This window comes from Leptosomus discolor, chromosome 1, assembly GCF_034619465.1.
Source record: "Leptosomus discolor isolate bLepDis1 chromosome 1, bLepDis1.hap2, whole genome shotgun sequence".
Classification (NCBI taxonomy): Eukaryota; Metazoa; Chordata; class Aves; order Leptosomiformes; family Leptosomidae; genus Leptosomus; species Leptosomus discolor.
Genome location: NC_141391.1, coordinates 132,466,028 through 132,534,950, shown reverse-complemented (window position 1 = coordinate 132,534,950; position 68,923 = coordinate 132,466,028). Strand labels below are relative to the sequence as shown.

General features: G+C 50.0%; 4 protein-coding genes across 5 annotated transcripts; 1 reads left to right on the top strand and 3 right to left on the bottom strand.

Moving 5' to 3' along the window:
- Positions 1 to 9,446: 9,446 nt before the first annotated feature.
- LAG3 (lymphocyte activating 3) lies at positions 9,447 to 14,781 on the bottom strand. Its single transcript, XM_009949360.2, has 8 exons — positions 14,727 to 14,781; positions 14,381 to 14,543; positions 13,992 to 14,218; positions 13,463 to 13,720; positions 13,005 to 13,298; positions 12,362 to 12,652; positions 11,973 to 12,088; positions 9,447 to 9,557 (listed from the first exon to the last, which is right to left on the bottom strand). The coding sequence occupies exons 1-8, from the start codon at positions 14,779 to 14,781 to the stop codon at positions 9,447 to 9,449; spliced, it is 1,515 nt and encodes a 504-aa protein (XP_009947662.2).
- A 16,939-nt stretch (positions 14,782 to 31,720) lies between these two features.
- Positions 31,721 to 34,382, bottom strand: PTMS (parathymosin). 2 transcript variants are annotated; one of them, XM_086464829.1, is made up of 5 exons: positions 34,205 to 34,382; positions 33,399 to 33,470; positions 32,711 to 32,792; positions 32,489 to 32,553; positions 31,721 to 31,881 (listed from the first exon to the last, which is right to left on the bottom strand). In XM_086464829.1, exons 1-5 carry the CDS (start codon positions 34,250 to 34,252, stop codon positions 31,831 to 31,833), a joined length of 318 nt encoding a protein of 105 aa, XP_086320955.1. In that variant the 5' UTR covers positions 34,253 to 34,382; the 3' UTR covers positions 31,721 to 31,830. The 2 variants fall into 2 exon arrangements, with proteins under 2 accessions (XP_086320955.1, XP_086320963.1); XM_086464837.1 differs by lacking the exon at positions 34,205 to 34,382 and adding an exon at positions 33,686 to 33,722.
- An 8,884-nt stretch (positions 34,383 to 43,266) lies between these two features.
- On the top strand, positions 43,267 to 50,006 carry MLF2 (myeloid leukemia factor 2). The gene is made up of 8 exons (XM_086464820.1): positions 43,267 to 43,338; positions 45,285 to 45,411; positions 45,881 to 45,916; positions 47,425 to 47,478; positions 47,893 to 48,018; positions 48,373 to 48,532; positions 48,621 to 48,861; positions 49,399 to 50,006. Exons 1-7 carry the CDS (start codon positions 43,289 to 43,291, stop codon positions 48,797 to 48,799), a joined length of 732 nt encoding a protein of 243 aa, XP_086320946.1. The 5' UTR covers positions 43,267 to 43,288; the 3' UTR covers positions 48,800 to 48,861; positions 49,399 to 50,006.
- Positions 50,007 to 64,667: 14,661 nt separating this feature from the next.
- Positions 64,668 to 67,426, bottom strand: COPS7A (COP9 signalosome subunit 7A). Its single transcript, XM_086464813.1, has 7 exons — positions 67,265 to 67,426; positions 67,068 to 67,143; positions 66,423 to 66,511; positions 66,145 to 66,347; positions 65,570 to 65,675; positions 65,075 to 65,226; positions 64,668 to 64,739 (listed from the first exon to the last, which is right to left on the bottom strand). Exons 1-7 carry the CDS (start codon positions 67,424 to 67,426, stop codon positions 64,700 to 64,702), a joined length of 828 nt encoding a protein of 275 aa, XP_086320939.1. The 3' UTR covers positions 64,668 to 64,699.
- Between the last annotated feature and the right edge of the window lie 1,497 nt (positions 67,427 to 68,923).

Below are 68,923 nucleotides of genomic sequence, written 5' to 3'. Positions count from 1 at the left end.
CTTTGGAGAAAGATGAAGCTGTCCCATTACAGAGAAAGTGCCACCTGTGTGAGAACAGGAACTTCCCAGTGTGGGCTACAGACTACAGGATGTGACAGGACGGGATAGGATGCGATGGGATGGGCACCTGCTTTGCCAGTGTCTAGAGCTTGTGAAAGTTCTCTTCTGAGACACATCTCGCCTGTGAGAACCTGCCACATCCATCAGTATCTTCAAAATGCACTCACATGCCTGCAAATAGAAGGTGGTCCCTAGCTGCCAGAGAGGGGCTGTCCTGGGAAAAGCATAGCTGGGAGAAGTCAGGTTGGGATTGTAAGACCCTGGCGTCTCAGGGCTTGGGACTCTTTGTGACATTGAGCTGATGCTTCAGTTCACACAGATCCTGACGTGCATTTTGTCTCCCGAGCATGCTGTAATGCAGAAACACTGGTTTGTTTTTAAACAGTTGTTTTATGTCACTGCAAATATCTACCAGAAATAGCATTCCCTGGAGAGGTAAAGCTTCAAAAATGCACTTGAACTTGCTGCAGACTCGAAGGAGAAGCAGGGTTGTGGGTCTGAGTTGACAAAGATTCAGGCTTGTCCCCCATATGGACACATTCTCACCCCGGGGAAGGGATTCAGGAGGGAGCCTCGTCTCTCAGAGCTGCTACAGCTGTATGGTGAACAGGTACCTCTGGGACTGAGGGTCACACTGTGCAGTGACGTGTTTGTATCGCTTTCATCCAAGCATCTCAAAGCACTTTGCAAGCATTAATTAAACATCAGAATCCAGGAGGGATGAATAATATTAGCCAGACAGTGTCTCTTCTGAATGTAATATTTCTCATAAATATTTAACTGATTTTTAAATTCCATGCAAATCTGCTTCTCACCTTGATGGGAGAGTTGCTGTACTGCACCCATGGAGAAAGTGGGGCTTACCCAGCATCACACATTGACCCTGTGACAGAGTGAGAAGAGTCTGAGCACTATGCACCACTCCACCCCAGCAATGTTTGTGGCTGTTTCCCTGTTTTCTCTCCTGCAGAGACACGCCTCACCCACCCTGCACTGTCTCTCTTTGCTCTAATCCCATCAGCATCAATGTTTTTGCAAACTGCGGCTGGCAAGTAACAGATTCTCATAGACCTCAGTGGAGAGAGGAGGCTCCTAGGCTGTACTGGGTGGAGGTCACAGTCTGCAGGGACACAAAGTCTCTCTGAGGAAGTGCGAACAAGGGAGAAAAGGGTCTCAGAAATCTGATGTTGAGAAGGATCTTTTACTGACTCTGGTGGAAAGCCAAGAAACCTCCAGAGATGGTCTCCTTAAAACCAAGTTCCCTGCACGTCAGTGAGGGCTAGGAGTGTGCATGTGAACTCTGATGTTAGATACCCAGATGTATTGGAAAATTAGTGATTGCTCAGTGATATTGGAGAGAAGGAAGGACAAGTGTCAAACACAGCACTGTTACAGGAGAGTCTGGGAAAAAACTCCACCAAGTTGCAAGGTTCAGACGGGACCTCTTTGCTTTTTAAAATTCCTTTCAGAGACGAGTCTAGGTGTGGCTGGATCCAGTCTTAGCCCCTGACTCTAAAAGCATTCGGACCCTAGGTTCTGCCACAGAGCTGGTTTGTTTCATCTTGAGCTGGGACCCTCTGAGAGGGACCCTCAACAAAGAAATCCCTGGGCACGATTACAGCCTCACAATCACAGGCCCTGGTTCTCATGGGGGATTTTAACTACCCAGACATTTGCTGGAAGCCCTATACAGCCAACCATTCACAGTCCAGGAGGCTCCTCCAGTGCATCGATGACAACTTCTTAATGCAAATAGTGAATGAGCCAACTAGGAGAGGAGCACTGCTGGATCTTATACTCACTAACAGGCAGGGTCTGGTTGAAGCGGTGAAGGTTGAGGGCAGCCTTTGCTGCAGCGACCATGAGATGGTGGAGTTCAGGATCTTGTGCAGTAGGAACAGAATACCAAGCAGGATAACAACCTTGGACTTCAGCAGGGCCAACTTTGGCCTTTTCAAGCAATTGCTAAGGGAAATCCCATTGGACAGGGTACTAGAAGGTAAAGGGGCCCAGGATAGTTGGTTTATATTCAAGGACCACTTTTTCCAAGCTCAAGATAGGAGCATCCCAGTGGGTAGGAAGTCAAGAAAGAGAGCCAGGAAACCTGCATGGTTAAGCAGGGAACTGATGGGCAAACTCAAGTGGAAGAAGAGAATCTGGAGATCTTGGAAGGAGGGGATGGCCACTTGGGAAGAATATGACTGTTGTCAGAGGATGTAGGGGGGCAACTAGGAAAGCTAAGGCCTCCTTGGAGTTAAGCCTTGCAAGGGAGGTCAAAGACAACAGAAAGGGCTTCTTCAAATACATTGCAGACAAAACGAACACTAGAGGCAACTTAGGCCCACTGTTGAATGAGGCGGGTGTCCTGGCAACAGAGGATACAAAGAAGGCTGAGTTACTGAATGCCTTCTTTGCCTCTGTCGATACTGCTGGAGACTGTCCTCAGCAGTTCCAGACCCCTGAGGCCCCAGAGGAAGTCAGGATAAAGGAGGAGTTTGCCTTGGTTGATGAGGACTGGGTTAGGGATCAGTTAAGCAAGCTGGACATATATATAAATGATGGGATGCACCCGTGGGCACTGAGGGAGATGACGAAGTCATTGCTAGACCACTGTCCATCATCTTTGGTAAGTCCTGGGGATCAGGAGAGGTGCCTGAAGACTGGAGGAAAGCAAATGTCACTCCAGTCTTGAAAAAGGGCAGGAAGGAGGACCTGAGTAACTGCAGACTGGTCAGCCTCACCTCCACCCCTGGAAAAGTGATGGAACAACTTATCCTTGATGCTGTCTCTAGGCATATCAAGGATAAGAGGGTCATCAGGAGCAGTCAGCATGGCTTCACCAAGCAGAAGTTGTGTTTGACCAACTCAATAGCCTTTTATGAAGACATAACCAGGTGGATAGATGATGGTAGTGCAGTGGATGTGGTTTATCTTGATTTCTGTAAAGCATTTGACACCGTCTCCCACAGCACCCTCGCAGCTAAACTGAGGAAGTGTGGTCTGGATGATTGGGTAGTGAAGTGGATTGTGAATTGGTTGAAGGAAAGAAGTCAGGCAGTTGTGGTCACTGGGACAGAGTCTAGTTGGAGGCCTGTATCTAGTGGAGTCCCTCAGGGGTCGGTACTGGGACCACTACTATTCAATATATTCATCGATGACTTGGACAAGGGAACAGAGTGCACTGTCAGCAAGTTTGCTGATGACACAAAACTGGGAGGAGTGGCTGACACACCAGAAGGCTGTGCTGCCATTCAGAGAGACCTGGACAGGCTGGAGAGCTGGGCAGGGAGAAATTTAATGAAATACAACAAGGGCAAGTGTAGAGTCTTGCATCTGGGAAAGAACAACCCCAGGTACCAGTGTAGGCTGGGGACTGAGCTGTTAGAGAGTAGTGTAGGGGAAAGGGACCTGGGGGTCCTGGCTTCTTCTTTGCAACAGAATAGCTGACACCTGTTGAACTTGTTGAAGGGCATTTCTGGTGCTAGATGTGGAGGGCTAGAAACAACCCTCTGTCTAGTGGGGAAGCCTGGTGATTTGCCCCAGCACAGCTATATACCTTGGAAAGGAGGAAGGATCATAGGTTGTGCTGTGGGGGTATACCTGTCTGTAGGTGCTTGGAGTGTCTCTGCAGAAGCTGAAATTGGGAAGAGAGGACTCACTCCTTCAGCAGATATCGTGAAGGTTCGTTTGCTGATCACAGTGGAAAATCAGGAAATCTCCAGAGATGTTCTTCATGAGCAAGGGATCCCCTGTATTTTGGCAGGAGGTGTGAAGTCTGATAGAGAAAGACTAGCCAGATGTGCTGGGAAGTCAAGGGTGTCACCAAAAGTGACGGGGGGGCTAAAGTGAGCCTAAACGAAACCCAGGCAATATTAAAGATGTGCCAGAAATGCAACAGGCAGGGGAGAGGTGCCTGGGGGAGTTTTTAAGGACTTGTGTGGGACGAATATAACTTGCTATCTTACTATTCATGAATTCATGACCTTGGCAAAAGCAAGGGGAAGCTGGTGACGGTATTTTTTTATGCTCACAACTGGAGGGAGGGGTTCCATCAGCACAGAGGGTCTAGAGCACCACACCGAGGCTCGGAGCACTGAAGCGGGACGCAGCTCAACGGCACACGCCGTAAGCTTTGGCTTCCGAGTGGTGATCACGAGCGTTTTCGCCTGAACTTGCTTCGCCGAAAGCAGAGGGGCAGAAGGAGCCGGGCCGGGCCGGGCCAGCTGGCGCCGAAGGAACGGCTGACGGAGGCGCCCGGCGACGCCAGCGCGGGTGGGCGGGAAAGCCCCGCCGCGCGCGGACGCGAGGTGGCGGCACAAGCCCGGGCCAAGGCGAGCCTGGTGCTGCTGGGGCCCGGGGGCGCCGCGGTCGCAGCCCCCACACCGGGCGGCAGCCCCAGCCGCGCCCCCCGCGGCTGCCGCCCGCGGTCCGTGGGGGAGGCACCGGGGGCTGGGAGGTGCCTGGGGCCGAGCGGTGGGGCAGGCAGGGGGACCCCTGGGGGGGGGGGGGCGCCGGGCGCATGCACCCACCCGGGCGTGAGATTTCGGAGGGCTGGGGACTGCCCGACGGGAGGGTCCCGGCTGAGCTCCTGCCAGCCCCTGAAGCTTGTTGGGGGGTCTGCTGGTGCCTCCTCCTCGGTCCAAAAACCTGTGTCTTTTTCCACGACAAAAGAGGGGGGGGGGGGGGGGGGTGTGGTGTGTGTGATAACCTGGTGCCAAGAGAAGAAGACACCCAGTGTTTGTAAAAGAAGAGGAAGATGAGGAACCTCAGTAAGAATGAGAATTAATAAATCCCTCCACAAGCTGCCCTGTCACTTCCTGCCGTTTTTCATAGGCACCGAGTGTGTCCCATGTCCTCTTACCATAAGATCCTCTGAAACCCATCCCTTCAGGTGGGAGTGACATCCATTTCAGAGTACACCATAGGACAGCTTTTGGAGTGAGTTGCATTGAACTGTCAGGCCAGCAAGATGGAAACCCAGGAGCAGAAGGTCTTGAGCATGATGGAGTCAAAAACTATGTAATGACTGTCCCGGATACCTTGGATCTCAGTGGGTGGCATAAGATGCTACAACAACAGCATTCCTGTAAGGATCTTGTTTGAGGGAACCTTTGGAAGGCAAAATGAAGGACCCCAGGTATTTCGGTTTTATTCATTGCCGCATCAAAGTGTTGAAATCCAAGCAGAGTACTAAGGCATGGTTTGGGTTTTTTTTTCCCAGAATTGGTGCTGATATTGTTACCACCAGTTTGCCAAGCAGGTGCGTGCCTTAGCGTGCCTTAGTGTCCTAGATAATTCGAGATCTGGTTCCAATTTTTTATTGTTTTTAAAAGGCTGTGCAGAATGTACCAAGACCACAGTAGATGTGTTGTTTCTAGTTGCTTCTTTATCAGATTACAGATTCATTAGCTCTTAGCCTCTCACTTGAAATCCCTCAGAAGTCTTGGATGCAGAACATCTGGACTTAGTTACGATTTTTTTTTTTTTCTGATAGTGCTGGTGTTTCTTATCAAAAAAGATTAACTTGGGATTAAAGATCCTCCTCCTGTTCCTTTTGGAGGAGCCAGATGCAAAGGAATTTGCATGCATAACACTTTCTTTGCCTTCCTTAACTGCTCCCCTCTGCCAAAAGGGAATCCACTACATTTCCTGTTTTTTGTCTCAAGCTTTCTACTTCTGGTACATTGAAAATATTTATCTGATTTTTACACCTGTAGCTGTATCCTTGTGGAAAAGCATCAGGTCTCTTTTCTTTGTATGACATTTGCTTTATTTGCTGTTCCTACTTACTGACTCCACATGGGACAGATTTCCTTCCATTTCACCTCTACTGATTTGCCTTGTGCCACCTTGATTCAGAAATGTTTTTGTACTTCCTAGTGTTGCACTGATCCATTCTTTCTCCTGCAGCATTTGGGAGGTAAAGCTTCCTGTGGCCATAGGCCACTGTATTGGTGGTAGCTGGCTTTTGAGCATTTTTCCTTGAGATCTGTCAAACAAAGCAGCTCAGTGGCCGCACGTGTCACTTTTGATGGTGCTTGTATTTTGTCAGTAATGCTCATCTGTGTGAGGTGCTCTGCTGGTTACAAAAGCAAGGCTGCAACATTTGTGAAGCTTCAGGTATCATTCTTAGCACTTCAGAGCTGGTGGAATTTGTATTTGTAGTTATACACAACCATGTCTGAGGCCTCATAGCCTTTGTAGATGATGTCAACCTAACATACACAGATTGTACACCTCAGCCACCATTGCCCTCTCTATTACAAAGAAAGTATTTTCAGGACCAGCTATAGGTATTATAATAATTGTGGAGGTGCCTACTGCATACCCAGGTCTTGCACTGTAACACTACATAATTGTGGGAATGCCTCTGGTCAAACTGGCTCCAAGTATCATCAGTTCTTGGTGAAGATTAATGAAGCAAGAGTAACTGTGTTACTGTAAATAATCCTGTGCTCAGCTTCTGTTTTACGTCTTGAACAGCTTGCACCTTCTCCTTGTCCCCTTGGAGCTGCAGAGCTAACCAGGGCAATGGGTTGTCCCTGCACGGGGGCGAGTAGGACAGCTCTGCTCTGTGCCTGAGACAGGCCCTGGGGTGGGAAGTGAGGAGGAGGAGGATTAAACTGCCAGTTGTCATCAGAGGCAGCAGTGGGCCCCAAAACTATCTGAATTAAGACATGAGTTACTAGTGTTCAAGGGGATAAGCAGCAAGGAGGCCAAGTATGTAGGTGACATGAAGCTATTTAAATTTGTCAGAAGATGAGAGAATGGCAAGTGCTTTGGAGACACGTGAGAAAGCTGTGCTCATTGGCAACAGGAAGGCAAATGAAATTCAGCATCACTGTTCCCAAAGTCGTGTAGCTGGAGGTAAAATGTAAACTGCATTAATACATCTAGGCTTTGGCTTACTGTAACTGTACCAGGTCAGGCAAGAGCCCCGGGCATCACAACAGGCATTTCACTGAGGACACAGTGAACAGTTTGGTACAGGCTCAGTGTTGCTCAGTGGAGTGATACAATCAGAAGGGCAGACAATGTCAGGAGCCACGAAGGGCAGGATGGAAGTAACGTGGAGAAAGGCACCGTGATTCTATGTAATCCAGCACGGCTCCTCCACCAGGCTACTGCCTCCTCTTCCAGAACAAAGGATCTGAGGAGAGTTGACCATGCATAGAGATGGGCCTCAGCAAACTACCAGGTAGAAAGTCCCCAAAATCTGGGATTTGTACCTGAAAGGCAGAGTCAGAAGGGGATGGGGAAATAAGAAAAAAAGGATGTGATAAAAGGCAGTAGAATAATGACCAGCCAAGAGATGATAGATTGGGAGTCCCTCTTCTTCCAGCCTTTGTGACAGGAGAAAAGAAAACATGATGAAAGCGTAAAGCTTTGAATTCAAAACTGATAAAGAGGAGCCATTTTCACACAGTGAATACGCAGACCTGAGGACTGATTGCCAGAGGAAGTCAGAGAGTACAAGAAAACAGCGAGGTTTAAAGACAAAGTGGGCACGTCTGAGCAATGAGAATATCCAGGCTGGTAACAGGCAATGCTAAAGGTATTACCTGTAGGAGGATAGAGCATCCCATTGTGTATGAGAAGAGAGAGTAAACCACTGTCAGTCACTGAGAGAATATGATGCAGTCCTGCTGAATACTGGATTGCCCCTTAGCCCCACTGGGGGCTAACCCACCTTGTCTCTAGCTCCAAAGCCTCTGGCAGAGAGAGGAGACTGAGCTAGACAGATCACTCCAACCTGAAAACATTACAGCATTTATCATTTGCTTAGGAAGATGCCTGGTACCAGGCTGGATTGTCCTGCCTTATATTGGTTCCGTTTCTGCCTGAAACTGCGTGGGACAGTTGAAGCAGACATACCTACCTCGCACCTCTGCTGCATTTCTCTCGGACTCAGTGGAGAAATGGTATCATTTTTAGTAAACTACTTGGCTAGCTGAGTAGCTGAAGAGCTGTGGAGTCCAGAGATGCTCCCCAGAGTAGGCTAATTGGGACTTTTTGGGTGCTGCTCCACTACCTGCAATCCCCAGAATGCATTCATTACCTGTGTGCCCAAACCTCTTGATGGGGGAAGGTGAGAGCCACACAGGAAGAAGGCCTCTTCATGTGCCTGCTGAAATAGTGAAAAGCTGGCCTGGTAGTGAAGCTTTCTACTCAAGTCAAGAGAATCTTCCAACCTAAACACTGAGAACTCAGTTTTTGTTCCACCACCTCCCTCCTTGAGCAGCCACAGCCTGGGGACCCCTATGGGAGAAACTACGTGTGTGACTTCTTCACTGCTGAGGCTTTTTTCTGGGGTAGCATGCAATGACTTTTCAAGAGCGGTACCACAGCCTTCTGTGGCTGTTTGGAGAGGAGGTGAAGAGCGTTCTCTGACCACATGAAACCTAAAGACATTGAGGGTCTTGAGAGATAGGACCTGGCAAACTCACGCTTACATTACTAAGTACATCCTTAGCAGGAGGAGGGTGACAGAGAGCCTTCAACATCAATCAAAGATCTATGAGGAAAATGTGAGGACTAAAGGAATAAATGAATGAATGAACAGAGACAGCCAGACAGAAGAAATTAAAAAAAGGCTCTAAAGCACAGCAAAAAGGAGACTGAACTTGTGATTCTTTCTTCTCTAGTGGCATTTAATTTCCCCTTCCCCACTGTGTAAATGTCAGAAATTAAGACGCAACTTCAGTAATACGGAACTGAAAGAGAAAGAGAAGGCAGCAAAGTCCTTAGAAGCTGCTTCACACAGGCAGAGGTACACCTGGCACCGTCAATAGGTGCAATCCTCCACAAGCACATGCAGGGGCCAGTGGTTTTTTTTGTCAGACATATTTATTTTCAGTTCTAAAATGAGTTTCTAATACAATAAAATGCTCAAAACATGTAACATGCAGTCCTCTGTGGGGTCCCCCCTGCCACTGAATGAGTGCAAGAGCAAGGCAGTGCGGGGAGAGGGAGAAGAAAACAGGCAGGGGGGCAGAAAACACCATTGGGCTGCAGGGGAGCTGGGTTCCAGCCATGTCCTGTGTCTAAGTGTCCCATCAGTGAAAGGCTGTGAGAGAGGCTGTGAAGGAGGGGCAAAGGATAGGAGAGAGAAGTGGCACTGAAGCAGGCAATAGCTACTGGCTCAAATACTCCCAGTAGCTCCAAAGCGTCTGTGCTGCCTGCCACCTTCCTGCAGCAGTGAGCCTTGTCTTGCCCTGGTATGCAGCTTCCAGCCTCTCTGCAGGTACAGTGCTCCCACGGCCTCCTGCTATTTTCATGCCATCCATAGACACTCCTGAGAGGTCTGCATGGTGCCCATCTCTCTGCAGCACGGCACACAGAGTTTCATCCTCCCATGCAGATTGGGCCTGGTGTCCCTGCTCCCATCAGCACTGAGTTTGCTGGATCTTCTCTTTCTGGTTTTCTTCCATCTCCTTCTTCCTCGGCACAGTGACTGCAACAATCCCTTCCAGTGCTGGGAATGCAGGAGACTGTGCCTGAAAGGGAAGAAAGGGGCAACATCAAGCATGAGAGGGCGCAATTCTGGGCTTCTCCCTGCCATGGAGAACGTGGTCATACTGCTTGCAACCACAAAGCTCCCATTCCCCCTTAGAGCCAGGGAGGAGCCCCAGTCCCACTCTCTGAGACATGCAGTTTATTCTGGAGAAGGCTGGCTCAACATTATCCTCTGTGGTGTCATGGACATAAGGAATAACAAAGACAGGACATGCCTAAGTGAGAGCAAAGAATGATCTGGGCAATGGTCAGGCCATTGTCAGGTTCAATGGTATGCCAGATTTTACAACACCTTTTCAGAGAGAATAATTAAAGGTGTGAAGGTTCATGCAAAATAAGGTAAGAACAAATTAAAGACAGAACCACTTTCAATCTTGCTTTAACAAGTGACTTTCTAGACAAAGGAAAAGAGGTAGATCTCAGGCCTCCTGATAACGGTAAAGTGAGTGTATGGTGACACACAGACAATCAATACAGCAAGAAAGATGAGATTAGTAAAAGAATGGCCTGGTAGGTGTAGAGGAAGGGACTGGAATTTTGCTGGCAGGTTTCTGTCAGACTGTAGAGAAATGATAAGCACAAGTCTTCAAAGATCAGTTGTGGGACCAATCATTAACGGCACAGAGACTGTGAAAGTGCTAATGAGTTATGCAGCTGATAAAGCTGCGGAGCCTCGTTTGGAAGAAAGAGGATGAAAATGTCACCCAAGACCCAGACATTTTAGGAGAATGGAGCAGTAAACTGAATGACAGGGTGAATTAAATGCAACAGTACCAACCCCATGTTGGTAGGCTCAGGGGATAGGAACAGGTATTCCTAATGTGTGGGCAATAGCCCATCAAGGGATACTGGTGAGCAGCCAGCGTTCAACAGATGCAAGAAGAGCAAATGTAATCTCAGAGAATGCCAGCAGAGAGAAGGAGGGAACAAAGAGTTAAAATCTTTGCTCAAGGCACCTCATCCCCACTCTCACAAAGGAGGAGCCCACCGGGGAAACTGGGCAGAGAAGGGCATGAGGACCATCCATGGATGGAGGACCTGTGCTGCAACAGAAGAGCTTTGCTTACTTGGCAAAGAAAGGCCATGAGGGCATATGCAAATGCTTTGAGGCGGTAAGTATCCTAGCTGGATTAGAGCTGTTTAAGATAACAGCTGGACACCTAGGTATGCTATTTCCTGCTAGCTGAGGCTTTACAATTACACTGATAAGGGGTTCCTCTCCAAGGTTTTGGGCCAGAAAGGGTGGTTCTGATCATGTTGTCCTGGACTTGCACAGTCTAGAGAGTCACCCAGAAACTGTAGATTTCTGCCTCAGATTATTCTTTACCATCAGTGCTGATTAAGGACTGATGACAAAGAACCAGTCACGAGTTGCTCTAGTGCTACCCGCAGTGGTTTTTTTTAAAATGCCCATCTTGCTTCTGTTCTCATGCTGCCTGTCTTCAGCCTCCAGCCACTGGGATTCACTAAGAATTTGCATCAATGCTGTCACATCCCTCATCTTCAGCTCAAGGCAGGTCAAGGCACCCAGCTCTTTTGCCAGGGCAAGGTCTCTCAGCCTAAGGTTGCTCTGAGCCCCTGGCCCCTTCTGCACAGGAAGGGGATTTTCACTATGGGCCCTTTCCAAGAAGCTACGTAGAAGGCAACTACATCACAGCTGCTCATGAGAGGTGTCCCTTGTCAGCAAAGTAAAACTCTGAAGGAAGAATTTGCCTTGTAATTCATTTTCAGAGAAACAGTATGAAAGCTGCAGAGAAATGGTCTGACTCGTTTGCACGGTTTTTTCCAGTGGCATGCTGGGGAGGGATCAGTCCTGGCCTGGTCTTTGGGGTCATAAAGGCAAGGCAGAGTTTTCAGAAGATAAGATACTGGAACAAGCTGAGGAAACGAAGGGCAGTAAGTTGCTGGAAGCAGACAGCTGAGGCGTGAGGGCTGAGCCAGCAACAACAGATCTGCATTGAGATCAGAATCTGGGGACCAGCAGGCATTTATACGGAACTGGAGACTGTTACATCAAAGCATCCAGATAAGGAATAAGAGAGAGGACACGTACAAAAGCCTGGAAATTAGCCCTTGTCTATTACTATGTGGCTTGATCTCTGGCAGAATAAACAAGAAGCTTTTCAATGCTGGGCTGTGACTGTGTCCTAGGGGGTTTACCTCTCCTCTGACATGTCTGACATGCCCCCAGATGAATGCCATGGTTAGCCAGACCAGCCAATGCCCAGGATTCACTACATGTCCATGACACCCTCAGCAGGCTGCATGAGCCCCATTCTTCCTCTGGCTGATGTGTCCCTGAGACATTTCACTGCTGTCTCTAGGGTATGCAGGGGAAGGTCAAACAAGGGCAGATGTATAGGAAAACTAACAGAAACGGGGTGATGGACACTTACCCTTTTTCGTAGGGCCAGAGCCAGAACACAGACCATAAGCAGGAGGAAGAGGGTGAGTGTGAGCCCAAAAGTAACCTGCCCACTGAAGATGGTGGGTGGGCCGGAGACCTGGGCACCTGTGAGAAGGAACCACCATTAGGAAGGAGGGTAAGGTTGATTTTGCACTGGGGTGAGGCTGGGACTGCACAAAGAGGCAAACTGGGAAAGGGTGCAGGGAACTGGAAGGAGCAACAAGAGGAACTGGTGAGAGCTAAAACAGGATGACAACAAGATATGATCCAAGCAGTCAAAAGGGAGAAGGACAGGGTGAGGCTGAGAGAGCAGAACAGATCAGGGAATTGAATAGGGTGAGAAGAAGGGATCGGTTACAGATCTGTGAGGGACAGTACCTGTAATCTGTAACCTATACTCTGCTGCTCCCAGTCTGCCTTCTGGGCCATATACACTGCATTCCCATGTGCCTGTATCCTTTTGTGACACTTGGTTTATTTCCAAGGTAGGGCTCATCTGAGATCTGTGGCCCTCCAGGTTACGGGAGGTGCCCACAGCCAGCTTGCTGTTAGTGGGGGCTGACTTGAGGTGCTTCCACTGGAAACGTTCATGTCCCCAGGGGCGTGTGAGGCTGCAGATGAGCAGCAAGTGAGACCCCTCAGAAACTGGTCCTCGGATGCTCGGAGTGACTGCATCAAAGGAAAAAAAAAAATACCCTCAGGAATGACTACAGGCAGGTCCACATCTCTTCCTCATCCCTACTTTTTCTATTACATCTCTCCTTTATTACTTCCTCCAATTTATTTTCTTTGTCTTCCTCAGTCTTAAGAAGAACAATAATCAAGTCACCCAGGAAAACCCCTACTTTCAGCAGAGTCCAGTGCAGTGCAATGCCCTGAATAGAGATCTTGTTTCCTGCCCTGGAGTGGGAACCTACGAGCAGAAGCAACCCACACTCACTGCACTGATGTGTGGGGAGGTTTATCTGCAAGCAATGGGGGACCCCAAAGCAACGATGCACCTCCCTGTCTCACCTCTCACCTGTAATCACTGCTAAGGTCACGTCCCTGCTGATTGTCTTGCTGCCAACAGAGACAGCACAGCGGTACTGCCCTCCATCATCTGGCCCCACTGCAGGGAGATGAAAGGAGAAGTTTCTGCTGCTCAAATTCTGGGAGATGCCCCAGTCTTGCAAGTGTCCTCCTGCAAGGCGGATCCAGTGGGCTGTCACTACGTTGATCCCAAAGGCACTGGGAAGGTAGCTCAGGGTGCATGGTAGATCAGCTGCAGAGCCAGCTGCAGCATAGACCACAGGGTTGGTTGGGCCATCAAAACCTGAGCCAGAGAGAGAGGACAATGTGGGGTGGTGGCTGGAAAGAGCTCCACAGGGAAGTGAGGACAAGGTGGGAGCTGGGAAGATGGAGCCACTGGGATTGGTCAGTCACATCAAAAGAGGCAACTTGCGGATGATGGAGTAGCAACGCAGAGGCTGAGCTCACCTAGAATTTGCAGGTTGTACGTGGCAGAAATGATCTCATTATTGGAGTATCTGAGCTGGCAGCGCCAGGAGCCCACATCGCTCATGGTTGGCCGGAGGATGGAGAGAGCCCCATGCAAGGAGCAGAAGGTCCCGGAGGTGGGAACCAGGAGCCCGTTGTGGAACCAGCGGGTCTCCACGAGGCTGGCCCGGTGACTAGAGTTGCAGCTCAACAACAGCGGCTCATTTTCTACCACAGGACTGGGTGGACTGAGGGTTACTGCAAGAAAAAGAAAGGGGGGGAGGCAGGTGGAAGCTAAGATCATGGGAAGACTACCGAAGCATCCTTTTGTGCCCCTCCTGTCCTAGCTTTGTCCCTCAGGCAGTCCCCTTCCAGAGCTGAGGGCAGACAGCAGGAAGCTGCAGGCTTTCAGGTGGCTGCTGCCTGTACTCTAACCTGTCCTGGCAAACATAGCATCCCCACCCGATTCCACCCTTACAACCCCCCGGACCTAAAATCAACATTCTCCAGGGTTTCCCTCTTTTCCTACCTGTGATTACCCCCAGCTCCACCTGGCAGGTCTGGATGTCCGTGTTGTGTGTCACCCATGCCTCATACAGCCCAGCATCCTCGCTCTGGACCGGGTTGATTCGCAGGGAGAAATTACCATTGCGTAAGGCAGAGTCCTGGACTGACACCCGGGGCCTCATGGGCAGCGCTGTCTTCCGGAGGCCTGAGTACCCCACTTCCAGCACCACGTGTGGCTCCTGGTGGGCACTGGGAGTGGGACAAGTGAGTGGCTGATGCCGGAGGCAAAGGCGAGATCAAGGTGGGAGGCAGGAAGGAGGGAATGCAGGGAAGGAGAAAGGGGGCTTAAAGTATCTCCCACCCTCCCCAGTCCCCACACAAGTTCACAGATCTGTCTTGGCCCTGGCGTACCTTCCTCCATGCCGCTTCCACAGTACAGATGTCTTGTCAGGCAGCTGCTTCCACATCTTTCTGGGGCTTAGGTAGCAAGGCAGCACAGCTGAAGTCCCCGCTCTGGCCCACACTTTCTGCTCCCTGTTTTCCCCCTCTGCTAATCCTGGTAGGATGTGGCCAGCTGCAATGAGATGGAGGGTTAAGCAAAGGGTGGGACTCGTGGAGCAGAGTGTAATATCTGGCCATCTTCAGTGGTTTTAGAAGGGCGCAAATTCTCCCTTCTAGAGCTGTTAGAGACCAAGTAACACCCAGACTCAGCTCACTGAGATACTCTGCCCTCCCTGATATGTTCAGCCCCTCTTACCATTGAAAGCCAGCAGAGTGAAGGTGAGGAACAGAACCAGGGACACCGGCCTCATGGTGGCATCCAAGAGAGACAAGGGGCTGCGTCTTCCCACTCAGGTCTGTGCTTGATCAGGTCCGAAGCTTTAAGAGATCAGCAAAAATGGGGCATGGGCAAAGAATATGTTAGAGTGGGTGGATGAACTAAGGGGGGTCAGCTGGACGTGCTCGCTCTCATGCTGTTTCTCTCTCTGTATTTCCCTAGATGCCCTTATATTGCAGGTGGGCAGCTAATTTCCTTGTATCACTAAGAAGGTGCGTCACGACCAAGAAACCAGTATAATTCTGAGGCACGTGAACGCAAAGCTGAAGCCAGTGAGAGAGAGGAGGGAGGGACCAGAGACACTGCTCTAAGCATCTTTTAGTGGAAATTCTTTGGGTCGCTGTTGTTTTTCTTACAAGTTTCGCTTCTACACAGACAGTGGAAAAAGTGTAGAAGACACTTCCCAGCAAGTGCCCTTCATGTTTTTCTTTCATCTCTTACCTTTTTTGGTTTGATCTTTCCGCCTCTTACAGCTTTTTTCTAATTGTTTCAGGGCTTTTGAGAACATGTTGGTCTTTTTTTTTTGCTGTTATTTATATTTTTTTTTCCTTCTTTAATCCTTCAAATGTGCTGATTTCTTGGCTTTCCCTCATTGGCCAGTTCACAGGCAGCATGAAGAAATAGTCTATGCTGAGCTCCAACCAGGGCAGACGTGACCATCAATCCAGAGTCCAGGGGCAATATGGGACAAAGATAAGGTGGTCCGAGGAGACAGAGAAGAGCATCCAGAAGAAGCAACCAGCACTGAGAAGAGGGGCTGCACGCTGTGGCATTGTGAGGGGTGTGAGGAACGGACCCTCATCCTCCAGCAGTGCTAGGGAAAACCCACCCGAGCTCATGCACTGAGCAGGCTCATCCTAGCTCCCCTGTAGCTGTTGAGCTTTGCATAGGGCAATACATTTCCATCCATGTGCTTCATCCTGGGGCCCCTATTGCCTCAGGGAACCCCCACTGTTGTGGCACACACTTTCCAGCAACCCACTGGCTCTGACTCTTTCGGACTTAATCAGCCCTTCATGATGGGTGTCAGACACTCAAGCCCCTCGTTGGCTCATCCCCCGAGAGTTGGGTTGGGGCTTTTCCTTGGGGGTGAGGGAAGGGAGGTGACTCAGAGCAGTTGCTTCTTCACTGTGGAAGGATCCTTCTTTGCTCTCTAGTTTTGCTCAGCTGGGTGGTGAAGAGAGAGGATAAAAGAGAGCAAGTGGTGTGCCTCACTTCAGCAGCTCCCTGTTGTGGTGACAGCTCTCGTCTCTTTTATCATACATGGCTTGTCAGCCTCCTGAGGAGTTTGGTGCATGGGAACCTGGTGCAACCTTGTGTGCCGCAGTGTGCCTGGGGAACTGCTTTGTAGTGGTCCTTTGTGCACTCTGTGTTACACAGCCTGTGGGATTGCATGAGAGAGGAAGAGAGGAGAGAAGATGGGGGAGAACTTGTGACAGTTGGCGGGAGGTGTTTTTTCCTCCTGTTCAAGAAAAACAGTTTGTGGTGCCCAGTCCAAGAAAAAAGCACCAACCTCTCTTTCCCCTGAATCAGCAGTGTGAGAATGGTGTGAGTGTGTGGGTGAAGGAGAGAGAGAGAGAGAGAGAGAGAGAGAGAAGGGAGATGGAACCATGGTGGGGAGTCACATATGGCTCCGCAGCCTGGTGTCATCTGCTCCCTGACTTCACCTGGGTGATACATCGAGCTTGTTGCTCTTCTCCTTCATCCCAACCCATTCTGCATTCTTAACCTCTGCTCCCTGGAACTATTCCAGTCTAGTCCCCAAAACCACCCTTAACTGAATCCATGCTCTAGGAAATGCTTCTTTCTTGTAAAAACCGGCAAAAGAGAGAGAAGTTTTCCCATCCTGCTGCCGATTCCTGAGAGGCGGTCACGAGGGACTGATGGAGAGCCCAGGAACGTGACAGGAGCTGCCTGGCACTGGGGGGCGTTTGGGGCTGAGGGGTTATTATGCTGAGTGAGCATGTTGTGAAATGAAGGTTTTGGAGGCACTGTTTTACTCAGCACCAGGCTATCTTTAGCAAAGACACCTGTGACGTTCTTTTCTAATGACCCATTTTAAATGCTGACTCCCTTGAACGGCATTTTCGTCATCTCCCAGAACAGGACCCCGCCGCAGAAATAACAGTGACCGGAGCAAGATCAGCATGCGGGCGTCTTTTCAGAACCCTCCTGTGTGGATCCCCTGGGCAGAGGGGCTGTCAGGAACAGGTGAGACTCTGGCAGAGCCATGGGGAATGAGGGTCAGCTACAACAGTAGCAGACCAGGACAGGGATACAGAAGCCCAGCTCACTAAATACTCCTTTGTCTGTGTTAGGCATTAGCTAGTTTCAGCCAGGTTCCAGACTTACCCTCAGCAGTCACCCTGCACACAACCTTAATACATCACTTTTCTTCTCTCTCTTGGCATGTTTTACAGGTGTAAACTACACTTACCAAGAAAAATAGGAATAGAAAACACTATTCTGCAGTATCATTGAATTAGTTTTGCTGAAGGAATTTTCCATTGCGTTTCCAGATTTCTGTGATATGATGTTTTTCTCTGAGTGATTCCACTTTCATGTTTTGGTCCTTGCAGCATCAAGTCTGAAGCTCATCACAATCTTCTGCTTTATGCTGACTTTTTGAGGTGCTCTATAATTTATTAGCAGACTTCAACTGACCTAAGAAATTGTGCTGTGACTGGGTTATGAACCACACCACTTGAGATCAGCTGGTCTGGATGTTTCTGAGATAGAGTGCTCACCAAAAGGACTTCATGTAAAACATCCTGATTGCTGTTTGTCCAGAGTTAAAGCAAATATAACAAGCAAAAAGAAGTTACTTACTAATAAGAGATAACTAATAACTTTGTGGCGAGGGACTGTAAACAGAAAGCAGCCATGCCTTGGGAGACAGAAGAGAAGGTCTGGCAGGGGAGCAAAAGGTGCTGGGCAGGTTGGTATTTGCGGGGCACCTGGACAGGCAATGGGGTTTCCAGGGGTCAAACTGGGAGTAAATGTGAGACCTCTGGCACTGACTAGAAAGTTCACGGAGCTAAAAGAGATCTAAGCTCAGCTCCAGAGGGGAAGCAGTGGAGCTGCCCTTCTCTGTGCGCTCAGGACAGATGTGGTTCTTGAGTCAACTTGCAGCTGTGGAGGGGCCAAGCAACAGAACCCTGAACTAGAAACAGCCAGTGCCTAGGGTTTGGCAGGCCTTGTGTGAGATGCACAATATGTGTGAATGTGTTGAAATAGGCACCCCTGAGGTAGAGGACACAAGACACTCTTCCCCCACAAAGGGCATGATGGTTTCTACCAAGGTGCCAACCTGACATCCATTCTGTATATGAAGTCGCTCAGCTTCTCTAAGTCCAGGGTGGCTACAAAACGTGCTTCCTTTCTCACAAGAGGAAGCGGTTGCTCCAGGCTTCTGTCCCTCTGTGATGCCTGAAAGCAGCATGTTATCTTCCCAGGGCCAGGGTACACCATGCATCAGAGTGGTCTTGGAAGTAGGACCCATTTATCTGAGGTGATAGATCCCAAAAGGGGTGAGAAGAGAACTAGAAAAGATAAAGTTCACATCTCCCACTAGATCTGGGCAAAATCAAAATGTGCCTCTGAAGAAGTGCTAGGAGGAGGAAGAGTGGCTGTCTGTCTGACATCAGGAGGCTCTTTTGAAAAGGTCCTTTTAGGAGGATTTGCTGAATAAGCAGTGCCTGAGTCACCCCAGGTCTCTGATGTGGAACTGAAGAGAGCCTAGCAGTGGTCTGCTTCCCAGGGAATACCTTTAGGAAAGCATAGCTTTACAGCATCTTTGGACAAATCTGCAGCCTCTTTCTTTATAGTGCTAAAAGGCAAGCGACCTTTGTATGACAATCCTCAGCAGACAGCTGAATATGCCAGAGAAACCTTAATTAGAAAGTCAGGAACAACATTGTGGGGTGCTGACCAAGGCTGTGGGCTACATTTCTGCCAGAAAAAACCAGTGATTTAATCACTGAAGACAATCTGAAGCATTCATGGGCATATCTGCAGCTAGCACCTTGTATCTGGCCAGCATTAGCTGTAGAGAAGTGTGTAACAGTTCTTTTTCAAAAGACCTCCAGATCCTTCCTGGGGGACAGATGGAATGCTGCAGGATCCTCTTTGGACATCCACAGCTACCTGTGGAGACGGTGACGGATAGCAGAGTCTTGGCCAACAGCTAGTTAAGTGATGCCTTTGATGCCGCAGGATGTCTTTGATGCCACAGCCTCTGTGTTTTGCAACGCAGAGTGTGAGGTGGATCAACTACAAAAATCCATGCAGCAAGCTAAGTTATATTTTGACTCACTTCTCATTTCAGCGTTCATGCCATGCTTTTAATCCAATGGAAAAATACATGACAGCCTCACAAACATCCCAGGGCTGCAGTGAGTTTACTCAAGAGCAGAGAGGTACCTGGGAACCCAATGCATGCAAGGGATGGGAGAAGCAAGCCAGCTGTGAGGAGAAAGCTCTCAGTTACAGTGACCTGACACTGAGGTGAAGGAGTCAGTCACTGACCCAATGTGCCACATGTCGCTAAGTGACTGGGCCAGTAAACAGAATGGTCCCAAAAGATTCCGCTGACTCAGGTATGGGCTGAAAGGAGCTGAGGAGCACACTGCTAGGAGCTTTCTCTTTCTAAGCACTTTCTAAGCAAAATGTGTTTCTCCCAGGGGTAGCTGGAGAGAAAGGTTCCAACCATTTGAAGGGTCCTTGGGCCCTGGAGGGCTGGAAGCTCCGGTGCTAACAGCAGAGCTGGATGACAGACTAGCGCTGGGCATCAGGGGTAGTCCAGAAAGCAGGTGAGCACTGGTAGACTTGGCCAGCAAACAAGACCTCTGAAAGAGGCATCAGCACCAAGACTGGTGGTAAGAGTGGTGTCAAAACAGGCTGGGAGGATGATACTGGATATGTAGCGAAACCAGATTCCCCCAACAGATTACACACAAGCCCCTTCTTAGGTGTGGCTTCTTCAGTTTGCCAGTCTCTTGACAGTTTTGCAGGGAGACTGTATGACTGCTTTTTCTGAGAGATATTTTGGCCTGGGGCATCTCCAGAACAGATGCGGGTTGTGTCTGCTGGTGTAAGACCTTTTAGCAGCTGATCCAGAGGAATATTGATAGTCTCCTGAGTGCCAAGACAGAGACAGACAGATTCACATATGTCAGGCTCAGATCCCCATTGCTGCTGTCACTCTCAACTGACAATACAGCAAGTATTCCCTCAAAGAAAAACTGCCACAGAAGGATGTGCCTTCTGCTCATGGGGCTCACATCCTCTCCATGTCTTACTCTTGGCAGCAGCACGGGTCTCTCTGACACAGAAGAAGCACCTTGGACATGTTTCAGATGCTGAGGGATGAGCATTGTACAGGGCACAGAGTGGTCTGGCTCTAGGATTAGTTGCATCTGTCCTCAGGAACTGTGAAGAAGTAGATCTGGTCCATGTGCTGTGTTTTCACAGTGCATCGTGGCAGGAGAACATGAGCCCATATCTTATAGTACACTGGAGCTCTGGAAGCTACAGGCAAATACTTCTTAGCAAAGAATATGTTATTTCTTTTTTTATTGGGAAAGCTAGATATGAACAAGTAGGTGATAACTAAAGGAGCATATGATGCTACGAGAAATCATTTCCAGAAGAATACAATCCCTGGGAAGGTCCATGTGGGGGATGGCACAGCAAGGAGGGGGACAACATGCTCCAGAATACTCCTGAAGAGAATAAAGTCTCTGATTTGGTGATCCCCAACAACTTTGTTTTGAACAAAAATTGCTAGGAAGGGAGATGATGCATTTTTAAACTGAAAGAGCTCATTGTAAATCAAAATGGATTTATTTCTTTACAGTTTAGTTTTCAGCTGGATCAATTCTTTGATGCTCATCAGTGTTGACAAAAGAGAGGCAGCAGGAGAGATGAAAGGGAAGATGAGATTGTCCCATTTTGCAACACTACGCATTTATGCTGGATTAACATGGCCGTGTGACAGACTGCAATTCAGAGCATGGTGGCAGCTGAGCTTTTTTCAATTTCCTCTCCATTTGACACCTCAAGGCAGGTAGCAGCCTCATCATTTTATAAGATAGCTCCTACTGCCCCACTAAGAAAACACACAAAATCAAACAAACCCACTTGTTAGTCGCAGCATCACAGGAAGATTCATGTGGGAAGGGACCTCTGGGGTCTCCACTCCATCCCTCTGCTCCCAACAGGGTGACTCTCAAACTAGACTGGGTTGCTCAGGGCCTGGCCCAGGCAAATCCTGAACACCTTCAATTGTGGAGATTCTCCAGCCTCTCTGAAAACCCGTTGTGCTGCTAAAATACCCTCACAGGAGAGGCTTTTCCTTGTGTCCCGTAGGAATTCCATTTTTTGCAACCTGTGCTTATTATCTTGTGCCCTTACTCTGTGCTCCCATGACAGGAGTCTGGCTCTATCTTCTTTCTAACCCCCTTTGGGTAATAGCAGGCAGCAGATAGTTCCCCTCGCTTCAGGCTGATCAAATGTCCCTTGTCATGTGTCATGTCCTCCACAGGTATCTTAAGGCCTTCTGCTGGACTTGCTCCAGTGTGACAACAGCCCACGGTATTGCAGATGTGGCTTTTCATGTGCCATGAAGACAGGATTAATCACCGCTTGCTATGTTCTTGCTAACGAAGCCCAGCAGCCTTCAGCACTGCAAAAAGACCCGGCTGGCTCTGGAGGTACCCCCGTTCTCACCATGGTGGAAGATGCCTGGCTATCATTACGGCACATACAACAGGCTTTGTTGGTGTAAGGGCTGACTTTTAGTTACCCTTGGAGGAGGCTGAGACCAAAGAGATGGAACTATACTTCTGTGTAAAGGGGCTTTAAAATTCCCAGGAAGGGGTGGGACCTCCCGTGTCATGATGAGGACTGGCAGAGATTTGGGTTCCCATGATGGAAATCCAACGAACTAAATATTAGGAAGATTTGCCAGGAGTCAGTCACTGGGGTGCAATTAAGGCCACATGGGGAAAACATGGGTTTAAGCTCGATTTTTTTGGTTTGGTGCTGTTTATAATTTTTCCTGGTTCTACGAAGTTTCTGTTTGCAGATGTCAGGTCCCATTCTCCAGGAGGTGAACAGGCCACGCTAAGCAGCGGTGTCTCCACTGTAACAGGCTTCTCTGCCAGGTTTTTCTCAGAAAGCCACAAAAGATCAAAGGACCTTCTCTAGCTGTACAGTGTGTGTGAGAGTAGAAGATAAAGCAGCTAACGCTTTTGTGTCCTGTGTAAATACTTCAGACCCTTTGCTGATGAGATTAAAGTGTCCTAGAAATTCAGACTCTGTGAGCTTCCAGTGCTAGGCTGCCACATGATTTGTTCAACATCCAACTGCTTTCTGATGTCCATGGCTGTCTTTTGCTGCCAAAAAGTGCTTCACAGTTCTGCAGGTGTGACTGTCTCTCCTGGCACGGTGCACACTTCATATCTGGCAACATTAAAGGGAAGCAACCACCTCCTAAGACCCCTGGTAAAATCACACTTAGAATTAAAACGTAAGGTTATATGTTAAAGAACAAAGTATGTGGATCACGCTTCCAGAACAGAATACAGTATCCTGTGAAGACGACTCCAGGGAGGGAGATACATGACAACATGCTGTGTAAAATGGGACCTCAAAGAGCAAACAGATTGTGTTACCTCTGTTTACAGCACAAGGTACTGGAATGCGTCCATGATTCGAAACAGGATGTGGAAAATGGAAAAGGATTTAGAAGAATGGTACAAAAAAAAATCTGACTTGGGGCCTGGAGATCTTGCTTTCAAATTAAGAACTTGAGGTGTTTGATCTATTTTACCTAATCCAAAGGAAACAGTGGCGAGCTCAGGCAGCAAAGAAAATTCATTTTACATGTCACAAAGATGGTGGAATTATTGTTAGAGGATGTTGTGGAGACCAGGAGTATAAATGAGTTCAGATAGTTATTAGGTAATTTGTGGAGGATCGGTTCCTCACTGGCTTTTGCATATGACAGTCTGGGTATGACTGCCAGCTCAGGATGTCCTTGACTTTTGTTTACAGGAAGCTTCTATATGATACCTTGATTCTCAGTGCCTTTCCTTAGGGATCTTGCATCAGCCATAGCGGAGCACTAGGCTAGAGAGACCATTGGTACAACCAGTTTTACGCTTTTACATTCAAAATCTCTCTTTGATATTTTCTCCCCATGAGGAAAAGATGTGAAATAGAGGCAGGTTCTCTAATCCAGCAGGAGCATAAGGATGACTAGTGGCTTGAAATTAAAACCAAAATCTGGCTGGAAATGAGGTACGTGTTTTTCACAGCAAGGCTCTGACACGGGAAGAGCTCTTGTGGTGGCCTCTTCACCACCTGCAGACTATTGACGTGAAAAACGATCGATGGCATCCTCTTGCTCAGCCCTAGGACATGGGGTTCTCTGTAGGAACAAGGAAGCCAAGCCAGCTGATCACCATCATGAGAATAAACCACTATCTCTTCATATTTCCCCAGGCTTTTTCCTTACTCACAGCCCTGGCAGGAGGGCTTCCCTAAGAGTGCATGTGGGCCCTTTTTAAGACTCAGGAAAAAGCCAGCTGGTCTTGCTCTGCAAGAAAACGCCATCACAGGGCTAGGAAACAGCAGAGGAGCATGACTGCTGAGCTGAGACACATAACCCACAGGGAAAAGGAAGGAAAAGGCTCCTGGACTCAAATAAACTGAGGAGGCGGTGGCATGTAGGTGTGGGGACTTTCCCCTGAGTTTAGCAGGGACCTGCTGTTTTTTCCCTAGCTACAGGTGGTCAGAGGGCTCACTTGTTCCAGACTTTTTTTTTTTATTATTATAATTTTCTTCTGTGTGTTGCCTATTAAGTCAAAATAAACATAACTCTGAAAGACTGGTAACCTCAAGGATTCTGTGTGCCCCTTGCCTGAACAGCAAGACCAGATCAGCTTGTGCGGAGGAGGAAATATGGACAAAATGGTCCAGTCATGAGCCAAGGTAAAGTTCAGAAGCCTTAATAATGGAAAAGGAGGCTACAGTCAAAATACTGGCTCAAGAGCAGTTGTTGAGTTTATTACTCAAAAGAAAAAAAAAAAAAAAAAAATCAAAACCAGAAACCAAACCAAGATCAACAATATTTCCTGTCCTGGTCTGTGAAAAATGAATGGATAGGATATAAAAAACAGAGAACTTCTCAAAGTGAAGGGGTGTGCTCATTTGGAAGATGACCTAGAAACCTTCCCGGGTGCTTGAGGGTGGGATTTCACCTTACAGGTGTTCTCATGAGGAAAGTGATCCAAAAGACTGTCTTCCAAGTTTGCCTTCCTGTCTCAGTGCCACTGGGAATGACTGACCCTGGCTACATACTCACTCCTCCATGCACAATTGATGATAATATGGACATTCATGGGGCTGTAAGCCAGACCAACATAAACATTAGGTTTAAAAGGATGAGGAGAAGAAAAGGTGTGTAATCAGAACAGGGAATAACTCAAATGACTTCCATGGCAGGTTCCTACAGGCAGCTGCCCTAGCAAAACTGAATGGACGAGAAAATGTGCTGAGGGGTGGAAAGGACAGAAAACTTTAAAAATGCCGTTGCTGGCACATAGAATCATGCTCTGGATAGCTGGCTGGTATCTGTAAATGGCTAGGGGAGAAGTGGACTACCCAAGCAGTGTCCTAAACCCAGCTGACAGTGCAGCACTGACAGATTTTAAGATAACTTGGGGCAGTTGCTGTGGTTGCTTGGGGACCTGCCAGCTAAACGCAGAAGTTTGTTTCCCCAAGAAAATTCTGCAACTGACAACATTAAAACAGCTTCTCCAAAAAGTTGCAGAGGTCTCAGGTACTGACTCTGCTGTTGGGCATCCAATATAGGGTCTTGATAACCAACTGGAGTTGTAGACAATGAGAAAAACAGGCCCCTAACTTCCTAAGGGAGGACAGTCAAACTCCAAGGCTCTACCTAGAGGATCCAACAAGGGAGGGAACGCTACTGGGAGAGGGTGCAGAATCAGCTACAGCTGAGAAGACTGTAAGTGGTGTGAATGTATATATGCCTTCTAGTGAAGGTCCCCTAGACCTGCTTTGGACTTTGTGGGCAAAGGACAGTTTCTCCTGGAAGCCCGAGAGGCACCTGTGCGTGTTCAAATCAACCTGTGGACACCCAGCAAAGACAAATCTGATGCTGATTGACCACACAGGGCCTTCTCGGATCTCCAGGTCTGAGTTAGGCCTCATAACACCAGTGGTGTGATCAGAGCCATTCCTGGTTCCTCCACTCAGAGACAGCTCATGGCATGCTCTGTGCCTGGCATTTTAGGTACAGAGAAAGTCGAATGAAGACTGCTCACAATCTTTCAGTCAAGTATTTACAGACATGTCAAGTTTGGTGCCACCAGGGGGCCCTTGAGGCAGGAAAGCTGTAGACCTACACTTAAAGGACTCCAGCGATTCCTCTCTCAGTAATAAATCCATTTGAGAGGATCAAGAAAAGCAATATAAGGTGCCCTCTCCAAGCTGAAAGAGGCAGCTTGAGCTACATTTGGTTGTGCTGCCTGTTCTCCCAGAGTGGTGCTCTTTTTCAGCACTAGCAGAGGTCTTGAAAGAAGAGACTAGGGCTTAGTGTTTGTGTCCCAAGTTACACAGAAGGACTGGGTCCTGCTAGAATCTTTAGCGATGAGAGCACATACAGTGCTGAGATATTCTGCTGTATAGCAATTGGAACACCACAGGTGTCACCACTGTATCCCAATTCCATGACAGCAGTCTTCATTCTTGTCTGCAGTCTGGGATTTCCTTAGTTATCTGCAGGCTTTTCATCCTTGGAAGTAAAAGCAAAAGCAGCACTGAGGAATGCTGGGCCACCTGCAGGAATCCTGCCCACAGATGGGAGACCTTAAGTCAGGATTTGATCTGGAAACCCTTTAAAACATAGATAAACAGAGGTGGAACAGGGTGCTCTCCCAACAAGAAACTACAGTCAAGTGGCAAACTGTTAGCTGTGCTCTACAAGAATTATTTCTACAGCTATGAAAAGTGATTTACAGACCCTGAAGCAGTCTGTATTTTCTTTAGTTATAAGCAAAACCTCATAACTCATTTGAATTACAAGGTTGGCTTTCCCAAACTTCTCTACTGAATCTTCTGTGAAATTTACCTTGTGGAGAATTGGCAAATTCTCAGCTCAAATCTGGGTCCCTATCTACCATGCTGCTATCCTGGAAGCACAAGAGATTTGTTGGAGCCATATATGACAGCCTCATCTGTTTTCAAGACTGGATCTGACAGGAAAAGTTTAGAAGTACTATTTAAGAAACTATCCTTCACACAGGAAAACAGCAACAAGCTCTAAGTTTTCAGATAGGATTTCTGGTGTGCTTATGGATGAGCCTAGCAGAGTGCTATCTAAGTTCATGCTTGTGGAGTGCTGTCCAGTGAAGACCTTTCTGTGAAGTCATTTGGATGCACAACAACAGAAAAGCTGCTGAAGGATGCTTCAGGTAAGGGTCTTTGAAAAATTTAGTTACAAATTATGCATCTTAATAAATGAATCCTAAAATGATGGATAAACTCTGTAACACCTGGGAAAGTCTAAGTCATGACTCTACCTGAGCTGCCAGAGAGGTATTGGCAGACATACGCAATCACAGAGCTCTGGAAGCTATTTTTGCTACATCTTATAGCCTTTACTGGTTTTAGGATCTTCCATCTCAGATGCATGAAGCCCCAGTAACATTTCAGACTTAGGGACAAGATTCTTCATTGCAGGACATGTGGTCAAATGCCCTGCTGACATTATAACACTGCTTCACAGATTAAGGACTAAATTGAGGAGAAAGCATCTTGAACCCCACTAGGACATTGGAAACATTCAACTGGACATGTTGAGACGAAGTGTTTAAGATACACGGTAGAGAATGGGAACAATAAATGTCATTATAAAAAACACTGGAGATTTGTAGAATGTGCAGCTGCTACAGCCCTCCGGTGACAAATAGTATCAGCTAGGTATCACCCACAGCATGTACATGGGTTGTGTCCTCTTCCGTCCTCTTTAATGGGTAATTTGCAGCAAGTCACCTAGTCATCTGCCACAGCCTGCCTGCACAGGTACACCCGACAAGGCAAAGCTTCTCTGCTCTGATATCTCAGTTCACTGAAGCTCAGCTAAGTACCTACTGTTGCGCACAGATACTTCCTGCTGGGACTCAGGCTTCTTGAACAGCCTGAGATGGGAAAACATCCTCTTCTGTGTCTGATAGCAAATGCCTCCCACAAGAGTGAAGCTGTACCTGATGGCACCATGCTTAGTCTATAAGCCATCTTGTGTGGCTAAGGCCCCTGAATACTAAAACCCTAGGCCTCTCCTCACCCTTGTGACTGTCCGTGTGTTGCTAAAACCGTAAGAGCTCACCAGGAAACAAACCCCAACCCCATCCACTGATACGCAGTGCTCCAGTCCTGTCCATCTGTGATATGTCCCCAGTCTGAGCCCACACATGTAAACACAGACCTCTTCCCTGAGAAAACGCACAGACTGGATCAGCCATGAGTGCGTCTGTCTTTGACTCTGCTCTTGAAACAAGGGAGAGAGGTGGGAGGGAAAAGTACACGGGCTTCTTAAGGATCCGGGAAGGCGAGTTGTTTCAGTTTCCCATATGGCATATGGGAAGTGGCTGAGCAATATGTCTCCTAACCAGAGGGCCTAAAGAAGACCCTGATCCCAGAAGAAGGGATGGGGGAGAGAAGTAATTAATCTTCACTATTTTTTTAAAGCTAATATGACAGGGTGATTATGGACTTTCCTGAAGCAAGAAGGGGTTTCCTTCTAGACCAGTGGCAGCTGGAGGGCTCACTTTTTCCAGGTCTGAAGGAGGGTTCACAATTCTGCCCATGTGATGATCTTGATTACACTGGTCTTGTTTCATTTATTGGCTTAAAACTGGTGTGAAAGACCAAAGAGGTGGGGCTGAGGGTGTCATTTGCCTATGGGGGAAAACAGGAGGTGACAGCTATAAGATGCAAAGAGCATTCATTTCTGGGCTCAGCACTTCAAAATATCTTCAGACTCAGCTCAAACTTTCCATGGCAGGCCTCTATTTCTTCATATATCACAGAAAGATGTAGATGGGAAAAGACCTCTAGAGATCGCTAATCCAACCTCCTTAGTGGCAGCAGAGCTGACTCCAAAGCTAGGTCAGGTTGCTTTGCTTAACCAGAAGTGTTAACTGGTTTTATTCAACGAGGGGCAGCTCACATCCCACCAGTGCTGTCCTGGCAGGATTGGCAACTCCCACCACAGTCACAGCCTTCAGGAGGTAAGCTCGCCACCCCAGTGGGTCCAGGTGCCAACCATCCAGTGATCCCTGCTGGGGAGCGAGGGGTCACTTGTTCATCTGAGCTAGGACAGGGACCCAGCTAAGACCTGGTAAGGCAGCTCTACCTGCTCCTTGCACTGGCATTTGCGTTTGCTTTTCTAAATACACAAAAGGGCCATCAGAAGCAGAAATTGTCCGTCTTAGAGGGAAGTCTAGCAGAGCCTGCAAGAGCATGACTGCACCACCTCCACAACTCTCTCAAAGCAAACGGCCCTGGAGAAGGATAAGAAAATCTCTGGTGCCGCCTGGTTGGTAGGACCAGAGCTACTAGAAGCTTGAAGCAGGTGCCATTGGAAGCAAGGCAGGGACAGTTGAGGGAGTACTGCCCCCAGCTGATGAGGTTAACAGATGGTCACGGGAATCAAATTGCATGAGTGAAGAATTAGCACAGAGCCAAATGAGGTGAATAAGGCCCCTGAATGGTATCATTACTTCAGAGGAATCACTTGATGACACCAGCACGACAACATTGATCTCACTGTGGAAGAAGAAATAGACTGAATGATAAAAAGCATCTTCAAGTTTGAATGCAAATCAAGCACACAGGCAGGCTTGAGATTAAGTAAGTGCAATGCAGAATGCTGTATCCTCAACTTTTTTGGAAATCTATGCAACTTCTTGCTGTGATTGCCTTGTTAGCTAAAGTATCATTAGATAGAGCATGGATCTTTGCAGATCTGAGGAAAGGTAAGAAATTGCAATTTCCCATTAGCAGTGATGATGTCCTCGAGGTCACAGAGAAAAAAATACAGAAGTAGATATTCTTCTATTTCTGTATCTGTACATATATCTTCTAACTATCCATAGATGATGACAAAGCTGTTCAGTAAAACTGAATAAGATGGGAGAACTAGTAGAAGCTGTGGAGTCAAGGGGTCCATAGAGACATGGGAAACCTGGCTGGCAGGCCTTTCTCACTTCCTTCTGTCTGCAGTGTTTCCCTCAGAAGAAATGAGGGACGGCTGCTCACATTGCTGGTGCTGGCCTAACAATCAGGTGCTGCTCACTTCCTTCTGAATGACCAGCTAGACAGAGCCAGAAGTACTGGTGTTGCAGCCACACAGAAAGCAGAGATGGAGTTATCGCTCCACAACTTCTCATTAGCCAGTACATTCTTCACTACTTGTAGTCAGGGACTGCTTGCAGTGGTTGGGAAGTGTGAAAACTGTAATTGGCCTCTGCAGAGATTGTATAATCTGTTAATAATTTACCTTCAGTACCGAACAGCAGAAGGTGAGTGGCCAGCAGAAAGCTTGGGGGAGTCCTGAGGACTTGCTCTGATATGAAGTACCTTGAACAGAGACTAGAATCCATCATTTTTTTAAATAGAGCAATAGTAGGAACGCAAAATTGCCAAAGCGCAGCCAAAAGATACATGTAGGTTGAGGCAGCACAGTGCCCAGGTTGGGTGGGAGTAGGGACGGGTCTTGCAAGTCAATCCCAGGCAGCAGCCGCCTGCTTTTGAAATGCTGTTCATGGGGAAAGGCACCCTAACCAGCTGTGGCTCCAGCTGCTGAGGGAGTTCTGCAGGGTGGGATGGGGCTGCACTAAACAGAGCTGAGGCTGACCCTGGGCGGCAGAGAGAGGGCATTGCTGCCACAACCGTGCTGCAAAGGCCCCTGAACACAGAGCCCAGCACACAGCTCCAGCTGGAGATGAGCATGTCCCAGGACCAGAGTGGCCAGTTTGAACCAGGCCCATCCCCGCTGGAGAAGGGCCCGAATCCCCTCCCTGACACCAAGCTGGGAAAGAGTGAAGGGGTTGGGGCAGGAGCACCAGGGCTGTGGTGGCCCCTGGGTTGAGATGGGTCCAGACCCAACAGAGGCTCCACCACCAAAGGGGTGCTGGAGAAGCGGTGCGCCCACACCCTGCAGTGCAGTGAGATTCCACCAGGCAGGCACAGAGCCCCCAGAGATGTTGGTAGGTGGGAAGGGGCTTGGCAGCAGCTGTGCACTCGTGTCCCTCTGTGCCCTGGGGCGAGGCCTGCAGCCAAATGCAGACCTCAGTTGAAGCTTTGCCCCTCTGGAGACAAGCAACTGTTTGTGCTCCCAGTATCTGATCTGTTGCTGCAGTTGGAGGAGCACAAAGCCACCGATGCTCAAAGGTTGGTGTTACTTACAGCTCCCGGCCCAGGTGGCTCATTGTGTGGTTGCCAAAGTAAGAGTTTAAAAAGGAAGAAATGCTAACAGCAGCTTTTAAAGGTCTGCAAAGATAAAAGTACCAATGCTCGGCAGGTGTCTCCAAGGCAGCCGGTGGGACAAAGAACTGAAGCTCTTGCCTCTCAAAATACTTCCCCACTGCTGCAACTGACACTGTACGGGTCATGCCTGAAGCCAGCCAGGGAGGCCATAGGGCAGCGTACGGTTAGAGCAGCACTTGGCCACATCCCGCAGCTGCAGCTTGGGTTCCCTTTCTGAACCTCTGCCATCTGGCACCGAGGCCCAATCACAGTTTTGAGAGCTTCACAAAAGCCCTTGGAGCTTTGTCTTAACGCTTGTATTGTGCCCTTGCTGTGACTGCTGGGCAGAGGGAGGGAGCAGGACCCCAGCATGCTTTGTGGTCTCCAGCATGCAGGGGCCTTTCAAATAACTTGCACAGGTCTTCTGACTAACTTGGGGTTTCCCCTCTACCCGCTGCTGGTCAAGCAACCCCCTCTTTCTGCAAACCAACTTCTACCCATCTGACCAGAACACAACCTAAGATGTACAGACCGAACTGTTCACACAAGCTGTTTGAAATATTTTTAAACGCTTTTATTTACAGTGCTAGTTGAAAACAATATATATATTTATATCTATCATCCTCGTGATGTCTGTGCCATAGAAAATGCTGTGGCTATATCGCCTTTCATTTACAAAAAATGGTCACAAGAAAATCTGAAGGGAGAAAATGAAAATCAAAGTTTGGTCCCCAATTGTTTCTGTCTTGTTTTAAAAAAGCCTCCAAATTAAAAAAATACGTTCAGATGAAATTCATATATAAAAACAACCCTTATCTTCTGAAAAATTCACGAGGGCCAGCTTGCTGTCATGTAAACTTGGGAAAAAAAAGCTTAAAATAAATTCTGTCTCCACATGTGGTTTAATAGAACCATTATTTGCTTGTAATATTCTTTCTCTTTGTCTCTCGGGGTTCAGTGGGAAAGCAGATGAGAGGAGGCCTAGGACTGGAAAATGCACCATGAGATCTGTGCCTGCAGCCTCCTGGCCTCAGGGAGGACATCTGACAGCAGGTCTGGGGAGCAGAAGCTGTCAAGAATCTCAGCCATACTAGTGACAAAAAAGGGAGGGCAAGTGAAAAGGGAGAGAGCGGTGCTTGCCACACGAGAAGCCTGGCACACGAGCCTGGCAAGGTTATGTACCGGGCCACAGGAAATGCTGAGATTCTTGAGGGAAGAGGATCATTTGTGAGTGGGGCACATTTGAAGGGATGTGGCAGACTGCAATAATTTCAGCTGGGGAATGTCACAGATGGGCTAGGTCTTCGGGTGAGAAGGAAACTGCTGTCGTCCCTGTTTGAGAGCATTTCTAATCTTTCCTCATCTGAGATTGTGTGAAGCCAGAGGCTGACAGTGCAAGCAAAGGCTGGAATGGAGGAGGAGAGATGGACGGAACAGAGAAGATGGGATGGGAGGGGAGGACTCAAGCTGAAGACCCGTTTTCTGTCTTCTGTCTCTTTGGATCCACTTCATCCTACATAGGACACAGAGAGATAAAAAAGGAGTTACCATCAGACACCACACCAGGGCACATCATTTCTCCACAAAACTCTTCCTGCTGATCTTTCCTCCATACAAAAATCTCTGTTTGGCCCACCCTAAATCCACTCCTCTTTACAGCACCCTTGAGCACCTGACACAACTGTTCTGCTGATGGTCATGAAGACATGGCCAGCTCCATTTGGAGGGATATCCACACTGTTACTTTCAGGAGGTATAGGAAGCCCAGGCTCACATTGCTTCAGACAGACCCTGAGATCCACTCTTACAAATCCACCTTCTGGCCTGAAGCCTACAAGTCACAGGTGTTTGAGGGATCATCACCCAGCATAACTTCAAGAACTTTGACTCTCAAACACACAGCACTGTGACAGCTAATACCAGGATTGGGATTCTACAAGGAGTCTCCAGGGGTTTATGATCTCCTTGCCATGTCAGATTTGTTTACCCATCTGCTGCTGAAGCAATGAGACCCAAGGCCAATATGACATGCTCAGCAGCAGCACCCACATGAATTTGATCTGCATATTGCAGGTAAGATAGTTCCTTCTCACTGCCATTACTCTCACACTATTACTCACCTCTTCCTCCTCTGCAGATCGTTTTTCTGCATGACCATCCTGCTCTTGCCCATTCTCGTCTCCCTCTAAGCACAAGCAAGAGAGGAAATCACAGGTTAATTCAAGTAGCATCTAAGAGAATGTAATCTCACAGCCAGATGGCTCAGAGAAGGAAATTCCCTCCATGATCTATTCCCCCAACAGCCCGATTCCTCGCATTCTTCCTATACCAATTATTCCTACCTTCATCCTCATCACCACCTTCTTCTTCATCCACATCATCAGGATTCTCTTCCTCATCCTCTTCAGCTCCATTTTCCTCATCCTGAATGACACAAAGCAGTCAGAGCAGAAATTGGCATCAGGATGACGTTTCCATACGATCTTTGCTGTAAGCGTGAGAACAATCTCCACAACTCCAGCCACTTCAGACTCCAGTCTCAGATGTGCATTGAGTGACCTCTGCACTGTTACTCCCAACATCCAGCTGAAACCCTCCTCCAAACCAGCCTTCTTTACAAAACAAATCCTTCCAGTCCCTCCCAAACAATACGAACCTGCTTGACTTCCACAAGCTTGCCTCCCAACAAACTGCTGCCACCCCATCCTAACAATCAGAACATCTCTCTATCTCCCATGCCACCTTCCTCCTAACTCCTAATTGCCCTTGTCTCCATTCCCTTCTTTTCTTTTTTTTTTTTTCCTCACTGGGCCAGACTGACTACGGCTAAGTCTTTCAAGGCTCATTCTCCACAATTATTCTATAGCTCGCTCTTCATTTTCCCCTCTCCCTTATGAGCTCCCTTGGCCTGCCCTCTTTCTTAATCTCCCGTATTCCCTTCATAATTCATTGCCCAGAGGGAGACAGGCTAACCACCTCTCATAAAACCCTGCCCAACACCTCTAAATCTATCCCTCGGAAGGGCCTCACCTCTACTATCTCCTTCTTCTTTTCTTTATGGACTGTTTTCTCCTCAAGTTTTTCCTTCTTTTCTTTCATTTCCTATATGCGAGATGAGGGAAAAAAAAAAAAAATTAAAAAAATCAAAAATTCCAGTGGCCAGCAGCAAGAAAATAAAAAACACAGAACGCTTAAACAAAGAAGGTTTAGAGCAGAATAACGGTGAGGAGGGAAAACGTATTAGGCGTTAAATCTGCCTGCCCTGACAAAGAAAAAAAGCAGCGAGAACACGTCAGAGCTACTTTTAGACCACACACATGTGGAAAGCAGAAGTACGGAAGAGTTTAATGGCTGCTTTTGTTTGTTTCTCTCTTGCTTGCTTGCTTTAAAAGAACCTTGTCCGTAAGATCGAGGCGTTTCCGGCCCGTGCCCCCTCCCTCCCCCCCTCCCTCCCCCCCCGCCGCCACCCGCGGGCCCGCGCTTTGGGTCCACACACACACACACACACACATTTCCGCCTGCCCGCCGCCGTTAAACCGTGCCCTAACGGCTCCGACATACCCGCCCCCACCCCCGAAACCCAGCGCGCGGGCCGCCCGGCCAATGGGGGGGCGGGGGCGGGGAGGGGGGCGCGCGGGTTCGCGCGCCCCCCGCCCCGCCCCCGCCCCCCCATTGGCCGGGCGGCCCGCGCGAGCGCGCGCCCCCCGCCGGCCGGGCACCTCAGGGGCCCGCCCGTGCTGCCCCGCGGTGAAGCGAACGGGGCCGGTGGCCCCCCCCCCCCCCACACCCCCTCCCGGAGCGGCCCGGCTGCCGCGGGAGGGGGGAAGGCGTTTCACCTTAGCGCTTAGCTCCGCCGGCGCCTCCTCGACGCGTTTTTCCGACATCCTGGCCCGGGTAGCGAAGGGAAGAGGCCGGTGGGAAGCGTGTGAGGGAGCTCCGAGAGCGAGGAGAGGGGCAGTCAGCGGCGGGAGCACAAAGTCCCGGCGATCCAGAGGCGGCGGGCTCCCGCCCCGGGGGCCAAAGTACCAGGGTCTCCCGCGGTGGGGGGGGGATACGCCGGAGAAGGGGATTTATACACCGCCCGGTGACGAGGGAAGGAGGGACCTGGGGAGGGAGGGGAGAGGAACGGGAGGCGGAGGAGGGAGGGGAGAGGGACGGGCTCCGCCGCGGGGAGCGCGGCCGCCAGAACAATGTGCGCCCGGCGCTCCGTAAGGGCTGGCGGCTGCTCGGCAGCGGGGGCGCAGCACAGCCCCCCGAGAAGGCGCCGCCTCCCCCTCCGGCGCCGCCCGGGCCGTCGAGAAAACACGAAAGCGCCGCAGGTCCCGCTCCCCTCTTCCCGCCCAGCCGCGGGGTTGCGGCAGCGTGCGCTACCCAGGGGAAGCCGAGCTCTCTGACCGCCGCCCCTGCAGCACAGCCGGGGGGGAGCCGCCCCTATAACCCGGCCGTCCCTCCCGGAGGAGCCCAGGGTGGACGAAGAGCGTTGCTGCGGGACCGTGGGAGGGCAGCGCTGGCAACTGCAGGGCTCACGCGGCCTCCTGCCTGGAATTTTCCACTCCAGCTGCCCTCCCTCCCGCTGGAAGCGCTCCCGGCAAAGGCCCGCCCTGCGGCCCGTCCCTCCCCTCCCCTCCCCTCCCCTCCGCCCGGCGCGGGAACCCGCCGGGTGGGGGCGGGAGTGAGGCTGCTTTTCCCGCGCTCTGCCAGCGGCGCAGGGAAGGGGCGGGGCCCGGTCCGCACGCGCGTCGGCGAGACAGTTGGCAGCGCGGGGTGGGTTAGGGAGCGTATCGCGGTTCCCCATATAAGGAGGGACTGATGGGTGGGCGCCTGATTGGCCTATTCAAATGAGCCGTCTGCCTGGCAACAGGTTTCCTATTCGCTGTCAGGTGTAGGCGCTCTGGTGGGGCGGGGGGGGGGGGGGGGGGCGCGCGCGCAGGGAGAGTTGCTGCAGTGAGGAGGGAGGGACTGCTGGCACGTGGGGCCGTGGGGAAGGCGCGCGAGGAACTGAGGGCGCGGGGCCGTGACGGCCAGTGCCGCGCCCGTCGCCGCGGCGCAGGGCACGCTGCGGAGCCCCGCTGGGCTCGGCCTCTGCCCGGGGCCGGCCTCCCCTTCCGTGGGCACTGCAGTTGGCCTCCCTCGCGGGAGGGGGGGCGGGTGTATGTGTGTCCTGGCTGGCGCCTGGGATGGCCCGTAAGGAGAGGGGCCTGTTGGGGCGCTGGTGCTGTGCGCATCCAGCGCCGAAACCGGAGGAGACCTCGGTGGTGTGAGCAGGGGCTGCGCCTCGGTGTCCTCTGCCCTATCTGCTATTCCACGGTAGCACGGCAGGTGTTAGGGCCGCGGCTCCCGTGAGCTGCCGGCACCGCAGCGGGCGCTCGTCGGCCCGCGCCGGTGGCGCTCTTTGCCAGGGGCGGCTCCAGCCGCCGGCTGCCAGCCCGGCCTCCCTCTCCGGGGGCGGGGCGGGGCGAGCGGCGGGCCGACCGGGCTGCGTACGGCGTGCAACAGTGACCCCTGCCGCCTGCCGCGGCGCCCTGCCCGCCCGCCGCGGAAACCGGGCTCTTCCCGGCCGCCGGCGGCTGAGGAGGTGTCGGCAGTGCCTCCGGGCAGCGTGCGGCTCATTGAGAGGGTTCGCCGCCCGGCTTCCGAGTCTCCTTATCAACTGAGTCCTTTCTGCAGAATGGCAGGTTGTGTCTTGCAGCTGCAGGGATTGGTTGCTAACTAAACAGATGTCCCCATCGCTGCGCTTCAGACTGTTGTTTATCAGCTTGAGCAGACCAGGGTAACTAAATTGTCTTTACCTTTCCCAGAAAATTTATGTTGTCCCACTCTTAGTCACAGGCACGCACAAAAAAATCTGCATGCCTTTGCAAGCCTATGTGCAAAACTGAGCGTGCATAAGAGTATGTATGGCTGTATGTGTGTACACAGCCATTCTCAGAGGTACAAGGCAAGGTTATTCACGCATCTGGTTGGAAAATGTGTTAGGCACATGAGCCCTTCTCGTCCTTTTGATACGAACTCAGTAAGCCTCCATGCAAAGGCAGGATTTAGAGCCGGTGCTCTGAGTTTGATCAAATGTGTTTCAGTTTAGCATTTAATAGAAAAAGTGCTTGGTACCTGTGGAACAGGGAGGGCAATAAATATATCCATCCTGAAGGGAAGTATGAAAGAGATTGGATAAATTATAATCTGTGTGACAGGGAGGTAGGAGATCCCCACCTCGTCATCTCATCTCCTCCACAGCTACAGCTGCTTCTCTCATAGTCTGACTAATTATGTTCTTCATAACTACAGAGTACATAGTGCCCACCCCAAAGAGATCGTCATGTAACCAAGACACACAGATCTAGACTAGCCAAAAAATAACAAATCATGAAAATGCATGCATTGTTTTTTCCCTACTATTTCACAAAGCCCCTCTGGCCAGCTTCTCAGGTGTAGCTGCTATCAGCATTCAAGCTGTGGTTTGGTTCAAGTACCCCTCTTTCATCCCTCTCTTCTGCAAGAAGAAAATCTTAATTTCTGAAGCTACACCCAGAAGCCAAAAAAAATCTACAAAGTGGCCAGGTGTTGTTCCTCTGCTTCTGCTTGTCAGCAGACCTGTGGCTCGTGGCTCTCCTGTTGTCTTCAGCAATCCAGGCTTTTATCCTTGCCTTCACACGCTCGACTACTGAAAATGCAAAACTACGCTGACGCCCATCCCTCAGCAGGGACGTTTTCACGTTAACGCACAAACAGGCCTTGACACAACATCCTGGAGGGGAGAAAGCGAGGATAACATTCAGTGATGTCGCTGTGCCCAGAGCGCCTTGTTGACACAGACAGCACACCCACTGTGCAAGCAGGCAAACACCTGTGAGTGTGAGGGAAGCCTGTTTCCAGCAGCCTGTGGGATGGGGCTGTGTGGTCAGCTCTACAAACTGGCGTGCCACCTGTGACCTCTCTCTTCCCCCCCCCCCCCCAGCACTTGCAGGGTGCAGCCTCGCATTTGCCCTCTATGCTCCCCAACCATATCCTCTTTGCAATTTTTACCTCAGCTGTTGCTTCTCAACTTCTGCCTCCTACCTGTATTCTTGGCAGCATTCTTCCCGTGGCCCTCCCCCTGGCTTCTCTTTGTGACATCCTTTGTCCCATGTACAAAATGCATCTCGCATGCCTGCTTTCTTTTTCCATCTGTCTCATTTTGCCCTGCAACTGTATCAGCTATGTTTTTCCCCTTAAATCCGAAGTGAAATTGTTCTTGGTGCCTTGTGACGTGCCTGTTTCTGCATCCCGACTCTTCCTGCCTTTCAGATCCTGATGATGAGATTCCCTTGGCTTCTAGTGTGAAGCTGCTTTGCTCAAGCCCTGAGAGCATCCCTTAACTGTCTCACCCTGTGTCTCCTGCTCGGCCATCTGATTTGTGCCCCTCTGCATTTCATCTGCCGGATCCATTTGCAGCTTTTCTCTGCTCCCTTCTCTCATCTCTGTTTTTTCCTTTGTGGCGAATGCGAGTGTACTCATTGTGTGGTCTGCAGATGCGAGTCCCTTTCAGTATGTTCTGTAATCTTTGCCTCAAGTTGCTTTGCCAGCTCAGCAGAATATATTCCATCCTTTTCAGAGTTGCATGTCCTTGGACAAAACAAGGGAGGTGCACAAGTTACACGATACATCATTGTTCGGGAACACAGACACTATGTGTGTCTGTCTGCAGCCCGGACAGCAATATGAATGTAATTTTCCCTGCACAATGTTACCATTTTTGAGCTATGTCCTGTTTGGGCTTCGCATTTATGCAGGTGTGTGCATGTGTTTTGATGCAGTACGCACCTATTTGTGTACGGTGGTGACATTTTCTGTGTTACATGCGTTTACTTTTGTGAGTATGGAAAGTATGGTACTTGTCTACTGAGGCATGTGTTAAGCTTGCATGTGTGTGTCTTCATACGTCAGCATATCTGGGCTTTCATCCGTGGTATGTATTTTTCTGTTTCTAGCACATGCAGAGTGCATGCACCTAGAAGCAAGTATTTATGCATTTTGGTTTAGTACCTTGCTAGTCTTCTCACTGTATTGGGGGATGGGGGACGATGACGACACATTTTTGTTTATGTTGAAGGATGAACTAATTCTGACCCATTTTCTGAGCGAAATCAAAACACAATACTGGGTATTTCAAGAATTTTATTTTGTAAGCTAACTCGTAAGTGGTTCCAAAACCCTTTCCAAGCTGTTTGCTAAACAACAAAAGAGCAGAAGGTTGTTTATTTTCATTAACTTTTCTTAGATTTATATAAATTCAGACACAGAGAGTATCTGTCCTTTCACTTACAGTGAAACTAGCAAAATCTCAACGTGCGGAGGGAATGTGTTTGAACGCATTTATGTATTTAATCCACATAGTTCATCTTTCTGTCCTGGTTCCATAAAAAATCCAGGCAGATAATCCGTTTTATTGTTCTTTCATGATGCTATATCCTGAAATCAAGAGGAAATACCCAAGAATTCAACCACCGGCCAACTTTGTATTGGGAAATGGCTTCCTGAGAGGCAATACATTTAAATAAGCACTGCTGGGAAGCAGGGTAGGTTTTCAGTCGTGACTTTTTGAACCTCTCTTTGCTAACACAGCACAGATGGAGGTCGTGGTTCTCGCTCACAGTGTGACAGACACATTCTTATTATGAGCAAAAGATTCTGAGTAAAGTAATTGCTGCTGCACAACACAAGCTGCAGCCACCACGAGCCGGCTCTAGCATCCCAAATATGAATTGTCACATTTGAGGAAAAATCAGAGCTGTCCTTCACTCAGGTGCCCTTCATCTGAGGTCAGAGGTAGTTGTTGGATGAGGATTACGTCAGAGGAATAGATGAAGGGAACCAATGAGGAAATGGCTGTGGGTAGCTCTGACGTCTGATAATGAGAATTTCTTTGTGTTACAGGTGTCCACAGGGGCCCTGGAGCATTTGGACGCATTAAGAAGCTGTTTCTGTTTTCCTGGACAAGCCGATCGGTCCCTGAAAGCAGCAGGTAACAAGGCAGGATTTTTCAGCGTGCTGTTTATTTACCTTCACCACGTGATACTCAGTTTGCTTTTAAAATGCTTCCACAGTGGCTGCCCCTTTGGCCGACCTGCTGCTGAGGGCAATGGGGCTGCGGGGGGAAGGCTGCCTGGCAGCAACTGGGGTAGGCGGGAGAAGGTGGAGCTGAGGGCAGTGGCGCCATTCATCCCTCTTTCATTCTGCCCTTCACTCACCTCCTCCTGGCTGCCTGCTGAGCTCCTTCTTCCTCCTCTTCCCCCCATCCTCCACCGCCTCCAGCACAACCTGGGCAGCTTTAAAAGAAAGGAAACAGAGAGACTAGTCAATGACGGAAACAGAAGCGGCCTAAATAGAGAATGTGACGGGAGCAAGATGGGAGTCTTGCTTTTCATTCACACCCCACGTGCTCTGTTATTCTAACCTAGCAAATGGCCATCCCCTTGGTGCACGTTAGGCATCATGTGGTGCGGACTGTACAGAAACCTCTCCTACAAATAGCGCACTATCACAGCTTCTGCATTCCTCACAACTGTCGGCTTGTCCATGTTCCTGAAAAAGCTTGCATTTCCAATTTCTCCTTTCAGGGTTTCACCCAGCATTTGCCACCAGCATGATTCTTTGCAAGTTGGATTCCCTTGAGATTTGCTGGACTGGTAATACCACTGGTAATGTAGTCTTTGGTGACAGAGGTTCATCAAGTGTGAGAACTGCCTGTAAGGCTACAGAAATATCCAGTAGGACACACAGTCTCAGCCTTCAGTCTCACAAACTCCATCCTTTGGGCTTCAGGCCACTTGCACAGGAGCAGCATTAGGGACAGAAAAAGGATCTGCAAAGCAATATTTGTTCCAGACTCTTCTGTTCCTGCTCTATCTCTGTGTTTGGAAGGCAGCAATGCCTGACATAGTATTTGGAAAAAAACTGAGGGAGTCCTACCACCTCTAGGACATTCCAGGAGTGGGAGGATCACTGGTATCTGGAGGACAGCAAGTCATTTTATCCGAGATCTGGAGGGAAGAAAAAAAAAAAAAAAGAGACGCTTACGTTCTTGCCCGAGAAGCTCTTTACCTGCATTTGCATTTGAATCCTGGCGTTCAGGTCAACTCCTCCCACTCTAATGAAACATCAGGAGAGCCGCTCACCTAGGAACAGCCCCCCCAGGAGCGCTGCCGGAGAGGTTTGTCACTGCTCTCAGCCTGTGCCCTGCCCATAGGGTCTCTCTCCACCTCACCATCCTGCATCATTCTGCTACCCACAGCTTCCGTGCTGTGGACATTAGTTTCAGCCTCTGAAGACGGCACTTACTGGATACAACGGGGGACATCTGAAGAGTTTTCTGCACATGCACAGGCACGAGCCTCCAGTGAAAGGCCTTCGCTTCCTTTTGGACACCAAGCATTTCTGAGACCTGCTGTAGCAAGAAGTTATTGCCAAGTCCCCTATGCGTTCCACCACGTACAGCATGCTACCGGGTCATTTTCCTCTGTCAGACTCCAAAATCCAAGGACGTGGCTTCTGCCGCGACCCAGGAGTTCGATTTCTCAACCGCATCTTGCAAACAGCTATTTCCAGTCCTCTGGCAGGGGTTTAGCCGGGCTGCTGCGCATGGTGAGCAGAACGCAACAGTCAACAGAAACACCGCTACAGAAGCGTGCCCTGCTCTTGAGCTGGAACAAGCCAGTCTGCTGATACAAAATTCGGAGCTACCAAACCCCCTTGCTTTCTAACACTCCTCACCGAGATGGGAGGCTGGGTGTGGCTGGGTAAGGATTCCGAGGTGAAAAGTCAACAACAACAGGGTGTTATTAAGCAGGCATTCTTTATTGCAGCGCTGGGCAGCACTCGGGATGTTCCACCATGAGTGCTCCAAAACACATCAGTTCACAAAAATTATACATATTCATCAGATTTCCGGAGAAGGGCAGCCTTACGGTGATGAGTTCCCGGAATTCATCTACATAGTCCAAGCATGTGCAGTAAATTTAGGGTTAGGGTCTTTTCACTCTCCGGTGGTCACTCATAGTCTTCCTCACGCTGTCCGCTAGTTGAATCTTCCTCCTTCAGCACAAGCCAGGGCCCCTTTTCTGATGCAACTTCTTGTAACAAGCAGTGATGTTTGCTGGGCATCTCCTTAACATCTGGCATGTGTAGACGGCTTTGTCTCCTTGATGTCTCCTTAATGGCTGCTTGATATCTGGACCTTTGTCTCATTGGTGTCAGGCAAGATGTTATCTATTTATCAACCTTGCTCAGCAAATAGCTAAAACCATCCTTGTGGGGGAAGGAAAACTCAGGAAAACAGACACAAGCAAAAACTAAACAAAAATACGTGAGTAAAGCTTTTATGTATCACAATGAGGCCTTAGTCAGGGATTGTCAGGGTTTAGCTCTTTCACTGCCCTCTTCCTTGTCATCCACCGGAGCTGGTGGCAGCTGAGGGCAACACTATTCCCCAAGGTTGGTGACAGAGGCTGTTACCCCACTGATTTGTGGAGGTTCCCTGCCACTGCTGTAGGTGCATGCACCGAGTACCTGTGCTTCGCCCGTGGTTCCCGGCGGCTGCCCAGGGGCAGTGACGACCCGCAGCCACCTTACAGAGTACCCTCCCCACTTCTGCCTGGCAGAGCACTGGTGCGCGTATGCTGCCCCTGTGCTCAGTGCAGGCAAGGGGACCTGCCGGTGCCCCTGACGTGCCCGTGTTACGCGGGAAGTCCGGGCCGAGTGAATTCCCAGCCCTCGCTGCGGACTCTGGCAGAGAACTAACAGGCCACCGTTAGTGCTGGGGTTATCGTTATGGTGAGCTGCCAGCTGGCAGCCTCCATCTCCTCTGTGGCGTCCCCTGGCCGGTGAGGGTGGCCGAGGCTCCCATGACCACCCTCCCTCTTGTTCGGACCCTTCGAGCGCTCTCCTCGCCCATCGGACGCCCCTCCTCTTACCGAGGCAGGAGGTGAACAACACCCCAGTGCCTCTCCGCCGTCGCCTCTGCCCGAGGAACAATGGCCCCTTGTGACAGGGGCATGTTTTCACTGGCTGCCAGCTGCAGCTCGCTCCCAGACCCACCAGGCACTGCCGTGTACCGGGCCAGGGGGCGTTAGCGGCACTCCGCTGCTCTGGCGCCCGCTGCTGCCGCGCCAAGGCCTCCTAGACGGTAAGGCGGGCTGAGGAAGCCGCCGCACCGGCGTTCGGCCTACGGCCCCTCCGGCCCGGGGCGTTCGCCTGCGGCTGGCCCTGCAGAGGCGGGCCCAGGACAGCGGCACGGCTCTGCGGGGTGCGGGGCTGCCCTCACGGGGCGCAGGCCGGCTTGGGGGCGCGGTCTGCGGGGTGGCGCCTCGGGCCCCACCGCCGCGGCGCGGAGCACGGGGCGCCAGGGGGCGCTCTGCCGAGGGGCCCTGCCGGCCTGGGCGACCTTCGGGGCGCGCGCGCGGCGACGTCGGCGAGGGGCGGGGCCCCTCTCCCCCCCCCCCCCCCCCCCCCCCCCCCCCGCCTTCCCCCGGTAGGCGCGTCGCCGCCCGGGTTGGGGCGGGCGCGCATGCGCGGGGCGGCAGGGGCGAGCGCGGACCCGGGCCGCGATGGGAGCGGAGGCGTGAGCGGCCCGTTGGCGTCCGGCTGCCGCGGAAGGGGAAGGGCTGCGCCCTCCGCTCGGCACCCACCGGCGCGCCGGCAGGCAAGGGAAGGGGTGCGGCGGACGGGGCCTGGGCCTGGGACCGGGGCCGGTAGGGCCGCGGCGGGGGGTCGCGGCCTAGGGCGGCGCGGGGCGGAGCGCTGCCATCACCTGCCCGGGATGGGAGCGATGCAGGAGGCGCGGGGCGGAGGAGGCGGTTCCACTGCTCCTCCGCTCCCCGCCCTTTGCCTCGGCTGTGCTTACCCCCGTCTCCCCTCCGCAGAGGCCGCCCCGGACCGAGGGAAGCATGTTCCGGCTGATGAGGGATGGCGAGCCGGAGGACCCCATGTTTGCCATGTGAGTCGATCTGGGCATCCTCTGGGGGACGGGCGGGGGGGTACAGATCGTCCCCGGGGGGCTGGGGGGAGGGCAGGTGTGTGGTACCCTCGCGTCGGAATAGCGGGGCAGAGGGCCTTCCGGGCTGCGGGAAGTACCGCAGCGCAGCAGCTGTCTGGAGAAAAATAGACATTCTCTTGAGGGGCAGCACAGGGAATGACCTGGTTCGCGTTGGTCTGATTTCTGTCATATTAGAGCGTGGTCTTGGAGGAAAGCATAATTAAGTAAAGTAGGCCAAAAGGCATTGCAACTGTCTGAGGAAGAGAGGGCTGGCATACCTAATCTCTTTGCGTAAGGATTTTTTCTTTTCTTATGCAAAGTAGCATTTCAGTTCAGACAGATAAAATCTCCTGTTCTATCCAGTGCTCGTTAATGGAGCTGGAGAAGGCTGCTAAAGCAGTTGTCAAGTTGTAAGGAACTGAGTAAAGAGAAGACAACAAGTAGTTTTGAAATATGAGTCTTGAAATCTGACAAAGGCCTCACGAACTCTTCCTGGATTCTTGTTGCTGAATGTTTTTGTTTCTGTCCACAGTCCAGAAATTGAATGCTATTGATAAATTTTGGCAGTGAAACTAAATTGGTAGTCCTTGTCAAAGCGGATAAGGAATAGAATGTAATACAGTATGTATTTGATTATGTTAAGTGTGGCACTATTAGAAATTTGGTGGAATTAATTTATGTAGAAGAATAAAGTCCGTTTTTTGCTTATAAAATTTAAGAAGGAAGAATTTTGTTAGCCGTAAACAGACTAGCGAGAGAGGAGACCTTGATGTCCTAGTTAGTCACAGAATGACTGTGTTCTCATTGATGTGGCAGGTATGGGTCTAGCTTTTGTTATGAGAGGCATTTCCAGTAGAGATAGAAAAGTGTTGGTTTGTAGTCAGTGCTTTTGTGATCTCAAGAATGCTCTGTGCTGTTGAGGTTATTCATGCTCAAGGGGGGTAGGTGCACGCTATTTAAGTGTGCAGGGAAATGCTACAGTGTTTCCCAGACTTTTTTTTACTGTGGCCACTATATTCTGTGACTGTTTGTCCTTACTTTCCTTTTTCTATCCTTGCTCCTCCAGCACGTGTGAATGCGTGCAGCCCTTGAAGTGGAGGCTACAAAAGAAGGAAAGGAAGGAAAATCAGTTAGGGACACCAGTTTTTGTTGCCTTTCTCTCTCAAATCTGTAAAGGCTCTATGTGGTCTCATAGACCTTGACAGGTGTAACATTGTAGGAAAACAGCAGATGAAGATTACTTGGGTGAGAGAGATGCCACACGGTGTCAGGCCGGACAGTCCATTCTGGAGATTTCAGTCTTGCATTTGAGTGTGTTTGTGCATGTGGAGGGGTGAGAGGACGATATCTGGGATCTCGTGCTCTCTGGTCCCATTAAGCGTAGTCCTCTCTTTGCAGCCAGGAGGGTGTTCATGCACCTCCCCGCAAAATGAAGAACTGCTACTCTAGAAGGATGTGATTGTTTCACAGACCTATTAACATAAAGGGTTTTGATGGCACAGGGGGAAATGAGCGTGAAGTGATGGTGGTACATGGACTGCAGATCTGAGAAGTCACTTTAATTTGTTAGAGCAGTGAGGTTCTGGAATGGCCTTGGTCATGCTTGGTCCTAAAGCATTAGTGGAGGCAGAACACTAAACTACTTCTGAACAGACATCAGTTAGTTCCCAAGAGGGATTCTGTCATGTAATACCTTCTATTACAAGAAATAAGATGAGATCCCAGAGGTCCTTTCCAGCCCCAAGGATCACGGTAAGCAACACTGAGTTCTTGGGATTCTGGATTTTGAGCTTGGAAAGGAATGTACAGTTATGTAAGAGAAACTCAAAGTCAAAATGGATGGATTATGCGGGGCTTTGTCTTCTGTCATCCCTTTCTCACCATTGTTCTCTCAATCTTTCCAAAAGGGACCCTTTTGCCATCCACCGGCAGCACATGAACCGCATGCTTTCTGGAAGTTTCGGGTTTGGCCCGCTCCTTGCCATCACTGATGGGACCACACCTGGGGCTCGCCAGGCTGGCCGTAGGATGCAGGTAAAACAGGGGCTGAGTACAGGATAGGATTTCTTAAACTGCCTTGTTAGCTTCTGTCTTCCACCATTATTGGGTTGGGCACGCCCCTCGCCTGCTCATGGATGGTGGGCGCAGAATTAATCTCTAAACCGGTGGTGATCTTGTCCTTTTCTTTGTTCCATGTGCATTAATACGTTGAACACAACTGCGTTCTGGGTTGAATGGGAAGAAGGGACAAAATACGTGCTACTTCTCAAGGACGTAAATCAATATAACTAAATCAATATTTAGGAGCATCACCTTCTGTCTGGCTTGTTAGGGGCGATATGGTTTGAACCGCCATGAGTCTGTGGGGCGCTTTCTTGATCTGTTTGTTGGGCCTGAGTGTTCCCAGTTCTGTTTCTGAGAAGGCTGAGGGTGTTCTGAGGAGGATCTATTTTTTGGCCGTTGCAAAGTCATTCTCTGTTCTGTTTTTCTGTTGACCTGGCAGGCAGGAGCTGTTTCACCCTTTGGGATGCTTGGCATGGTAAGTTCCTGTTTTTCTGGGTAAAATTAGAGGCTTTTCAAGTAGTGGCTCCATACTGAGATTCATCAGTGCTGTGTGCAACCGGTGCTGAAATGTAGCCATCTGTGAGCAAGACCATCTATCCTGATGGGTAGTGAGGCTGGGAGGGTGTGAAGAGGCCAGAATGAGCTCTAGATTTGTAGCAAATGGAATATGGAAGAGGATACTGAAACTGGAGGCAGCTGGTTTCTCTTGGAGCTCTCTCATTGAGTTGCTATATGACTGCAGGCCTTTTCCCTTGTTTCCCCTCTGAAGTTTTAATCTAGTCCGTGAGCTGTTTTAGGAGAGAGGTTCTAACTCTGTTTATATGAGGAGGCTGTATTTGCACCTTGACCAGAGAAGAGCCCTAAAGCTGTTATAGCACAATATTTCATAGGAATTGGGACAGTTAATATCCAGGAAGAGCAGATAGTCTCTTAATAACCTCATAGGTCTGAAAAGAAGCTGCAGATCTGTTTGGAGGTAATGGAGGAACTGTGACAACGTGAGGAAAAGACTTGGCCATCAGTAGGCAGAGGTGATTATTGAATGTCCTTTGCCAGTGGTGGCAGATGGAAAAGCCAACAGAATGCTTCAGCTGAACAGGACTGGAATGAGAATGGCTGTGTGTACGTGAGAACACCGTGCTTGGAGTGAGCTGATCTCCATCATCTACTAAAATAATACAGTGGAAACAGGGTATTCCAGATCCAGTGACTTTAGCCGCCTTGCTCTGCAAGGATTGTCTCAGTGAAACAGCCTAAGCATCCCAGAGTAGTTGTGGCTCAGAGGAGGATTAATAAGGACAGACTGATAGACTTCAAAGGATAATAACATTGTGCGTGAGTACTGCTGTGCAGGAAACAAGAACAAGAGGCTACTCAACGAAACAAAAGGATCAGCAACTTTAAACTGACATAGTAATTTTGTTTACGTATTGCACAATTAACCCGTGAGACCTGCTGGCCCAGGTTATTACTGCAGCCTTTAGGTTTATAGATTAAAAAGTCAGGTGTTTGGAGGGAAAATAAGAAAACTTGTTATTATGTTAGAAATAACTACAACCAGTGGAAACTTCCTGGTTTAAATTAAGAGTTGATGGTGATGAGGTGAAACCATCATCGAGGATGACATTCTTATGGTTAAGATCACTGTTAGTGAGCATCCCAGGAGTTCTTCTCTTACCTTGCTGAGTGCCTGGACTCACAAACCCCAGTGCATCAGGAGTCAGACCCAAACCGAAGGAACAGCCTTTGCTCTATCCAGAGATCTGGAGAGCCAGAACATGTGGACAATGCAGCCTGAGAGAATGGAGAGAACAGCAACCCCAAATCCTGGGTTTTTTTTTCTGCTCTACTGAAAGAAAGGGAAAAGAACAAGTTTTTTCTTTTTAGGCAGCAGTTTTTTGTCGCTTGCAGAAAATTCATTGTTCTTTCCTCCTGTATCTTTCCAAACTGACTATTCTTGTGTTCTCTTCTCCTTTTTATCAGGCAGGTGGCTTTATAGATATGTTTGGGATGATGAACGACATGATTGGAAACATGGTAAGAACCCTCCATAAATGAGTCCGTATTGAGGGGAGTACTGAGGGTGCTCATGCCATACCCTCTAATGTCTCCCATCTTACTGTGCTGCTTTGGCATGGGCCGTGCTCAAGCCTCCAAGGTGGCAGAGGCTGTAAGCCTTGCTTTGTGACCAGGATTCAGTGATAGAGAGCTATCAGGGTACCCTCTGAGTGCAGGGAGAAGAGATGGATGGGAAGGAAGTGTGGGGGTAGACTTGTTTAGCAAGAAAAGAGAATTAATTTAACAGGAAGCTGTATTCTCCGGAAAGATGGACCCATGGGGATTATATTCTTCCTGTTGTAATTTCTTCCTACTTTGTTGTATAGAGAATTAACTACCATCTCTTCTTCCCTCCCATTCCTTCTTTATACCATTCCCCATTTGTTCTTGCAGGAGCATATGACGAGTGGTGCTAACTGCCAGACATTTACCTCCTCGACTGTCATCTCCTATTCCAACCTGGGTGATGGGCCCAAAGTCTATCAAGAGACCTCGGAGATGCGTTCAGCACCTGGCGGGGTAAGGAGGAGGCTGCAGTGCACCTTCCCAGCATGAGGCTGCTGGTTTTGCTGTGGGTGGATAGACTTCATTTGATGGCTCAGTGCTGGTCATCCACAGTCCTGCTGCTTTGCAGTCAGTTGCAGTTTGAGGACCGTGTTGTGACTCACTGAACCATGCTGAGGGTCACTGGGAGGGGATGGGAAGTGCTGGCAGGGTGGAATCCATTTTTCCCCTCTTAATTACGTTGCGTCTGACATCCTGAGAGTGGTGGCGGTGCCATGTGACTGAAACACTGCAGGCAAGAGTCAGAGTGCCTTATGGGGCGGGGAGAATGAATTAAAATGTTGATCCTACGTGGGAATCTGCCCTCAGATCCGTGAGACTAGACGGACCGTAAGGGACTCAGACAGTGGCCTGGAACAAATGTCGATTGGACACCACATCAGGGAGCGGGCCCACATCATGCAGCGGTCCCGGAACCATCGCACAGGTGATCAGGAGGAGAGGCAGGATTACATCAACATGGATGAAAGTGAGTGCTGCCCATGGCCTCCTCCCGGCAAACCCAGGTGCTCCTTCCCCACCTCCTCCCCATCCGAGCTTGTTCTTTCCTTACGCAGGCGATGCAGCCGCATTCGATGATGAGTGGAGGCGAGAGACATCCCGTTTCCGGCCGCAGCGGGGGCTGGATTACCGACGTCATGAAGGCAGCAGTGGCCGTCGGGCTGAAGGGACTCGCCTTGCGATCCAGGGCCCTGAGGACTCTCCCTCCAGACAGTCCCGTCGGTATGACTGGTGAACCCAGAGCAGACCTTGTGGGGGGTGCAGCGTGGCCACCCCCAAATCTACCTACACACTCTTGTAAGTCTTAAGTTTGTTTCCTCATCTTCCACTGCGCTGTTGCCTCTTAGCCATGTGATTTTTTTTTTTTTTTTTTTTTTTTCGTTTTGAAGTGTTGGTTGGAAATGGATTTTCCCGCTTAATCTAGAGAGCAGGGGAAGATGTGAATTTTGAGAAAATACTGTTCTGAACGGGGACGTGGAAGCTGTTTAAGTTAACTTTGTCATCAGCAAGAAAGTGTGGTGTCAGCCTTAACTGATGGTCAAAATGGTATGAAATGATGTAGGATCACAATCTGTAGAGTATTTGTACTGTGATTGTATGGAACTTAAGAGACCATTTGCTGTCAGTCCAGTTTGAAATAGAAGTAAGTGTTGGTGTCTGCTCTCCTGTGTTTTGCATAGGGTTCATTAGGATGTGATCTAGTGATTGAAAAGGGACTTTCCTTTTACTTTTTTTTTGATGTCTAGACATCAGGTTTAATCGTGTCTTTGTCTTCCGTGCTGCTTTCTAGTCACCACTTACTCTTTTTATGTTCTCCGTTTCCCTTCCTCCCAGGTACAGACAGTGAAACTCTGAAGCCCCTTCAAAGCACCACTTGGACCCTCCTGAAATTTAGTATTAACCTCCCTCCTACTTAAGAATTGAAACAAAGCAACTAATATTCTGCATTGCTCTTTTTTGCCCCATTTGGGTGCTGCAGTGGGGCATGGGGCATCTCACTGATGTGCAAGGAACATGTTAATTGCCCATTTTGTTTCTGCTCTCCCTTGGTTCTGTTCTTTCTGCCAGTAGTGGTGGGCATGAGGAGCTGCCACCTTGCCTCTTCCATCCTTTCCACTTTTTCTGTGCTGGGTTGGGCGGGTTCTGAAGTTTGTGTTTAGTCCCTTGTGAAAGAAATAAGAGGGAATTCTGCTAGAACACCGTGTCGGTCCCCTCACTGGGGCAGAGGCTTCGATTCACCTCCTGCTCCTTGGTGCAGCTATGGAAAAGCAGAAGGATGTGTGCATTTAGAGAAGGGAGGAGCAGCAGAACAAAAGCTGGATCAGCCTGTGGGCCCCCCCCCGACCCCTCTTCAGTCAGCTCCCCCACTTTTTTAATTTGTGAAACTTGTAACTAGATGTTTACTGAATAAAGAAACAAACTGTAAAGAATTGTTGGATCAGTCTTTACCTTCAGCAGACCTAATTGTGCCTGCTGTGGAATTAAGTAACCTCTTTGATAGCGTTGGGGATTTGCTGAGGAGAAACTTGATGTTTAATTCTAAGGCTTTATTTTCTTATAGAAAATAGCCTTATAGCCTTCCCATAGAGCTACGAAGTGAGATAATGCTCAACATAGAAATTGTGAAAGAAGACCCAAGAACCCACTGTTTGCAAAAATACCCTTTAATTGCTGTCGTTTTGCTGTGCGCTCAAGGGAGATGGGTTGGTCTTTCTTGTTGCCTGGTCATCTGTGCAGCCCTGAATTGGGCCTCTGGGGTTCCTGCACGGCCAGGGAGTATTTCTTTTTTTTTTTTTTTTTAATTCCTGCAACTGAGGCTGATGTTAAGAATGACCTTTTCTTAACTTTTTCAGTATTAGGTGAAACTTAAGAGGCATTAGGAATACAGGACTGGGGAAGATCTTCTGGGTTCTTGGGCCTGTTTCCTGCTCTGGCATGCTCCCTTACATAAACCTTTTCATCACATTGAGGTGCCGGAGAGGGTACAGAAGTGGGCTACCAAGCTAATAAAGGATTTGGAGTGTGTCTCATATGGGGAACAGCTGAGGGATCTGGGGCTGTTTAGCCTGGAGAAGAGGAGGCTGAGGGGAGACCTTATCACTCTCTACAACTACCTGAAAGGAAGTTGTAGCGAGGCGGGGGTCGATCTGTTCTCCCTAGTAACAAGTGATAGAACAAGAGGAAGTGGCCTTAAGCTGCACCAGGGGAGGTTCAGGCTGGATATTAGGAAGAATTTCTGTACTGAAAGGGTTGTCAGGCTTTGGAACAGCCTGCCCAGGGAGGTGGTGGAGTCACCATCCCTGGAGGTGTTTAAGAGATGGGTAGATGTTGTACTTAGGGACATGGTTTGGTGGTGTCGATAGAGCTAGGACAAAGGTTGGACTCAAATGATCTTGAAGGTCTCTTCCAACTGAAACTGTTACATGATTCTGTGATAAACTCATTTGGAACAGAAGGCAGGAAATTTATGTGACTTACAGTTGGAAGTGGTGTGCGGGATCTTGCCATGTGTTGCCATGTTGTACACACAGGCACTAACGGAGAGCCAGACATATCGCTGAGGACTGACTATCTTGCCCTGAAAAAAGGATGCAGAATCCAGGCTCTGTCCCCGCTTCCCCGTGCTATTTTGTCCCATAGCAAACCCCAGTGGGAGTCCTGGTCTTCAGGGCAATGGCTCCATGTACAGGCGCAGTTGGAGAGGTCTCTGGCATCTGGGAGAGGGAAGGGAGGGACCTTGGTTGAGACAGTGAAGTAGGTGTTGGAGGGGGATAAGCCAGCTGCCCCGGGAGTGGACTGAGTTTCTGTAGATGTCATAGTCAAGGCAGGCCCTGAAGAGAGCAAGGCTGAAGGAGGAGGTATGCAGAAAAAAACAGGGCTTGGGAGAGGTTTAATGAAAGACAGGTCATCCTGGGGTTGCCACACTAAAAGAAGGAACTGGAGCAACAGCTGCCCATCTCAGTGGTAGTCTTGAGCTGGTGTGAGGTCTGGGACCTGGTGTTTTGATCCAGCGAAGAACACCTAAGTTCAGAAGGGTGCTTACAGCATTGAGACAGTGGCCGTTCTTTGAGGCAATGTCTGAGAAAGAGAATAGGGAGATGGGCATGGTGGTGGTGGGGATTAACTGGGGCCTTTAAGATGTGAGGATCCATTCCTCTTTGGGCATGGAATTCCTAATCTTGATTGAATACCTAATCCTTTTATCTGGATTCAGCCTCTGCACCCTGTTGGGTGCCATTCTGCTTACAAACCTAGGACCCTTGCATGCTCTTCCACTCTGTGGCGTGGGGTGTGATTTACCTGAGTGCTCGAGCCTTGCTAACTGCTGTACAGTTGTTTCCAAGATCTTGGCCTTCTCCAGGTGTGACAAGGCTCTGGTGATCTAGGGAAATGGAAAAGAGGTCCCGTTAGAGGAGGACCTTGTGTTAAGGCTGGGAAGCAGAGACAGGAGCCCAGGAGAGAGTTTTAGAGATCCCAAAGCAAATTACCGGAAGTGCATTGGGAGGGTCTCCCCTTCGCTAGTCCCAAGGCTGGCATGGTATGTTAACCTCTGACTTCAGAGAGCAGGAGGTTTTTTTCCCCAAAGAAGGGAACCTCCCTTGACTCCTTCAGCCCTGGGAGGCTGTTCTCCACCTGCTCCTCGGGGTTCTGCTGAGGAAGTTGCCTCAGCTGCTCCAGGCTGACATTCATCTGTGCGCTTTTCGATCAGTGGCTTCAGAGACTCCCAAGAAGAGAGAATGTGAAGGCAAGGAGAAAGAAGGCAGATCTGTACCCCGATGGGAGTAAGATGCACTGCCGCCAGTGCCTTTTGCTGAGCGAGTGCGAGTTGTGCTTTGGGCTGTCCCCTTTGCTGGTACCCTGGTTTGATGAAAATTCACTGACTGATCACTGACATAGGTTATTAATCCAATGGAAGAGCACACAGAGGTATGTGTGCACACACAATGATTTACTCCTCTTCCTCTGTCTGCCGACAAGCTGTGAGAAGCTCTAAGTTGTTGTAAGCAGGTGCCTTGAGTCTGCAAGCAGCACTGCTCTAGTTGAGCTGCCTGAAAGCCAGAACACCTGCGCACTCAGAAAGCCCACCTCTGTTACACCACCCCAATTTCGGCATTTAGACCACACCTGCATCTGGTTAATTTTTCCCCATGAGTTACAGTTCCAAGCGAAATGGTTTCCTGTTAAAAGTAGTTCATCTGCTGTATCGGGGCAAAGGGAAGGCCTGGGATGAGTCTCTTACATTTCTGAGATGCCTGTGGCAGCTCTTCCAGCAGGATGGAGAAAGAGAAGGTTGGTTGTTCCCAGCATGAAGGTCAACAGTTTGTTTAGGATGCGCAGGATGGGGTTCCAAGTCTTCCTTTCCGTTCAATGGAGAAAAAAATCCGTTCTCTCTCCTCCCACTGCTGTCACCTTCAGATGGACTAGTTGAAGCACCAAAGCAATGCAGTTCAGTGGTACCTCTGGATCTTGCTAAGGAGCAAGTAAAGCACCTGGAGTGAGACAGAGGGGCCTGCCATGCTTCGAAGGAGGAGAGGAGGAGGTGGGCAGAATAAGGTGGAGGGGGACTGGAAACACTGGTAGAAAGATGGGTGAGAGTGCATTAGCTACACACAAACAGAACCGAAACTTAAGGGGTTTTTTTTGTTGTATATTCAGTTTTCCTATTTGAAAATTTATCATGAAAATGAGGCATTAGAACTAGTGGGAACTTTGTCCTTAAATGCTTTTGTTGGAACTTTGTCCTTAAATGCTTTTGTTGGCAGCCCTGAAGCTCTGTGCACCTTTCAGTGTCCTTTTTAAAGCAGGGTAGAATACTGGGGAAGTATGTTGAGCCTGAGAAAGTTTACCTTGTGCCAATGTTTGTAAACAGTAAATGAGATGATATCCACAGCCACAAACCAGGTAAACTGGCATGAAGTCAAGATAAGAGGTGGAAAATGCATTAAATTTAAAAATAAAAATGGATGTATCAGGTTTTGTAGTGTTCTTGATCTCACTTTGTTGAAATTGTTCCTGTCCGACGGCTGTAGTATTTTCTGGTTAAATCATGGGTTGGGTTAACAAAGGCACTACAGCCACCCAAAATTAAAGGTTACACCAGCACAAGGTGTCGTACTTAGCAACGTGGGACTATGCTCTGATTTAAAACAAATTAATTATTAAAACAACAAAAGGTCTGATATAGATTTTAGTTTACAAATTTCAAGTAATGAGGGGAAAAAGAGACCCCAGAATATGAAATTATTTCTAGTAGGATGCTGTTCTTAAACTAATGCTCATTAGTAACCTGATTGATGATCTGAAAGAAGATACTAAACTAGTGCTGATGAAGCTTTCAGAGGACCCGAGGAACAATGAAAGTGATAAATGGTGTAAAAAGATGAGATGTGCAGAGCAGTCTGTACCTATTGCTGTGGTGTTTGTTTATAAGCAGTAAGTATTTCTGGCTGCACTGAAAGCAGAAAGACATTCATCCAGGAACATAAACGTAGTCTGTGCGCTTTCAAGATGGAGGACTGTTTTCTGGAAACTGGAGGGAGTCCAAAAAGAATTAGGGGGTTGGGAGATAACCAAGTAAATGAGTGGTACTTGCATAATTCATCGTCTGTGGGGATGGGTTACACTTGGATGCATTAGCCTGCATTTGCCAAGAAGGGAGGTAAAGTTTCTCCGCTATATCTCCATAGTGAACCCATTGTGTGAAATGTGAGCATACAACACTAAAAAGGACACGAAAGATTCGAAGGACTCGAGAAAGGAGCAGCTAGGATGACTTGAAGCCTGGAAACACTGACTGGCACTACAGCATAACACAAACTCAAGACTTTTAGTGTCAGCTCATTCCAGTCGAACGCAGGCTGGTGTTACCTAGATGGGAATGACAGCAGAGGGCCCTTTAACCCAGTGGAAAACCTGCAGCTGCCTAATGAGAGAACTGGAAATGGGATGCAGGCCTTCATGGGAGATCATTAGAGCGTATCCAGGTTTTTTCAGCTCTTGCTACTGCAAACCTAGATGGGGTGTCTCAAAGAGAAGCTGGAGAGCAGGCACAGGAATGGGGTGAGGTAGTTCTTGGCCACTTGAGAAGCCAAGCGACATGATTATACCTGTCTCTTAAGGCTTTAAAAAATCTACGGATTGGAGAGGAAAGCAGGCTGGCACAGTGCTAGACTGCAGGGGAGGGTGGGAAGGGGAAGAAGAGACCTGGTGACTTGATCGGGACTTCAAAGCACATAGGACCACAAAGCGAACTGCAGGAAACAGAGTGGTCCGTGGGCACAGCAGTTGGTTTGGGAAACAAATGAGCATGTCCGTGGTGGGGGAGTGTAAAATCTCACGGGCAAATGCCACTTGCATGGCACCAGCCCCAGTGTTGGAGAACTACAGGATTTAAAATAGACCTCCATACAGGGTCTAGGTTGGAATCACTTGTTCGATTTTGCAACGTGATTCTACTTTCCAAAACACTCATAAAAAATTACTTGATTTTACTTTTCAGCCCTGTCTTAAATGTAACTATTTTTTTCCTCCTGGGAATTTTCTTTTTTAAAGAGAACACTTCAAAAAATGTCTCCATGGGGGAAATGTCTCCATGGGGGAAACTCCACTTAGGTTATTGTAACTTCTGCTGTCTCCTCACATCTGTCTCTTTTGGCTCACTGGGTTTATAAATCCTAAGGGCGCTTAATACAAACTTGAATGGGGGGGAGGTGATACAAAGGAAGGGGAATAGAATAGACACTACCTGTCTCCAACTGCTAGTGCTGTAATGATCGGAGGTAAGCTGGAAGCAGAGGTACTAGCCTCACGATATTCATCCCTTACTAATAAGAGAAAGGGAGAACAAAAACTGCAAAAAAATAAATACATGAGTAAATAAATAAAACCCAGACACATTGCCAAATTGGGTGAGGGTATCACACAGGAGGATGCAGGTGGCCTTGAAAGTGTCAGTAACAGCAAAGGGACTAAAGTTAGTAGCACAAAGTAAAAGGGAAAAGGCACATTGGACCCAAATTCAGGACTTTCTTAGCTGTAAACTGGAGCCTCTTTCATTTCAAGTGGCAGAAAACAATAAAGACTCAGGATTGCCAGTGAATCGTGTAATAACTGTAAGCACCTACTGAGGCATCGAGCAAAAGACACACAATCTGAGAGGCGTTTCTAGTAGCTACAGGTATGTGTTACTGTTGCTATGCGAGGTGCTGATCAGATTTCACCTGTGGAAGAGAACTGTGCTCATTTCTAGCCAAGAAAGCTTAGTTTGAAGTGCAAGTAAGAGCAAGCTTGTAGGATAGCCTGCAAGTTGTGGAGAGCTCACAATGTATGAGGGGGCTGGTTTGGTTAGTTAAGCAAAGTGAAGTCTGTACTCCAGGGAATTAAACACCAGAGAGGAAGAACAGCTTCAGCTAAAGCCACGCTGGCACAGGAGAATACATACGAGCTGTGAATCCATTTAAGGTGGAAATTAGAAAAACTTTCTAACCATCTCAGCAGTCAGGTTCTGGAGCAGCCTGCCAAGGGGACTAGTGGGGACAATAAAATTAACCAGTTTTTGGTTGGAGAAGCTTTCACAAGGGATTATGAGACAGTACCATAAGAGATCATGCTTGGTCACCAGGAGCCTCCTTCTCACTTCTCCCACCAAACAGATCCATCTTCCCGCGTCCCAAAGCCAGTGCTAAATGCTTCAGAGGCAGATGCAGCGAAACCTGAAGGAGACAGGGCAAAGCCTCCCCAGAAACATTTTCTCCTGGTCCAAGGGGGCAGGGACTTCACTTGTGCCTCAGAGCAGGAGGGCGTAGAGTTGCTTTTAACGCATGCACAAGTGCTACAGTAATTCTGGATGTTCTTGTTACCTGTATAAGGGTCATGGCTCTTGAATCCAGATGACATTTCGGTTATCTATTGAATTTATCGCAATGTGAATATAATTGCACAAAGAATTTTGCTGCAAGCAAACTCCTTCCCCTGGCAGTGGCAGAGCCTGCTACCAGCAGAGAAGGTGGACAAAAATCCAGCCCAGTTCCACACTGCACCAGCAGGGATGCTTGTGGAAAACTGTAGCAGCCCTGAAGAGAAACACCCAAAAGGTGGGTGGCTGAAGAACCAGGAGTGAAAGCAGGTGGGTTTTTTTCTCAGTATTGCAGCTAAGCAGTGACTAGTACTAGGAAAAGGGATGAGGGAAGAAGAGCCCCGCAGGTGGGCACACAGACAGACACCCACGGAGAGGATGGCAGAGAGGGAAAAGGGTCACACAAGGAAAATGAGCAGCTATTCCAGGGTATAAAAATGAGACAAGAAGGATCTCAGAGATCTGAGAGATGCATTTGCAGCTGCTGGCATGGCCTATGGGATTCTTCTGACTACTTTACCTTGCTCTGTGTCTTAGTCCTGCAGAGCCAGGGCCTCATCCCAGGGAGGCTGATCCAGCTGTGGCGGGAGGCAGGCACAACCCTTAGTGGCTGCTGTTGCCAGGGAGCCTTTGCAAGAAGGTACGGCCCCACGGAAAGCGGACCGGGACATTCCTGTGTCTGTTCACCTAATAGACCAGACTGTCAGGCACCCACCTTCCATAAAAGGCCTTTGAAGGGGACATGAGCGAGTGCCCCATTGGAGCAGAGGTGAGGCAGCCCTGCGTGAGGCTCCAGGGGACCACACGGCTGCATGCACAGATGCTTTCATACGCACCAGCCCTCCTGTTCATCAAGAAACAAACAAAAACCAACCCCTTAAATGTCTCATTTGGGGGACAGGGGCAAGGGTAGCCTCAGCAACCCCCATAAACAAAATGTTGGCTCCTTTTGAGGGGGGCCCTGCTGAGGATCATTAACCATAAAGACCACCTCTACCTCCACAGGTCCTCCAGCACAAACCACTGGAGAATGGGGAGAACCTCAGACAAGTCCTGCAGTGTGCTTGCCTGGCTGTTATGCTTCACTCACCAGGTACAGATGGACACTGTGGCAGAGTCTGGGCTGCTGGCAGCATGGTGTCTGACACCCCCGCCACCTTCAAGAATGAGAGCAGCAAGCTCCCCGGAAGAAATTGTGCCCCCAGTAATGCAATAAGAAGAATTACCATCATTAACCTCAATTCCTGATAAGAATCCATGGTTACCTCTTGGCACAGGGTGGCTGGAGGCAGCTGGCAAAAGTTAGACATCAGGGAAAGAGCCATTCAGGTCCTGTCCTACCTCCTCTGTTTTCTGAATCCAGATGTGAAAGCCCCACGTATAATCATAGAATCATAGAATCATTTGGGTTGGAAGGGACCTTAAAGATCATCTAGTTCCAACCCCCCTGCCATGGGCAGGGACACCTTCCACTAGACCAGGTTGCTCCAAGTCCCATCCAGCCTGGCCTTGAACACTGCCGGGGGGGGACAACTTGTCTGGGCAACCTGCTCCAGTGTCTCACCACCCTCACGCTGAAGAAATTCTTCCTAGTATCTAATCTAAATTTACCCTCTTTCAGTTTGAAACTGTTACCCCTCATCCTATCACTACCCTCCCTGATCAAGAGTCCCTCCCCATCTTTCCTGTAGGCCCCCTTTAAGTACTGGAAGGCCGCTAGAAGATCTCCCTGGAGCCTTCTCCAGGCTGAACAACCCCAACTCTCTCAGCCTGTCCTCACAGGGAAGGTGCTCCAGCCACCTGATCATCTTTGTGGCCCTTCTCTGGACCCACTTGAGCAGGTCCATGTCTTTCTTGTGCTGGGGATCCCAGAGCTGAATGCAGCACTGCAGGTGGGGTCTCACCAGAGCAGAGCAGAGGGGGAGAATCACCTCCCTCGATCTGCTGGCCACACTGCTCTTGATGCAGCCCAGGGTGCGATTTGCTTTCTAAGCTGCAAGCGCACATTGCTGGCTCATAGTCAGTTTTTCACCCACCAGCACCCCCAAGTCCTTCTCCGCAAGGCTGCTCTTGATCCACTCATTGCCCAGCCTGTGTCTGTCCTTGGGATTGCCCCAATCCAGGTGCAGGACCTTGCACTTGGCCTTGTTGAGCTTCATGAGGTTTGCATGGGCCCACCTCTCCAGCCTATCCAGGTCCCTCTGGATGGCCTCCCTTCCCTCCAGCGTGTCGCCCGCACCGCACAGCTTGGTGTCATCAGCAAACTTTCTGAGGGTGCACTCAATCCCACTGTCCATGTCACCAACAAAGATGTTAAACAGCACCAGTCCCAATACTGACCCTTGAGGAATGCCACTAGTCACCGGTCTCTGCTTGGACATCGAGACATTCACTGCAACTCTTTGAGTGCGACCATCCAACTAATTCCTGATCCACTGAGTGGTCCATTTGTCAAATCCATGTCTCTCCAGTTTAGAGACAAGGATGTTGTGCAGGACATGTCGAATGCTTTGCACAAATCCAGGTAGATGACATCAGTTGCTCTTCCCTTATCCACCAACACTGTAACCCTGTTGTAGAAGGCCACCAAACTTGTCAGGCATGATTTGCCCTTAGAGAAGCCATGTTGGCTGTCACCAATCACCCCCTTATTTTCCATGTGCCCTAGCATACTTTTCAGGAGCATCCACTCCATGGTCTTGCTGTGCACAGAGGTGAGACTGACTGGCCTGGAATTCCCTGTGTCTTCCTTTTTTCCCTTTTTAAATATGGGGGCTATGTTTTCCCTTTTCCAGTCAGCAGGAACTCCGCTGGCCTGCCATGACTTCTCAAATATGATGGCTAGCGGGCTTAGCAACTTCATCCACCAGTTCCCTTAGGACCCACAGACACATCTCATCAGGTCCTGTGGACTCGTCCACCTCCAGGTTCCTTAGATGATCTCAAACCGGATCCTCTCCTATATGGGCAGTTCTTCATTCTGCCCGTCCCTGCCTTTGCCTTCTGTGACTTGGACAGTGTGGCTGGAGCACTTGCTGGTGAAGACTGAGGCAAAAATGTCGTTGACTACCTCAGCCTTCTCCATATCCTGGGTAACCAGGTCTCCTGTTTCCTTCCAGAGAGGGCCCACATTGTCTCTAGTGTTGCTTTTGTCACTGAGGTACCTATGGAAGTTTTTCTTGTTGCCCTTGATGTCCCTGGCCGGATTTAATTCTGTCAGGGCTTTGGTTTTCCTAACTAGATCCCCAGCTGCCAGGACACTTTCTTTGCCCTCCTCCTCTGCCTGTAGCAGACCCCCACTATAATGTCACCTGTCACTTCCCGCCCTTTAATAAGCTCTTGGTCAGCTCCTCCTCCATCCCCAGGCAGTGCTCCATGCACTCCAGCTGGTCATTGACATAGAGGGTGACACCCCCACCTCATCTCCCCTGCCTGTCCTTCCTAAAGAGCCTGCATGCTCCCATTCCACACTACAGTCATGGGAGCTATCCCATCACGTCTCTGTGATGCCAATAAGATCATAGCCCTGCAGGTGTGTGCACGTCTCTAACTCCTGTTTGTTCCCCATGCTACGTGCACTTGCATAGAGGCATTTAAGTTGGGCCCCAGAAGAAGCTGACTTTCTGGCTGGAATTCCTTTGTGCTGCTCTTCAGGTGCTCTCCTGCTGACCTGAGATCCCTCTCCAGGCTCTGGGCATCTATTGCTGGTGCTGGCATCATACTGGTAGGAGTGGAACGGATTGAGGTTCCCCTCCACCGGCAACTTAAGTTTAAAGCCCTCTTCACCAGCTTGGCAAGCCTATGACTGAAGATGCTCTTCCCCTTCTCTGACAGAGGGACCCCATCAGCACCTGCTAGACCAGGTCTCTCAAAGCAAGTCCCATGGTCTAAGTAGCCAAACCCCTGGCTGTGTCACCAGTCCCGTAGCCAATTGTTGACCTGCCAGATTTGAGTGGCCCTTTCAAACCCCTTCCCTTTGACTGGGAGAACTGATGAAAAACTGCCTGCACTCCAGAGTCCCTTACTGCCACTCCCAGAGCTCTCTAATCCTTCTGGATAGTCCACAGACTGCTCCTGGCTGTATCACTGGTGCCCCCATGAAACAACAGCAGAGGATAATAGTCAGTGGGCTGTGCAAGGCTCAGTGGTCTCTGGGTGACATCCTTGATATGAGCCCCCAGTAAGCAGCACACCTCTCTCGAGAGCGTGTCAGGTTGGCAGATGGGTGCCTCTGTCCCTCTCAGGAGAGAACCGCCTACTACTGTCACCTGTCGCCTTTTCTTAGTTGTGCTGGCTGTTATTTGGGGAGCAGACTGGGCTGCCTTGTTCAGCTCCAGCATCTCTCCTGATGTGATGGGTCTTTCCTCTCCGGTCTGCAGAGCGGTGAAGTGGTTCTGCAGGGGTACCTCAGGCTTTGGGGGAAGTCTCTTCCTCCTCCAGGTCCTTACCATTGCAGCCTTCCATTCTTCAGCATTATTGGCCCCCTCTCTCTTCTGTGTGTGCAACCCCCCTGCCCCACCCCCACCCCTCCAGCACTCAGGAGGTTGCAATGAATCACCACACAAGAGTCATTATGCTTGCCGTGCTAGGGCTGGCAGATCTCCTGCTCCTCAAGCTGGGACGAACACTTCTTCATACCCTCTCTTCTACAGTCCCCTAAACCTCATTCCTTTGCCAAGTCTTAGGGTGCCGTGTGTCTAGGTTCTTCTGTTCTGCTCTACTCAGGGTCTGTTTTCTCAGTATTTTCTCTGGGAAAAAACAGGGTTAAAATACAAAGGCATTTAAAATTAAAATGAAAACTTATAATAATAATAATAATAGTGCTCAGTACTTATCTCTCTCTTGCCATCTTCAAAGTGATTTACAAATGTTAACTAATTAATTAATCTTCACATCCTCTCTAACTGAAATTCAGAGTCACGGCTGAAGTAAGCAGGAAAATAAGAAGCGTGGTTTTCAGGTGAAGGGCAAAGGGAAACCTATGCTCCTGCCTACCGTTTGCCAGACGGCAAGGCAATTTGCAGTAATATTTTCATTCTGCACTGCACACCTCTCATTTATTTTTCAGTCACTCCAAAGGTCTGAAGTAATTTTATGTGCTACCTTCTGCTTCCTTTTTCTTAATGGAGGTCTTAAAAGGTGTTCCCTTTGAAAAGTAAGCAAAACAGAAGACAAAATAGAGCTGTGCAGATGCCCCTTGATCAAATATGCTTAATCCCAAACTCTTCTGAAATTCACAACACAACCAGCCTTGAGAGGGGCAAATAAAATGGGAAGGAGGAGCAAGGCCTATGGCTGCACTTGGCAAATGCCACTACCAGAGAGCTGAGCTGAGCCTGGGAGAGGGGAGGGCAGAAAACGAAGTTATGGCAGAAGGCTGCAGGCAGACTTATGCCAGCTGTTATTCCGCCATGAGGATCTGAGCCCGGGGCTTCAGCACAGCCTAGGACTGGTGTGGCAAGCCCCCTCCCGCCCCAGACCCCAAGTTGGCCCACATGCTGGTTGCTGTCACCAGTGCAATGGGGTTTGTGCTCAGAAGACTGACGCCAGCACGTGTATGGAGCTCGGGCACTGCTCCGCCCTGCCATGTGTCGCGTGCTGTGCAGGGCGCTCACACAAGCGTATCCCGCGCGACCGGCGTGGAGCTCTCAGTGCTGGCTCAGGGATGCTACCAACTCCACTCCTGGGATCTGCAGCCTGGATTCAAACTGTGGATTCAGGACGTTTAAAAAGACCCTTTGTGCCTAATCGCCAAGTGCAGCTAAAGAGAGCAAAGCCCAACAGGTCAGAGGGGAGCCGAGACACTTGAGATAAAGAGGTGTTACAGCTGCGTTTCCTAAGCCGCAGCAGGGCTCTTGTAGGCAACAAGTATCATCCTCCATGGTTGGCAACCAGCTCTCCCTGAAGGTGCCACTGCTCCAGCCCTGTTACAGCCACCATCCCAGTCCAGCTCCCGCTGGATCTCAGCCGGCTGTTAGGAGTGCTTTGTCAGGCTGCTCAGCTCCATCCTGAGCCTGTTCTCCTCACTCCTTTCCTTCACAGCCCAAAGGCTTTGCAAGCAGCTCCTATTTCAAAGGCCACAGGGTGTGAGACACATTTGGCAGGTGCTCAGGTATCACCTCCCCTGTTGGCACCCCGGTCCCAGACTAGGTCTTCCCAGGGAGTGGGAGGATCTGATGTGCACGGCCATTACCGCTTCTTGCGGACCACCGCAAACCCAGCGAGCCTGGTGACTTTCCTCACTGAAAGACAGATGAGGGTGATGTGATGCAGAAGGAGGAAGACTCAAGGTAACCTAAACAAAAGCTGGAAGCATTGTCGCAACCCCTCCCTGCAACTTACGCAAAACAGGCCTAGTCAAGTAGGCTCCCTGATGCTGCAGGTTAGTCAGACCTCTCTAGGTGGGCTGAGACAACCCCAGCTCAGCTGCCCTCTTATGCACTCCTGCAGCCAGATTTGCATCTCTCGTCTGGTGAACTTCATGCCAAAACTCTCCTACTTGGCACTTCCGTGCCAGACGACTACAGCTAAGGGGCTTGATACCACGGGGGACAGAATGGGGGAAAGGTGTGGGGCTGCCCTAGCTCTCGGAGACCTCAGCCAGTGACAGCAGTGACCCTGGGACAGCTTGGCATATCCCTGGCCCTGGCTCAGCTGGCTAGTATGCCCTGCCCTGTGACCTTACACCCAGGGAAGGAAGCTGCTTTATTTTGAGTTCGGGGGCTCAGGTGACAAGGGTTCCCCACTGCTGTATTACAGCAGTCCAGAACTAGTAAACCAGCAACGCCGCACAAACCAGCATTGAGATGGCATCACATCTTGCTATCGCTAAACCAAACAGGGTGTCACAGCCCGCCTCCCCACCCCCGTAACAAGGCTTGCTCCCACCTACGCTGCCTCAGCTCCAGCTCTGCACAGGGAGCTGACCTAGAATAAAACTCGCCTAGCCCAGTGAATTGAAGCTAGGGCTTTCCCTGGTTGGATTAATTTTTTGATGGTTTGCTCACGCACAGAAACCCAGGTTCAAGGAATCAAATTGTAGCACTGGCACAAGGGAAGAGACAGAACCAAGCGGCGGCGGGAGTCACAGTGCCAATTTATTTTCACATTAGTACAGGCTATCGTGGAACAGCAGTGTGACACTCGCAGCCATCTGACTCAGTTTCAAGCCAGTCTCAAAGATGCATCCTCTGAAGAATCTGACGGGGTTTTCTGGGCATCTCACAGGAGTCAATGTCATTAAATTTGATTTTATTTTTCAACCAGACTCCAACATCACCCACAAATGGCTGAAGAAGCATCTGTACTATGAGAACTCAACCCTTGACTCTATCACCTTCAACTCCTGTCAGCTAAGTCCTCACATCACTTTCCCTTTTGTCTGGGACCATGGGGCACGTAGTTGACACAAATACGAACTTTTTCCTCAGTTTCTGCACCTTCCTCTGAGACTACGTGAAAAGCAACTCTTCTGAATGTTCTAGATGCAAATTAATCACACAAGAAACTCTTCAAGTAAGATTTATGACTCATTCCTGCTTTATGGACTCTCATCCCACCAGAGCTACTGTAACACTACCTTTTGGAAAGGGAAGTGAGTATTTTGAGGATATTCCACCCAGAAATGGGACAGAGACTCTGACTTATTTTGGAACATCCAGAATCGGTATAAAAGACAAAGAGACACCACCACAGGAGCACAAATTCGTATAGATATGTCCATAGATCTATATTTTTATTGTTTTATATATATTTATAGTATATTTATATATTTTTAAAAGAACCCCTTCAAAAACTACCCTCCCACCTAGCAAAACAAAGATTGAACAATCAAAGATGGCAGCTGCATCCTGGAGCAAAGTATCCCAGGGGTCTCAGAGCCAAAATGATTGCTCCGCACCAGTGCACTCTTTCCCAGCTTCTGTGATGCCCTGTGGTGCAAAGGTGATTGACACAGTTTTATGTCTCTTTAAATTGACCTGTCAAAAGACAGGGAGAGAGAAAGAGAAACACATGGCCATGGCGATGGGGGCTTGAGTGGCAGGGGAAACAGCAACACACACAACTGGAAGCTTAAGAGTGTGAAATGCTGTGATGAAGAAGGAGACACTGCCTGGAAAGTCAATAAAGAAGATAACAAAGGGAACAAACATGCAGGAGAGTTAATTGGCAAGATGGATCTCTGAGAAGAGCTCAGAAGCATCACACTTGGGACCCTTGCTACCCCTCCATCCCCCAGATTTCTTCCTCTCACCCTCCCAGTTGTGAAGGGAGATCCAATTAGTTTGATTTCGACCAAATCTTCGCACTGCCCCGGAGCCTGTGGGGAGAGGGGGAAAAAAAATTTAAAAAAAAAATCAGAGTGGACACTCAGTCTCATCCCTGACTTCCTTTTCTAAATGCACACGAAGAGCAGCAGCTGACTTTCCTTGCAAGAGGAGACCACAAGGAAGGCTTATGAAGTCTACTTCAGATCAAGAGCCACAGAGATTTCCCCTCAAATTAGGTCAGATGGGACTGCATCTCTGACCATCCCCTGTCCAGGGAGCAGACCCTTGCAGTCAGCAACCCCACTGGTCCGGAACAGGGCTCCCCTCAGTTCACCTCCCGAACACGCACACAGAGCAGCTCTGTTCATTTGCCCCTACTCCTCACCCTTTGGCTTTGGAAGTTTTCTTGCTCGCCTGGCGCTGGTTGGTGCCGGAGGCTGGCTCCCTGAGCTCTGTTAGGTGCTGTTCTGGGTCTTGGGACGTGGCTGCTGCAGCGGCTGCTGTTGTCACTTTAATGGTCTTCTTCAGGTTTGCCACCTGCAACAGCAGAAGACCAAGAAGCAAGGAAGTTCCCAGGGTTTTTAGTTTGGTTTGTTTGGGTTTTTTTCGTTTGTCTAGTTAAGTTGTTTTTTTTAAAGCAAGCCCTGAAGTTAAGAGCTGCAAGCTCAGGCCAACAAAAGAGCGAACAGCTGTCCAAACCCCTGCACTGCAGAGCAGTGTTAAGCTGCTTTAGGACTCCTCTTCATGCATAACCCCCTGTGGGGTCTGGCCTTGGGAAAAGGCAAAGCGAACTTGAGCAAAGACTGTAACAACCACAGGGTACTAGTTCTAGTTATTTTAAAGTAAGGGTCACTGGCTGCTCCCTCCTTGGCCCACTCACCTCGCTCTCTATCTGCTGCTTAAGTGCCAACTGTTGCTCTTTATGTTGGTTGGCCCGGCTAACCTGCTCTTCAATGCCCGACAAGACAACCTCGCAGCCCTGGCACCTGGAGAGAAGATGTAGAACTGAACAGGCCAGGTAATTTACACAGCACAGAAAGAAACATGAAAGATGACAGATTTCAACTCTAGAGGCCAAAAAGATCGGAAGGTGACAGCTACGCCAGGCAGGGAAGACGCAGGAGCAGGAGTCCAATGTCATGACGTTATTACCTGGGAGGGGGACAAATAACACAGCAACACTAAGTTAGGAACTACAGATACATACTCAGAAAGCCTCCTGCCAGCAGCCAGGACTGTGCAAAGGTTGCTGCAGTCTCATCGCCCCTCCAGCAACAAACAGGGGAATTTGGAAATTTTTTTTTGAAAACTTCTTTCCATTGAAGTATGGGAAAGGGGATCATGTAGGCCACCTCACAACACTACCCCACAGCGACACACAGAGGACCCAGAGAAGCCACCAGACACTCCTGCAATCTTTTTTTTGGGTGTTAGTATTGGGGGCTTCCTCCTCACCACTCCTGCAATGTGCGGGTGATGGTGCTTAGCTCCTCCCTCCGGATGTCCCTCCCAATGCTGTAATCCACCTCCAGGCGCTGGTTCCGCTGATCCAAGCTCCCTCGCAGCACATCTGCATATACAGCCTCAATCACGAGGTCCTCCAGTTGCCGGACATTCTTCAGCTGTAACTGCTCCAGCAGCACTGAGTAGGGAATGCACTGTGGAAACATGATGGTAACTAGCATGAGGTAATCCCAGCGGAAGGAGAACTTGGGGAAAAATAGGGCCACTACCTTGATCTTGGCAGCCAGAGTGACAACTGACAGGTGCCTCAGTTTGTTCTTCTGAGCCTCTGTCAAGGGAGGAAGGTTTGCTGCTTCGGCTATTGTCAGGGGAAAGAACAGGGTAGAAGAATTTATGCCTCATTTTCCATTTCCCAGCCCTGCACAGAAGCATCTGCACCATACTCATTTCTTAAAGTGTCTACACAACAATCCCCCAAGTGATGCTTCATCTTGCCAAGCCATCCCCATTAATTCTCAGCTCAAAAGACCTTTTCTGAGCAGCCTTTCCTCCCCTCAGTCTCAACTCATCCCCTCTAGCTGCCCCATGCCTTATTTATGCAGGTCTGCACATCCCAGTGGGTACCTAAGTCTTTCCCCTCACCTCTCAAGATGTTCTTGGAAATTCCCCAGGCAACTGGTGGCATTAATTACTGTCAGGCACCCCAGTGGTCTCGGGACCGAACCACAATCGGGCGTCTGTCGGGCCCTAGTGAGTGAGGCACGGCTCTTGCCACAAAAGGGGGGGTTTGGGTGAGAGTCTATCACGGCTCAGGGCTCTGGCACGTTTTCCCGCACCGAGGGACCACCATCACCGGGAGGGGAAAGGGCCCCTGAACCGCGTCGTGCCCGCGCCGCCCCGGGGCCCGGCCTCACCCAGGTAGTCCGCGTAGGTGCCGTAGGCGAAGATGGTCAGGAGGCGGAAGACGGGGGAGAACTCGCTGTCAGCCAGCTGCGGGGACACACGGTCAGGCTCCGCCGCCCTCTGTCCCGGGCCGCGGGCAGGGCCCGGCGGGCCTGACGCCCGGGGCGAGCCGCGGGGACCGGGCCGGGCCGTGCCGGGCCTGTCTCACCTCCCGGACGGCGGGCATGTCCAGCAGCTCCCCGAAGACGTAGATGCCCGGGGCCTCCAGCACCTGGTGGATGAGGCTGGCGAGGGCGGCGCCGCGGGCCGCCTTGGCCAGCAGCAGGAACTGCTCCTGGCTCTGCCCCGTCACCTTCCCTTCGGCCGCCATGGCGCTGCTGCTGCCGCCGCCGCCGCCGCCGCCCCCCGCGGGGCTCGGGCCCCGCCGCGCTCGCCCTCACGCAGGCCCCGGCCCCTGTCCCGGCCCCAGCCCCGGCCCCGGCAGAACTTCTCTATGGCACAGCGGTCGCAGAGCGGCCGCTTCCGGGTGCTAACACCGCCAGGCCCCGCCGCGCCTCAGCCCCGCACCCGCCTCCGACTGGGGGAGGCGGCGGCAAGGCCCGCCCCCGCCGCTTCCCCATTGGCTAGCCAGAAGGCCGGGCGGCGGGGCGAGCCTGCCGAGAGTGCGCCCCCCGCCGGCCGGGGTGGGCGCCGCCGGCCAGAGCGGCGTCTTGTCGCCTCAGCGGCAGCCGCTCGCCGCCCCGGGGCGCCGCCCGCCTTGGCCCCGGCCTCTCCCGGCCCCAGGACCGGAGAGGGCCCGGCGGGCGTGGCGGGCGCAGGCTCACGCCGGGTGCCCGCTGCTGCCCCACCCCCTGCGGTCCGGGCGGTTCCGTGGGGCGCGGGGCACGGCCTGGCGCGGCGTGAGGGGGCAGGGGAGGCCTGGGCGGGGCGGGCTGGCCCCGGGCGGGTGGGCTGTCCCCCGGGGCCCACTTCGGGGCATCGGCACCCCTCCTTGCACAGGGCCCGGGCAGGGCCACGGCCCGGGGAGCCTCCCCACTGCCACCCTGGCATGGCGGGGTTCGGGTCCCTGGGCCTCCAGCGGCGGCTGGGCCGGCCCGGGCTGGGGCTGGGCCGTAGGGGCTGCCTGGGGTGCAGCCTCCGCCCAGGCTGACAGTGGCCGTGGTGGTCACAGGCGCCGTCTGTCTGTCATCTCTGTTTTCCAGAGCTTTTTTAATGCCCTGTCCTGCTCACCACCGGCACTTAGTCACTGTCCTCCTGTTCTTCGCCACCCATCTTCCATCAAAAGCTCCCCTGAGATGCCCGGTTGTACCGAAATGTGTCCAGCAAGGTGCAGCTGACATAATGGGCATGGATGCTGTGTATTTATGGGTCTTTCTGTACATTTGGGTGAATATCTACTCTAGGCGTACAATATTTATGTTAAAATAGCTGATGAGAAAACAGATACACTACCATATGGCACAGTATTTTTCATATTTCAATTATATATTCTGTAAGTACCACACCAGAATTAAAAGAGATGCATAGAATACCTGTTGTGTGCCTACACATCTCTCTCATCTTTGCTCTGCTTTCACACCATTAAGATCTCACTATTTTGGGCAGTGTTTTGGGGATATGTAAATGTAAAAAATCTCGTGTTGCAAAGCATCGTAATGATATATTTAAACTGCATTTCTTAAATCCCTGCATGCATCCCCTCCTCTACTGCATTAATTTTCACGAAAAAATTGCTTTACTATCTGCTGAATCATTAACCGTCGCACTTGTCAAGAAATGCATCCCTGATGCAGGCAGGGTATGGCCATAAAAAGATAGTTTAAACACTCCACAAGGACAGAAATGTTTATGGTATACTTTAAGTAGC

Coding starts and splice junctions, on each gene's coding strand:
- LAG3 (XM_009949360.2), bottom strand. CDS start 14,781: ATGAGGCCGGTGTCCCTGGTTCTGTTCCTCACCTTCACTCTGCTGGCT. Junction 14,544..14,726: donor CACTCTGCTGGCTTTCAATG/GTAAGAGGGGCT, acceptor ATCTCATTGCAG/CTGGCCACATCCTACCAGGA. Junction 13,299..13,462: donor GTACAACCTGCAAATTCTAG/GTGAGCTCAGCC, acceptor TCTCTGGCTCAG/GTTTTGATGGCCCAACCAAC.
- PTMS (XM_086464829.1), bottom strand. CDS start 34,252: ATGTCGGAAAAACGCGTCGAGGAGGCGCCGGCGGAGCTAAGCGCTAAG. Junction 32,554..32,710: donor AGGTGGTGATGAGGATGAAG/GTAGGAATAATT, acceptor GCTTGTGCTTAG/AGGGAGACGAGAATGGGCAA. Junction 31,882..32,488: donor GATCTGCAGAGGAGGAAGAG/GTGAGTAATAGT, acceptor TGTCCTATGTAG/GATGAAGTGGATCCAAAGAG.
- MLF2 (XM_086464820.1), top strand. CDS start 43,289: ATGTTCCGGCTGATGAGGGATGGCGAGCCGGAGGACCCCATGTTTGCC. Junction 43,339..45,284: donor GAGGACCCCATGTTTGCCAT/GTGAGTCGATCT, acceptor TCTTTCCAAAAG/GGACCCTTTTGCCATCCACC. Junction 48,019..48,372: donor TGCGTTCAGCACCTGGCGGG/GTAAGGAGGAGG, acceptor ATCTGCCCTCAG/ATCCGTGAGACTAGACGGAC.
- COPS7A (XM_086464813.1), bottom strand. CDS start 67,426: ATGGCGGCCGAAGGGAAGGTGACGGGGCAGAGCCAGGAGCAGTTCCTG. Junction 67,144..67,264: donor ACATGCCCGCCGTCCGGGAG/GTGAGACAGGCC, acceptor GTGTCCCCGCAG/CTGGCTGACAGCGAGTTCTC. Junction 65,227..65,569: donor AGCAGCAGATAGAGAGCGAG/GTGAGTGGGCCA, acceptor CTGCTGTTGCAG/GTGGCAAACCTGAAGAAGAC.